A 72,089-nucleotide genomic window follows, 5' to 3' on the forward strand; every position below is an offset into this window, starting at 1 on the left:
AGTAAATAGGTGGATTTTTCTGAACATAACCATATACCTTCCAAATTAGAAAACAAACATTAATTGTAATTTTTTCACTCTTTGCTATAACTCAGGCTTCAGTTTATATTTCATTTTAAACAATGTAATTTCTATCAGCATGTCAAATATGTATATACACACACTATGAATATATATAATATATATCTATGACTGTAAAAAAAACACTTTGCAAAAAGCAGTTGCCTTTCTTTGAATATAAGTCAGAATCACTTCAATTTTATAAACAATGGTCCATGGCAATGTTTCTAACTCTTTCAAGTATGATATTTATACTTATGATGTTAATATATTTCTTATTATACACACTTCTTCCCTATGACAGTAGTTTTGCTTCTCAAATCCATGGATTGAGACCACACATAATGACATAAAGCTGTTATGAATTCAATGGTTTTTGAACTGACTTTCTCATTCTTTGTATGCATTTATATATTTTCAGAAATCAGATTTAATTTAGGTATTCATTTGATAAATATTTACTAACTGTATGAGTTTTCTATTTCTATGTAAATTACTTCAAAGTTTATAGCTTAAAATATCAAACATTTATTGTAGCACATAGTCTCTGAGGTCAAGAATCAAGAACTGGTATAACTGGGTAGTTCTCCTTCAGGATTCTCACCAGGATGTAGTCAAGCCATTGACCAGAGATTTAATCCTCACCTGAAATTTGTCTGAGTCTGCAGGAAATTTGTCTGTGTCACCAAGCTCATGCTCATGTCTGTTAATAGGTCTCAGTTCCTCATAGGCTATTAGCCAGAGGCCTCAGTTTCACTATAGCTGCGATTTTCAACTGGTGTGCTTCAAGAGACATGCTGCTGAGCCACAAGAATTTTAAGACATGCAATACCTGACTATGTAGTCATGGGCACTGATCTATTTTCCTTTAGAATGTCAAATAAAATTTTAAAAAAAATGACAACAGCCAACAGAGCAATAGCTGTCCTGTGTAAATGAATCAAAATTACACCTTTTTTTTTTTTTTTTTTTTTAGTCAGATCAGCAAAAAATATTTTGGTGTGCTGAAGAATTTTGTTTTTAATCCTCACCCAAGGATGTGTTTGTTTGTTTGTTTTTTTAATTGGTTTTTAGAGAGAAAGAAAGGGAGAGAGAGAGAGACATTGATGTGAGAGAAGCATCAATCAATGCCAACTGGGGATCAAACTGCAACCTCAGTATGTGCCCTGATGGGAAATCTAACCCTCAACAATGCTCCAACCAATTGAGTCACCCGGCCAGGGTGGTATGCTGCAGAATTTTAGTAATTAGTTTATGTGTGCAATGAGATGAAAAAGTTTGGAATATCATCATAGCATCTCCATAGGGATATTCATAACATGGCAGCTGGCTTCTCTCAGATCAAGTGATGAGACAGGGAGAGAGACCAGAGTGTAGGGAGAGAGAGACACCAGAGTGGGTGAAGAACAGGAAAGGAGAGGAGAGAGAACATGTAAGGTCTTTTATGACCTAATCTTGGAGGTCACATACTATGACTTTTGTCATATTCTCTTGGTAATACAGATCAGACCTGGTCCAATGTAGAAAAGGATTGCACACAGATTTAAAACCAGAAGACTGAGATTATGGCAGCAGCAGGGGGTGGGCATTGGGGGGTTTCTACCACAGTAACTAATTACATACCAATTGAAATATATACTAAATCACACATACTTCTAAAACGAAAAAGATAGAGTCTTTCATAACCTTTCTACACAGTTTGCAACGCCAATATAACTATTGTAAATTGTGTTTTAAAATTTATCTTTATGTTTTTACATATATGCCCATATATTTTTGTCATGCACATTTGTATATATAATTCATAAAAATATTCTGGAGCTATACAGTCTGCTCTGAAGCATGTTCTTCCAAATAAACTATGGTGAACATCTTCCCAAATAGATCTACTTTATGTAATCATCATTGATTAGTATTCCACATTATAGATATAATAAAGTTATGTTTTAACCAATTTTTAATGGTTATATGTAGGTTGCTTCTAATTTTTCTCCATTGCAGTTTACTTTAATAAATTTGTATCACATTAATCACAGCCTCATCTACATACATTTGAAATATAAAATCAGTAAATTTAAGTAATTTCTTTTCCAAAAGAAAGAAAGACTAGAATTTCTTAAAGGGATTTTTTCATTTAAGTTTTAGAGACATTAACCATATATTTATACTTCAAACTCTGATACACCCCTAAGCATATTTGTTCAAAATCTATCATCTTTATATGCACAAGGCCCCCTGATCTCAAGGGACCATTACAATCTTTGCAAATAATGATGGTAATGGTGAAGGTGATGGTGATGATGATGGTGGTGGTGGTGGTGTTAGTAGTGATGGTGGTGATTGTCTGGTGAAGGTGCTGGTGTGGTGGTGATTGTGATGGTGTTAGAAATAGAATTGTAGAGTGCATTAAGGCAGACAGACAAATGAACAAATTCAATACAATGTAATAATTACTCTGTTAAGAAAGCACTTAGAAGGCCTAATCTAATTGGGGGCTTAGGGAAGTCTTCCACCTAAAAAATTTCATATTAGCAAAGATGTAAAGGCTGTAGATTAGCCAGGAGTCTTCCATAGTTAATTGAAAAGCTGATTTCTATTTCCAATTCTCTTAATTTTTATTTCACACACACAAACACACACATACTCATTTTTTTAATCCACTAATATTTCACAGAGATAAACACTTTCTATGCCAGGAAAAGAGATGTGATGATGACTACCATCTTTAAATTTAGTAATTTATTCACTTACCAATATTTACTAAAAGCTTGCCATGTGCCTGACACTGTTCTGGGCACAATGACTATGGTAATGAATAAGAAAGAAAAAGTTTGTGCCCTTGTAGACTTATATTCTAGTGGACTGAGATAGACTACTAGTAAGATGTAGCCCTAGCTGATTTGGCTCAATGGATAGAGTGTCAGCCTGTGGATTGAAGGGTCCTGGGTTTGATTTGGTCAAGGACACAAGGCTGGGTTGTGGGCTGGGTCCCGAGTGGGGGGCGTACAGGAGGCAGCCGATTGGTGATTCTCATCATTGTTGTTTCTATCTCTCCCTCTTCCTTCCTCTCTGAAAGCAATAAAAAAAATATTTTTAAATAGCAAGGTGTATAATTTTTTAGATTAAGAGGGGGCAAGTGATGGAATAGGTTTTACTTTAGATAGGTAGCTAGTGCAGTTCTTATTCATTGTTTTTGTATGAGTCATAACTATTTTGATTAATATACTTACTCAAAGATGCCATAATAAAAATAATTTGCAAAAAGAGGTGTGTGTTGTTGTTTTTTTTTTTAGTACTCCACTAGTTCAACCCTTAGAAAAAAGAGGGCTAGAATTAGGCTTCAACAACCTAGACAGAGGGCCTCCAAATCAAAAGAGTTTTCCACACCCCTCTTGACTAATTGGCTACATTATCCTAATTGTGCATTGGCCTCTGACATTTGATAGAGGCCACCAAGATCCCCGATGAAATATTGTTTCCCTGATCTACTTTTATAAATAACAACAAAACTATGAGAAAGATATTGAAAGGACAACTTAGGTCTGTACCTCCCCACCAATCAGCAGGAGGCCACCAAAGATAGGTCATATGGTACAAAAATGGTCTCTTAACGGGATCCAACCCTGCATGGTGAAGACAGTCCCAGGATCAGGAAGTTTCTTGAAGTGTATCAATTCTAAGAAGGTTGATTAGAAATGTGTTTGTTGTTTTTTGTTTTTTTAATATGACTTCTTATATAAAACTTGAGAAATTCCTCAGCAATGTAAGGAAAGGCAGGTTTGTGGGCATGACTTTGAATATAAGCTCTAATGAAAATGAGCCACTTCAATAATGGCCTTACAATACTTAAAGTTTCACTTTACTTTGCTCTCAATTATCTATGTAAGTATTTCAGATGTATTAAAAATAGAAATCAGGCTTTATATAATGTCTTTAGGAAAACAAGCTGGAATTATCTTAGTCAACAACATTATCATGACATTGTGCAGCAACTATTTAGATGCTGCTTTTCAAAAACAGCATCTGGAGTCTGAATTTCTCTTTTTCTTTGGCTTGCAAAAATCATTATTTTGCTGCTAAATATAGGCCTAAGTATATTACGCATTTAGAGTTTGACTCTTTACCTTATAAGGTAAAAGTAGGTATGAAAGTGTCATGAAATAGATAGTGCTACAAATTCCACTGGCACCAATAACAAGACCCAGCTGTGTATGTTAAAATCCTCAAAGCCAAAGTTTAGCCAAAGCACTGGATGTGTTTCGCCAAGTCTCATTTTTTCTGAGAACAACTCAGAATTTCAAAAAGTCCCATAATAGATAAATCAATAAGTGTTGGATTTAAAATTTGCTTTTTTGTATGTCCTTTTAAAAAGTTAACAAGTTACAAACTATCAAAATGTCTGACATGATTTTGGTCTCAGGTCTGTGATGATGTGGATGGATTATGTCCACCATTGTGGAAGTTTCTCCCTGAAACCTTTTCTTCATCGTAACACTATTGTCTACCTGAGAACAAACATCCAAAGAATGAAGAAATCATTTATGCTGATTTGTGGTACCATGCTATAGAAGCTTAATAGTATTACATATAAGGTTAAGGAGAAGTATTCTAAAATAAAATTTAGAACTAATAACCATCATAGTCCAGTTACCTATATTAGTATGTCCCTCTCCAAAAGTAACCTACTGGGAGCATGCTTCATATATGAATGAATACCAGTGACTGCACTCACTTAGCTATCAGTCAATTCATAAATGCATCAAGTCTATTAAAAGGAAGCCCTTACTAAAAAGACTCCATCATGCAGTCTAACAAGTGTATCCACCTTAATATTTACCTTCAAGAACCAGAAAATGTATTAAAAAAATGATCTCAGATATTTCCTAGACAGTCATTTTATTTCAGGCATTTTACTGATGTTTTACAAATAGAATGTTAATTTATAGAATGTTACTTTTTCAAGAAGGCAGTATTATTATTTTCCCTTTTACTCAGAAGATGTATGGAGGTAAAATGATTCACATGAAGCTTCTCAGCTTGGTAAGCAGCCAGGACTCAGAGTTGCCAAGGTCCGAACTTTTCTCTTTTCCAGGCCACCTCCCTTGCAAAGGGACAAAACTAGAAACTATATCTAGTTTTTTAAAAAAGGGTTTTTTGCCCTAGCCAGTTTGGCTCAGAGGATAGAGGGTCAGCCTGTGAACTGAAGGGTCCTGGGTTCAATTCTGGTAAAGGGCACATGCCCAGGTCAAGGGCTTGATCCCCAGTAGGAGGCGTGCAGGAGGCAACCAATCAATGATTCTCTCTCATCATTGATGTTTCTATCTCTCTCTCCTTCTCCCTTCCTCTCTGAAATCAATAAAGGTATTTTTTAAAAAAGGTTGTTTTCTGGAAAGTACTGGACAATTTGCCTACCATGTCCAAATCAGTCTTTGTACAAACATCTAACCTACATAAGCACTTAAAGAATTAATCTCATTGCTCTAAAATGGATAAATCTTAGTCCAGATTATTAACAGCAAATATTAATCACAGAAGGGGAAGTCTATTATTGCACTTTTAGAAAACAAAGACTACATAAAGAGGACAGAAGCTACATTATAAGACCAAGCTGAAGCCAATATAATATTTTTAAGTATCAAAAAATATTCACACATATGTATGGGTGAAACAGTACCTCCTACCATGACCACACCTTTTATGTTTCTCTTTCCCACTTCCCCTTACATCATATCTGAGAGATAGAGTTTTCTGTATTTTGGTCCACTCAGTCTTATGCTATGAGGATATCTAATAGGCAAAACACTTCATAGTATTGGGCCTATGTTATGTTTGCTCATGTCACACAAACAAGATCTTTACGTGATTATTTTCACTGTCAGTCACTTCCAGTAATAGTGACAAGCAGCATAGTGACAGGAAATGAGTCACACTAACTTTTTGACCATTATCAATGTCTGAACCTAAAATCTAAAGCTAATACATGTTGAAACACAACTGAGTTTTTCAACTGAAAATGCTTACCACTAAATCAATTGTTACTGTTTTGGGGACTACTTTGTCTTTTGCTAATGGCTTAGGCTCTAAGTAAATTTGATACTTACAGAAATTAATTTAAAAGTTAGGGGTTAGAAGATGGTTTTTGTTAATTAAGCATTAGAAATATTTTAAGAATCACTTAGAAAATTCTTCTTAAATAATTAGGTGAAAATGTTACTAAGACAATGATATTTTGCCTTTGCTTCTTATCCCTAGAGTAAGTTCAGCTTTTCCCTAGAGTAAAGGTAAGGATGGCATTGTTCTCGGGGTTGACCTTCTTTTGATGTCCAAAAATTTGTTATGTCTAGAATTCCAAAGGAAAAAGACCATTTTTGGTATGTGTTTTTTCAGGCAAATCCATTATATTTCAGATTAAATAACCTAAACTTGTTTTTTTGGAGCTAATTTTAAGCCAAACACATTATTGATGCCTTCAGTGGTAAATATTTTTAGGAAAAGACATTCTTCTTGAAAACAAAGTTTCTTACAATATCATGTGCTCTAGTTAATTTCACACCCCTCCCAAAACAACCACTGTCATGAAAAAAAATCCGTAAAATATTTTATAACAATACCAAAACCACCCTGTGGTAAACAAAAGGTATGAAATTTTTCTTCAGAATATTTCTTGGTGCTAAACGAGGACCACCAAAAATCAGGTCATTCGGTTCTTGAATAAGACCCTTAGTAACATTACAACTTTGAAAATGTGATGGTATAATATAGTAATAAATAATATTAAATCAGCACATAAATGTATATAAATAAAAGTGATACCTTATTTATCCCCCAATATTTATAAGATAGAAGATTAATTGCTTGTCACTTGCTTGAAAATAAAGGATTAAGTATACTCATGTAACAATATTTTTTATACAAATACTTAACTCCCTCAAAAGTTATGAAGTATTCATTGTGAATTTCTAGATGGATGGGTGGATAAAGGTGCTAGAAGAAGAAAAAAATATGTCAGTCTAAAGATGTTATAGCTCTTACGCAGGATAAATTTTATCCAAAGTACCCCAGTGATGATAATCATTCATCTACTTTTTCAACTACCTTGGAATTGGAAAAATATCATGAAAAAATGTCTATATAGTTTCTCATTTGTCAGATTCACCTAAATGTCAGGGCTAGTTTCTTACAAAATTATCCAAAAGGGAGAATTTGTATCAAATTTATATTGAGCATCCTCACTTTGTTGGCCCTTGACCTAGTTCCTTGACACAGACTTCCCCAATCCTCACACCCTTTTTGTGCAATTTCAGGCCTGCCCAGATCCTATGCCAATCCAGAAAAAGGAAAGATACGTGCAAGAGTTCACCTTCCAACTTACCTCAACTTTGGAATCTCTGAACTTGATCAAGCTTCTAGATCAAGGACCTTAGGGCTTAACGCTCCCACAGTGATCCTTAAATCTCAGACTTCTACCACTAAGAATGGAGAACTAGATAATTAAAAACAACCTTTCTATTGAATATGATAGATAATGGATGATTGATAGATGATGATGATAGATAGATAATCTTATACATCTATATTTTCATTAGCTTGAAGGAATCAAAAGTTAATAAGGTAATGAATTATTGGGCAACTTCCCAGAGAAGAGAGGGTGTTATTTTGAAGCCACTTTTGCTACCCCCCTGAGTACTTACCAATCTAGTTCTGGGTTGTGAGCTGTGCTATGTAGGAGCTACATGTCAAGAAACTGACCAGTGAGAACCTGTCACCTGCCTACAGCCATGTGAATGGCTTGGAAGTGGGCCAGGTGGGGCTTGCCACCCGAGTAAGCTGGAATTCCATCCTCCTAGTCAAGCCTTGAAATAACTACAGTTCCAGGTGACACCTCACTGTGGCCTTGTGGGAGACCCTGAGCCAGTGTGGCCCAACACCAGATCCTCCTCTCTATATCCTTCCTGCCTTGTATTAGGTGTCCAGGATCTTGAGTGTTCCTCTTTAACACCATTCTCACATCACCAAACCACTGTCTATCTCCAGGGTGGAATCAATTCTTTCTGGCCCTGTTCCACCCTTGGGATTCTCTTTATCTCCCCAGTAGGAAAAAACTGTTCTCAGGAAATGACCATGAGCAAATTAGTTCCTGAATGTGGAATTCCAGACATCAGGAAGCCAAGGGGAAGGTATGTGTTTGGTGGGGGTGAGAAGGAGAAGTGCTTAAGTTTCACAGAAGTTTTGACGTATTATAAAGCCAATTACACACTACACTGCCCAAGTGTAAATACCTTCCCATTGCAACAACCAAAATATTTTATTTTCTCACGTAAACTCTGGATGAGAGGATCATCAAGGGTTGATTTTGCAGTTTACATTGGAAACTAGGTTATTTGTTTATTCTTTTGTTTAGCATTAATCCTCCTCATTACCAAAGTAAGAAATGAGAAGGGGGGGGGGGGGGATATCTTACACACACACACACACACACACACACACACACACACACACACAACAGCTATTTCAATCCTGATGCATTTAGAAATAGCTATATAATAACCTTATGATTTAATTATTCATATTTTTCTATTCAATGATGTTATAAACTATTTTCTGAGAGCTGTTTTACTTTAAAATTTAAATAGTGTAATTATAAAATAGTACAATTGCCATGAAAAACAGTATGGCAGTTCCTCAAAAACTTAAAAATAGATCTACCATATGATCCAGCAATTCCACTTCTGGGTATATATTCTAAAAGAATTAAAAGCAGAGTCTTAAAGATATATTTGTGTACCCACGTTGAGACTGCTAGAACAAAAATACCATAGACTGGACCTGACCAGTGTGACTCAGTTGGTTAAGCATCATCCTGTACACTGAAATGTCTCCAGTTTGATTCCTGGTCAGGGCACATACCCAGGATTTGGGTTTGATACCTAGTCAGGGTGCATGCAAGAGGCAACTGATAAATGTTTCTCTCTCACATTGATGTTTCTCTCTCTCCCTCCCCCAGCTCCTTCCTCTCTCTAAAAAAAAAAAAAATCAACAAAAACGTATTTTAAAAAACATAGACTGGGTAACTTATAAACAATAGAAATGTATTTTGTCTAGTTCTGGAGGCTGGAAAGTCAAATATCAAATCTGACGGATTTGGTGTCTGGTGAGAACCCACTTTCTGCTATGTCCCCATACAGCAGAAGTGGCGAGGGAGATCTCTGTATAAGGGCACAATCCCCATTCACAAGGGATCCACTTTCCACAGGTTCACCTCCAAATATTATCACAATAGGGATTAGGTTTCAACATATGAATTTGAAGGCACACAAATATTTAGTCTATAGCACATGTTCATTGCAAAACTCTTCACAATAGCCAAGATGTGGAAATAACCCAAATGTACATAGCCAGCTACATGAATTTACAAAATGTAGTATATACATACAATGGAATATGATGGGATATTGTTCAAGGGAGGAAATCCTGTCCCATGCTACAACATGGATGAACCTTGAAGATATTATGCTAAATGAAATAGCCAGTCACAAAAAGACAAATATGGTATGACTTCACTTATATGATGTATCCCAAGTAATCAAATTCATAGAAACAAAGTAGAATGGTGGTTACTAGAGCTTGAGGGGAGGATAGAAAGGGGAGTTGCTTTTCATAGTTGTTGTTAATCCTCCCTCGAGAATATTTTCCATTGATATTTAGAGAGAGTGGAAAGGAGGGGAAGAGACAGACAGAGAGAAACATGAATGTGAGAGGGACACATCAATTAGTTGCCTCCTGCACACTCCCACAACCGAGGTATGTGCCCTTGACCAGAATTGAACCTGGAACCCTTCAGTCCTCGGGCTAACGTTCTATCCGCCAAACCGGGTAGGGTGGGAGTTGCTTTTTAATGGGTAGAGAATTTCAGTTTTGTAAGATGAAATATATGGAAATCTATTACACAACAATATAGATATGCTTAAAATCCTGAATTGTACACTTACAACTGATTAGGATAGTAAATTTTATGTTGTATGTTGTTACCACAATAAAAAGTAAACAATGTAGGTATCCAAAGGAGTAACCACTCTCTAGATTCCCTATTGCTATATCCCTCCTGCCTCCCTGCTTGGTACTTTGTACCCACTTTCTCTACAGTGGCCCCTCAAATGCCAGCCTCACATTGCCCTGCTGCCCTTGTAGGAAGTGTGTCTCCTACAAATTTCCTGTGAGGTTATGGGAGTAATTTCATTTGGATAATCCATTGCTGATAAAACCATTTCAGAATCCCTGTGTCCACAGGTAGCAACCACTGTTCTTCCTAGTAAGACTGAAAGAGAAGAGTCAATTTTCTGCCCATCATCTCTAAGGGACATGATCAGAAACAACTTTATGAAATAGGGAACAGCTTTGAAAGTCCCCGATGATCCCTCACTGTGACAAAGTTATGCCAAAACTCTGAGCTATTTGTTTTAAATTCAGCTAGAGAGCAAATTATTCACCTAGTGTATAGTAAACTTTCACAAAAATCCTTATTTTTACAAAAAATCCTTGTTTCCATTTATATTTTGGTTCAAGTAGTTTTATGCTCCTACAACTAGTTCACAAAGGATAGAAAACTTTTTAAAGATGTTGGCAGATTTTGACTGAAAAGATTTTTATTAAAATCCAGATCTTAACTATTAGCAGAAATGAAATAAAAATATCTCACTGACTAAATACTGTTTTTTTATTTTAAAAAAAATCTTACTGTGAAAATTCTTCTTTTCCTTGTCTCCTAGAATACCTTATTTTGTACTGCCAAGAACTTTTCCTTTCTTTAAAGAAATAGCAACTCTCCTTTATTCAACAATAGATTGTTAAATCCCCAAGCTTATCTTTCTCCTCTATAACTTCCTTTGACTATTTCACCTCCCTTTAGACACACCATTGGGATATTAAGAGAATGTAAATAAGGAAAGGTGAAAATTAAAGAAAATAGTTAGAAGAGATGATCCATAAACTCATTAATTATATCCTATATGAAATAACAACTTCCCAGAGAAGTGCCTTACACATGATAGAATTGTTCTAATGTAAAGTAATGGCATGATTGTCTATGATTGAATAGCCTAAGAATAACTTACATAAATTCCAAGTGTACACTGACAAAGCAAGAAAACATGGGTTGGATTGCCTGCTTAGACTGGAATTTCTAATACATTTTTAAAGTTGTGCCAAAGAGTTCTTGGGAACAGTTTTAAAGAGTTTGTAGACCAGGTTACACTCTTTCTTTTCTGATGCTGGTGTAAAAAGAAAAAAAAATACATCAAAGTAAAGATTATAAAAAATATTTAAGCCATAAGCAGGAGAGCAAATCCTTTAATTAAAGTAGACATAGCCAACTACTAGAAGGACTGGTGGTCTTCCTGTTTCTGATATATTCTGTAAGAAGAAAATAACTAATTATACCTTATTTCTAATTACTGTAAATCTACCAAAGTTTCACAACTTTAGGAACATGAATTTAAACTAGGCACTATCAAGCAACCATTGTTAAAGTTTCAAATCTTAGATTCTCTGATATATAACCACACCACTAATTTATGAACCACGACAAGCTGATAATATGTATAAAGTTGCCAAAGCAGAAATGATGCCTTAATTAAAAATTTAATAGAAATAATGTCCAAATCCAAAATTTTCAAATTTTGCTACTTTAGAAGAATAAATGATTATTCGTAAAAGCCTCATTAAGTATGGGTCACAGGGCTGCACACATTTATTCAAATTCTTCAAACCATGCACTTATTTCCTGTCCATTTAACTACATATAAATCATACCTTAATTTACTAATATAAAAGGAAAAAGGAGCATCTTTAACCATAAGGCTCAAAGATCTATGGTCACTTAATATAAGAGAAAAATCCAAGAAATAGAAATGCTCAGGCTGTTTGCTATTGATTTGTGCAGTCATTTTAAATCTTTATGCTCTTACTTCAACCACTATTTGATCATTGGATCTGTTCCTAGGGGAATGTGTGGAGAAGCAATTGAAGCAACTCTTTCTGTGTTTTTCACACACCTTGTCCCTCAACATTCATGATTTAGAGGATGCAAGGTAGATTTCGAAGGGTACATTCATATCAAGGGGATTACATGAAAGTATTAGCTTTTTTCTGTGGCTAAAAGGGTTTTTCTTTGTTCTCTTACCAGGGGAAAAAGTTTGCTTTGGGCAGGCTCCCCATGGCAAAGCTCTTTGAGGAATGAATTCTGAAGTGCATTCAACCATGTCTCCAGGACCTTCTAGTTAAACCATTTAAAAGGGATAGTGGGACATTGTCCTTCACCACCCTTTCTGTCTTTGATGGGTGATCTTAGCCAATCTGGGAGTTTTATACACTTCCTAGAGCACTTCAAAAGTGTGATCCTAAAAGCAACTTTGTAAAAGATTGCACATTTATGAAGTCAAAAAGAAAACCTTCATATATACTAAATGAGAAATTAGTTCAAACTCAAAAGTTTTCAGTAAAGGATTATTAAATTTCGATACAACTTTTTGCTTCTATCCTATATAATAATCCTATATAATAAAAGGGTAATATGCAAATCAACCGAATGGTGGAACGACCGGTCGCTATGATGCTCACTGACCACCAGGGGGCAGATGCTCAAAGCAGGAGCTGCCCCCCAGTGGTCAGTGTGCTCCACAGGGGGGTGCCACTCAGCCAGAAGCTGTGCTCACAGCTGGCGAGTACAGTGAAGGTGGCAGGAGCCTCTTCCACCTCCACAGCAGCGCTAAGGATGGCTGACCACAGGGAGCAGGCCTAAGCCGTTAGTACAACATCCCCTGAGGGCTCCTGGACTGCTAAAGGGTGCAGGCAGGGCTGAGGGGACACCCCGCGCCCCGCCCCCCTCCCCCCACAGTGCATGAATGCCGTGCACCGGACCTCTAGTTTACAAATAAAATCTACACAATACTTTAACTACTGGTGAATTTACAATTAAAGTTTACCAACAAGGGATTTTAAGTCATAAGGTGAAAAACTTGCACTTGTAATAGTATTGCCCAAGGCATGAGTAGAAAAAGTAAAAAGTAAGAAAAATGTCTGGCCTAAGATCTATTCTCACTTTTCTGTGCTTCAAGATCAGTTAGTTTGACTGTCAGACTGATGTATTAGAGCAAGAAGTAACTTTAGAGATCATAATTCTTGTTCTCCATTTTACAGATTGGGAAACTGAGACTCAATTTCTTGTGCTTTGATTAAGGTCATTCATGAGGATCAAATAATAAAACTTTCACATAGTTATAGTTACCTTTATATTTGCACTCAATTTCAGGTGGAACTTCAATTAAATATTAATGATGTCTAAACATTGCTTCCTAAAAAAAAGAAGAAAAAAATGTGTTTAGACTTTATGTAAATTAAATTAATCAAAGCACTGTTTGTGGAACTAAATAATATTGGATCAAATCCTGGCTCCAAATCATAGTACCACAACTAACTAGCCGTGCTACCTTGAGTGACTTTCTGAGACTCCATTTTACTACCTATAAAATCATGAAAAACAATTCCTAACTCAAAGACTGCTGGAAAGGAATAAATGAAATCCTGTAAATGAGGTGACGAATACAGGTAGTAGAGCCTATAATAGGTAGCCGATATTGTATTTTAAATTTTAAATGAAGAATGTGTGTGTTTTCCTTAAAATTATTTGGTTTTGCTCTTGTGCCTTACAGACAGAGTTACTAAAATATAAATAAATAAAGTGCAATTATTAAATCTTTAAAATTTTTTCTTGAGCTCAACTGATGGCTGGTATTGTGATCATATCAAAACAACATACAATTCTATCCTTATCCTGAAAAAAAAAATTAATTCACATGAAATCGTTAGTGACCCATAAAAGTCTCTATTTGACCAAGTGCTCAGTTGTGTTTAATAGTCTTACAGTGCTATGAGAAAAGGGAAGAGCTAGATCTCAGTTAGAATAGACATCTAAGACCTGGTGGAGGAAAGATGAATACAGGTGGTGGTGAAGATGGAAGAGTGAATGGAGAGGGAGAGAAAGTGGCCCATCTGTAGGATCTCTATATATGATGGGAAGAAGGCTTGCGTAAGAAGGACAGGTTTAAAACTGAATAAAATATTCCAAATGAATTTGTGAAGCATCCATATAATTCTTCATTCACATAAGCACTGTATATTGTTATTTGGCTCAGCTTTGAAGCAATTGAATGTTGACCCTGTTTTTACCCAGACAGGAAGGGTAAGTACTGAGCTCAAAATAGCCAGATTTGGAATTAGCACCCACAATCCTAGACCATATTTCTCATTGCTTATGCCTTACTTTTTAATCATGTTCTTTAGACCATATTTCACATTTAAAGTTTAAATAGAAATTGATTTTCTACTTCTTTCCCAGAAAGCATTGTATAGAAGTCAAAAATTCAAGATTCTGGTCCCACTTATGCCATGAATTAGCTGTGAAGCCAAGAACCAGCCACCTGGTCTCTAGGTGAGTTGCTACATGAAATGCTTCCTTCCGGGTCTGAAGTTTCACAGATGGAGCTAGTGGACTGGAGCATAGCAGGGTAATATCCAATGTGCGTCACAACAGCCTAAATTTCTGACTCCTGTTTATACAATCTTTGGGCAAAACTGTCAGTCTCTATTATTTCTTGCTGGGGCTGACCAGCAGCCCTTGAACGTCGGATGAACAGATTACTCCGACACATTTTTACTGTGGGGGAGAGTGCTGAGGGGCTTGCCTGGCTCAAGGGTCCAAGCAGCCTCGATTGCCTGCCGCCTTAGGCCTTTATTGGGATTTTTATCTTTAGATGCAATCAGTAGGGTGAGTAATCTTGGGAGGACACATGTGTTTACCTTGTCCTCTAGGCCAGGGCACCCAGGGAGTAAGCATAAGGATTCCAGTAAACACCCGGGGGTCTGCACAGGCACAGACTTGTTTGGAAAGGTCAAGAAATAATTAGGGGTGCCGCCTTCAACACTCCCCTAAGTCTCCCCTGAGTCGGAATTCAGATAAAGAGGGCAGACGGCCTTCCACACACTTCCCTTTTACCAGAATGTGCTCCCTACAACTTTCCAACCAAGTCTCGTGGGCTCGCCCCAACAATTTCTGTCCCATATAAAACTGAGTTCAGGGAGGGATAGGAAGAATTTATTTTATGGCTCTGCCTGGTAAATACCCTGAATGTGAATGGCAGTTTTCTGATTTTCATGCTCCCTGTAAGTATCAGGTCCCTGAGATGGCCAGACAATAACATTTCGGGAGACAGCATGAAGAGATGGTGGTCGCTGCCAGAGACAGTAAGAACCAAACAAAAACGGAGCAAAGAGCAGCGCCGCCAAGCCAACCAGGTCTTAGCTACCACTCGGGGTGTTTACTGGAAAGAAAAGTCACGGTAGGCATTGCAAGTCCAGGCTGACACGTTTAGTCTAGAGCCCGGCTCTAGTGCGGAGCCCAAGCGCGTCACGGAGTGCGTAGAAACGTGCCCTTGGTTTGGCCTCCAGGTTTGGAAAACAGAAGGATGCCAAATAAACTGCCTCTCGGGACGCGTCGGGGCAGAGACTTGACTTCCCTCTGCAGCGGGCAGCTCCCGCTGATGCTGTCCAGGCATTGCCCAAGGGGAAAGGTTGCGGCGCGGTCGAAAGGCGCGGGGGGAGCCTGGCGGTGATTGATGATGAGGGGATGAATGAATAAAAGTACTTGTCGAGGGACAGCAAAGACCCCGAGTCAACTGGGAAGGCAACACGGTCTGGCATTCCCTCAGCCGGCGTTTCCGCCTGCAGCTGAAGGGAGGCGCGCTCTGCGCCTGGGGCCGGGGGACCGAGCAGCGAACCCAGCGCGTCCGGGGAAAGGAGGTCCCGGCTGGTCTCGCTGAGCCTGGTGCGTCCCATCGCAAGGTAAACATTCTGGCTTGGTGTTGGAATTAAAATCAGTGAGCAAACCTTATCCTAGGCTCCAGCTTGAATTGCTAGTTTGAGAATATATATATCGTTTTAAAAACACACGTATAGACGCACGAATTGAGGTTGGAGTAAAAGAGGGAGCGTGTTTGAAACTGCTCGGAGGGGACCGAAGCTTGCGAGTTAATGCTGAACGTCTTCCCCAGCCCGACGGAGTGGAGAAGTCTCCCAGATTTTCCGAGCCAGCCCGCGCACTCGGGCGGGCGCCCGGGAACCTGAGCGCAGGCAGCCCAAGAGGATGGCGGCTTTCCCCCACCAGGAGGAGTCTTGGCTTTCACAGACAGGAGACCGGGGTCCCCTGCGGAGCAAAAAGGCAAAGACGGGCACATCCCCTTGGTCTCTAGGTGCCTTCATCCCCCAGTCGCCACGTGTCCTTCGCCAGACGTGTAGGCTTCCTCCCGGCCCACCAAGGAACTCAGCGATTAGCCTGGGACACCCTTCCTTCCCTCCCTGCCACACCCCTTCCAGAATGCCCCGCCCCACGGCGAGTCATTTACCCTGGGGGTGGGGAGTGGGTGACGCAGGGGAGTAAAACCACCGGGGAAAGCTGGTTCTGGGAGGACAGTGGACGGATGCAGGCGGGTCACGCCGGCCAGTTTTCCGCCGCCGCGCAAACTTGAGTTACTTTGGCGCGCGGACGGGAACGGGCGCCTGGGCGATCCGAGCTAGCGGTTTGCAGGGGCGTGGTTGAGGTAGCTGACCCGGGTCCTGTCTTCCTTACTGATCTCCAGACTCCGAGAGCTGCGGAGCGGCCACCCGACGCCCACAGGAGCCGGCAGCAGCATGCAGCCGCTGCCCAGCCTGTGCGGACACGCCCTGGTGGCCCTGATCCTTGCCAGCGGCGTGGCGGGAGTCCAGGGACAAGAGAAGGGATTCCCACCGACCGGGGCCACTTCGCCGCTTCTGGGGGCCCGAGAGATAATGACACCCCCTACTAAGACCTCCAGGACAACGGGGTCCAACGCCAGCTTGCCGTGGTCGTCCACACCTCCGCAGATGCCTAAAGCAGGGAAGCCGGCTGGAGCCCCGCCTCACGCCCGCCCCCCGCCCCCGTGCAAAGGACCCATTGAAATCAAAGAGACTTTCAAGTACATCAACACGGTGGTGTCCTGCCTAGTGTTCGTGCTGGGCATCATCGGAAACTCCACACTGCTGAGAATTATTTACAAGAACAAGTGCATGCGCAATGGCCCTAATATCTTGATAGCCAGCCTGGCTCTGGGAGACCTGCTGCACATCATCATTGACATCCCCATCAATGTCTACAAGGTAAAAGGCGCCAGCTACTATCCTGAGGGGAGGGTGACTGGCTAGAGAGGGGGAAATGGGAAAGTCTTTGGCAGGAGCTTGCTCAGGAAGATTCATCCCCCTCCTGAAACTCAGAATAATCACGGTGACCAAATTTCCTTCTGGTCTCCGGTACCCCCTGCTAAGCGTAGAGCAATTGTAGTCCCAGACCGGCAGCATCAACATTGCTTGGGAATCTGTTAGAAACGACATTTTATGACCCCACCTCAGACCTGCTCTGGGTGGCACCCAATATGTTTTATTTTGCTGCAAAGGCCCTCCATGTAATTATGATGAACTGTGAAGATTGAGAACCACTGGTCCTGAAGAATCTTGCCCCTAAGTCCAGCTCACTGGGCCCATTCTCCCTGCTCAAAATGTGGTCCCAAAGCAGGATTGATATCACCTAAGTGCGTGTTAGAACTTCAGGTCCATCCCAAACTTACCAAACCAAACCTGCATCTTAAGATTCTTAAGTGACTCATGAACGCTACTAACCTTGGGAAGCATTTTCTTGGGGGACCCTGGTTTTAGGAAACAAATGGCCTAGAAGAAAGAAACCTAGACTGGTGAGTAGGAGAATACAGTTCCCCTGCTGTGAATGACTATACTGTTCCATATATATATATATATATATATATATATATATATATATATAGAGAGAGAGAGAGAGAGAGAGAGAGAGAGAGAGAAAGAGAGAGAGGAATAGAAGGGGAGGGGGGTAGAGAGATAGAAACATCAATGAGAAACATCATCAATTGGCTGCCTCCTGCATACCCCCCTACTGGAGATGGAGCCTGCAACCCGGGCATGGACCCTGACCAGAAATCAAACCAGTGACCTCTTGGTTCATGGGTCAACACTCAACCCCTGAGCCACACCAGCCCAGCTACTTTTCCTACTTTTTATTGGATGCCTGCAGTGGGCCAAGCACTGGGATAAGTGTGTCACTTTCCTTTACTCCTTCTGACAGCCTACAAGTGAATATTTCTTCATTTTACAGATGATTAATAGTATGTTCAAGTGCTCACAATGAGTTAGAGGTGGAGGCAGGAATCAGGCTAACCTATCAGGTTCCAAAGTGATAGCTGCACCCTACAGATTAGTTCATGGATCAGACCAGGGGCACTCAACTTAAAGTCTGTAAAGAATGGTTTTCCTAACATTATTAAATGATCACTATGGGCATCAGAGAAATCAGGCATGGAGAGTAAGGTGAGGACATAAACTCCCACATGACCTAATTCCGGGCGGCTTTGGAACTCCAGACACATCCCAATATTTCTAGGCCTCAGTTTCCTCAATTCTACAATAAGGTTGTTGGTGCCCACTTATTGGGGGGTTTGGGTGTTAAGGAAAATAGCCTCAGTGAAAGAGCTGGAAATTTTAAAAGGACAGTGCCAACATGTAAAACTGATTTCCCATCATGATCAGCAATAGAAAGCCGCACATAAAAACAGAACTGAAGTGTAAGGAATGGGAATGTGTTTTGCAGATTTGCCTAAAGCTAGTCCTGGATTCAGTACAGGAGGAAAAAAAAAAAAAGATGTAGTGTTGGGAAAGATTTGTAAGGGATGCTTTGATCTTGTGGCAGGAGAAATTATCATAAGGCATGCCTTTAAATTGCCTTTCATGAGTCTCTGAAAGTCCTAATTCAAACAGCCATATTATAAGGGCATTCTAGAGACTTCTGAGGTATAGAGATAGGATTCAGATTTCCCTCCAGGCCCTAGAAGGACATACTTAAGTAGGAACAATAGAAGAAATTCTAAAATTCTGCATGACAACAAGTGCTTATGGACTCTGAGAGTGTTCTGGGAGAAGCACTGGCTGAAATGGGCCCCTTAAATTCAGTCACAGCTCCATTTGGGCCAGAAGTGACCCATTTATTTCTTAAGGAGTCCCATTGACCAAACCTTACCATTCCAACTTGGCAGAGGAATTTGAATTCAACTCATCAAAATGACTTGAGAAACTGTACAGTACAAGGTTTTGTGAGAAATTTTAAAATATGTGAAATAGAATCCCTCTCAAAGAGGAGATTACATCTAGTCTTGCTAGGCTTGCACAGAATTTTGTAAAAAGCCAGCTTAGAGAGGTTCCAGTAAACCCCACATGTTAGACACCTTCCTGTCAGCCAGCAGCTGCGGGACTTATGGAAGCCTGGGCTGAGAACGTTTTCCTTCCGTGTGCTGCTTTCAGACAAGATGTAAGTCAGCTCTGCCAGGACCAGCCTACTTTCTCCATCTGGTCAAATTATTACCTTCAATAAGCCAGAGAATATTCAACCCCCAGGGGGGCACACAGATTTTACTTTCATTTCAAATTCCTTTATGATTTCCCTAGGGAATACCATTTAGTCTGCTAAAGCTGTCACTTTACTTCTAAAATAAACTAATGAGTCATTACAAATCTGGTCTTCTATAATGGTCATAAACAAATCCATCACAAAGAATTAGGTCCCATCACTATGTTTGCCATCATTGAATTCTACATGGTAGTCTTTGGTTGATTTTTATAGTATGCATAAATAGGTGTCATATAACAATAACGACTACCATTTATTATGCATTAGGTACTTGGTTTATTTCATTAAATCACTACAACAAAACATGTGCTCACCCCCCATTTTATGGAGAAATCACCTGTTGGAGAGGTGAAGTCACATGCCCAGTCACACCACTAGAAAATGATAAAGGCAGGCTTGAACCCAGGCCAGCTTGCCCTGGACCCTGTGGTCCTCCTCATTCCCCTGCATTGAGTGATCTCCGATGCCTACACCTTTCTCCAACCTGGAGTGTTGTATGGCTGCATTGGAGAGCACTGGTGGAATTGTGACACACTCCCACACAGTAGGATACTCAACAAGCATTTTCTGTTTTAATTTGAGTCATGCAAGAATTTCTATCTAGAAATCCCCTTCTAATGGTGGAGTGTTTAATACTGATAATAGCTATTTACCAAAGGCTTTATTTACCAAAACACCTAATCCAGGAGTAGTTAAAAGCCATTTAATGCGCTAAATGATTGTGGTACCATATAAGTAAGTTTTTAAAAATGCATTGAGAATTTCAGAGTAGCCAGGTATTCTACTTCACAGAAAGTAATTTAAGTGAATTATGAATGCCATTTAAATGTATCCTTAAGTGGAGACTTGAATCTCTAAATTAGTGATTTCTAATTTTCTGTTTTCTTGTGAGATGTTACAATTGTCTTTGAGATGAGAATCCAGTTAATTATTTATATTACATGTAAATAATATGTTATATATAATTTACATATACATTATAATTGATATATAATACACATACATGTGCACACACAATTTCTGGGGGCTCATAGAATCCCCAAACGCATTTGTTGGCACACCAAATGGAATGAATCTATTCCATTAATCTGGAGTTCAGTAAAGGAGACAAATCACAAAATGTCATAGATCTTGCTGAAGCCCTAGTCCTTGAGCCCGCTGTAGATGGGACAGGACATCACAGGGAGGTGCTGCTGTGAGGAGCTGGCAAACCTTAGGAAATAGGTCTGCTCTGCCTTGACTCCCTCGAGGACCTGGACTCTGGAAACTTGTAGGTACAGTCAGTCCTCTCACCAGGTCTCCTGTGTCAGGGAGGAAATCCTGTGTTAAAGGCAGAGAGGTACTGTAGGACATCAGTAAACTGAAGCTGTCGAAGTGCTTCCAGTATTCATGTAAACATGCTGAAAATAAAAGCCTTTTTTACCTTCTCAGCAACACACAGCAGGGCTGTTACACACTACATTGCATAAGACCATGCAGATGAAAAGTGCAAAATGCAGTCATCCAAATATTTAATATTTAATTTATATATATATGTATATATATAAATATAAAATTTATATATATGTGTGTGTGTATATATATATGTGTGTATATAAATATATATGTATATATATACTATATAAAAAATACATAAATAGATAATAGTGCCTGGCACATAGTAAGCAAACAAATTGGTGTGTGTGTGTGTGTGTGTGTGTGTGTGTATGAATAAGAATGGAGATTTGTTTAGAATTTTCTTTCAGCTTTTGTCATTATAGACATGCATATAAATAACATCTTTGTACATATGGCTTTATACACATGTAGGACTCTATCTGAAAGGTAAATTTCTATAATTAGAATTACTGCATCAAACGGTTGTATATTTGTAATTCTGACAGGTATTACCATGTTGGCTCCAAAGTTGTTATACTCTTAGTTGGAATCACTATTTTATATAACATCTCCATAGAGATATACAAGTATTGATGTCTATCTCTAATATTTATATAGAGTGTCCAAAAAAATGTATACACACTTTACAGCTGATAGCTCAATTGATGTTTCTTTCTTTTCAGATTTAACCCATTGAAATTAATAATCATTCAGAGTGTGTATACATTTGTTGGGACACCCGGTATATATATATCAATATTTACATGGCCTATATATGTATCTGACCCAAAAGCCAGGGTGTAAGTCTTTGATGTGAGAATGCATCTCTCTTTATTCACAAGCTACTTATTTGTGTCCTTCCTATATAGACTAAAATGAATGGGATAATCTATATGTTTGTTGCCTGTGAGAGTCTATCTGACTACTAGGTTAGCACTAACGTCAAAGCTGTGTGGGAAGCAAAAGAGATGAGTGCACTTGTGGATGCTGTGAAGGTTTTTATATTGGTTGGTTGGTTGGTTGGTTAGTTGGTTGGTTTGTCTTAATTTGGTTTAACAGTGATATTCAATAAGCCTTGGTAGCAGTTTAAAGTTAAAATTTCCTTAACTTTTTTTTTTCAACTTCTTAAGAGGTTAAAATTTCTTGAACAAATGATGTTGTTGTTTTTTAATTTTTTATGTATTTTATTTAACAACTAGAGGCTCAGCGCACGAAATCGTGTGCAGGTAGGGTCCCTAGGCCTAGCCTACGATCAGGGCCATCTTCTGCCCACTTGCCAGTCCCCAGTCCTACCCCAGTGCTGCCACCAACCCGGTTCCCCTTGCCAGTCCCAGTCCCACCCTGCCACTGCCACCCACCTGGTTCCCCTTGCCAGTTCCCAGTCCCGCCCTGCCGCCACCCACCCGGGTTCCCTGTTTGCCATCTGGTGATCAGTGCCTGTGGGCCAGGGGGAAGGGTGGGACCAAGAGGTGGTCAATGCACCTCATAGCATCTGGTCAAGCAGTCATTCTGGATGTTATGCCATAATGGTCACTGGGCTGACACCCTGTGCTCTATTCACATGAATAACTGAGTTAATGTAGTTAATTCTCAAATACAGCTTCCTTTGCCTGCAAGCAAGTTGCTTTTGAAAACAAATCTGCTTGTAAACTGATAAGGCAAATATTGATATGGACATTAGTTTGATAAGGATCTGAGTTAATCAGTTGTTCATTGGAGGGAGGTGGAGAGTTTTTTTAAAAGTAGACTGGTGACCTGTCGGAGTATGTTTAGATGGCTTTGCTGTTAACTTTGTAGGCTACTATTAGAAGCAAGAGGCTGCCTTCATAGCTCTGAGAGGCAAAACTGCTGATGTTTAACGTTTAACTAGTTTAGGAAGGGATACACCTAACATTAAAATGCTGGCATGTCAAAATGTGGAATTGCTTCACTGAACCCACAAATGAGTTTTGAATCAAGTGACCTTGTCAGGTAATCAGATATTTTCCTCTTGGGACATGATCCAAACTATCTTTCTGAGCAAAGTCACCTTTCTCACTATTTGATCCAAGATTACTTGTAGTAGTTAACAAGTTTGCATGTATTAACTAGTTTCATATGTTAGAAGTAAAAGTTAATGGAACTACATCAAATTTAATTTTTGAAGTTATAATTTTCTGATCAGTAAGCAGAAGTAATGGTATCATTGGTTAGGGGAGCTGCATTTCTTCCAGGATAATAACAGTTTCTATTTCCAGTTAAGTAAGTGAGATCTTTTACTAATATTTTAATATTCTGAAATGCTTTAGCAGAAGAATTTTGAACCCAAAATAGAACCTAGATACTTCTGAGACTCATTTATTTAAAGCAAAAAAAAAAAAAAAATTAAGGAGAACCAATTAATCACATTTAAAGCATTAGCTTTTAAAAGGTATTAATAAAGAGGAAGAGTATTACTTTGAATGATCTCAATTCAATTGCCATATAAAACTAACATTCCTACCCACCTAGCATAGTGCCTGCACTGGTCAATACAAGTCAAGGGCTGGTTGACAAAAGATATTATACATTAGACATAATGACAGTGGGGTTTCTCTAACATATTTTTATAACAGTTCAGATGAAAAAGAAGGGGGAAGCTTGCTCCCCTTTCTGTATGAGGATATTGGTCATAAGTGAATAACAGGTCAATAACAGAATTCAAATAATTCAGAAACTCAAGACTTCATCTTCCCAATTTACTGCTTCACACATGGATTCCCGTGACAGAATGGTTGGCAAACACTTGGTCTTGGGCAATGAGAGGTTCTTTAGGTTAACTCCATGGTGCTTCTTGTGTTTGCCTTTAATCTATAGCTTGGTCACTTCATAAATCCAAGCCTTTTAAAATGTTGAGGAAATGTTTCTTTCAACGTGGTAAGGCTTCATATCAAAGGCTTTACAAATTTTTTTGTAAATGTCATTCGAGATTGAAGATATTTCCATTGCTCTGTACAAGAAGAAGACATAGCCAAGACTCTGTTGTTTCAGGGCCAAGACACCATGTTCTTCATTTCACAAAGAAAACCATATAAGGTTATCTCCGTGTGGCTAATATGCTATAGTTGACTGTTTTTAAAGAAACATGCCAAATGCAAATAAGTGATTAAGTGCTTTAAAGGGTGTTGACAGATAAAGCCTGAGCTGAAATAAGATTCGAGATATAATTTATGATGTGAAACATTCTCTTTCAGTCCTTGACAAAGTTAAAAAGAGGTTGGTTATGTTTGGAAGATAGCTGAGTATGGTGTATGGGTATACAGTTGCCAACAACTCCTCTAATTTTAGACTTCTTTTCTTTCAGTACTTTTATTTTAGAGATTTTTTTCTTTTTCTTTCCCTATAGATCCACTGGTGAAAATGTAAACAAATAAGAAAATGGTCAAAATGTGGTGATAGACAATAGAAAGAGGATCATTCTTGAGTCAGAAATTTATTAGCAAAGTTGACTTTACTCAAGCGAATTCTCTGTCCCTGAAACTCACAGCCGTAGTCCTGTCTTCTGCCCGGTGTCTCTTCTCTACTTCTCTCTTCTGTAGCCCCATCCTAGTTTCCAGAAGGGAGGAAAACCTGCTCTGGATGTTTACATTGCACAGTGTCTTCTTTCTTCTCACTCAGTGCTTTCAAATTATTTTAAAGGGATTTTGGATGCTATAGCAATCAAATGTTTTATCTTAGTAACTTAACAGTGTCCCATAAAGAAATCTCTGAATAGAATAAAGTTTAAGTAAGATGTACAATTCCTTAATAAGGTGTGTTGAATTCATTAAGTTTGAGTCTCTTTCTGAGCTATGAGGCAATCAGATTATAATTATTCAGTTTCTTCAACTGTCACAGTGATCTTCTCAGAAGAACCGGCACAAATAAGTGACTCTAATAATAAGCTAGGTTTGTAAACAGCATTTCTTAATGCTCTTTTGAAATACTTATTGTATCAATGAAAGTTTTTAAGCACAAACTATAGATCTATATTTTAATTCAGGTGATAGGAGAGTAGAAATCCATCTATTTATTTACCTGTTACAGACATGAGAATAAATATTATTGTAACACTGGCGGGGAAGTATATTTAAAGTGAATTTGAATTTCTCCTATGACAACTCTATTTTTTATCTTTTTTCTATCTCTTTGCTACTTTTAGAGATTTTCTTTTAAGAACCTTAGTTCATATACATGGAGTTATCACTTTATTTCAGCAACCGTAAGATTCTTTTCAGAGTTGTGGAAAGCCCTGTTTTGTGGGTGTACATGCAAGAGATTCCCAGGGAGAGAGCCTCTGTTTTGCACAACTCCAGGGGGCACTGTTCACATTCTGGTCTATTAAATGGCACTCCTGGGGAATAAGCTGACATTATCTCCGACCCACATATTTCTAACCCATATGGCCTAATCTGTAAGAGATTAAATGCATTTTAATGGATGCAGGACGGAACTTGTAATTGATATTTGTCCTCTAGGGTCCTGGTAAAATGTATGTCAAGAAACTATTTTCTATGCACTTGACCAGCAGCTTCCCTTAATTCTCTCTGTAGGTATGAATACAAAAAGAAAAGGAGCTCTGACAAGGAAATCCTTAAAAGAGAGTGCCCTACATTATTAAAATGCTAGTTCAAATGCAGAAAAACTCTTATCTGCTTCAGGAAGCAGAGGTTTAAAAACAGAAGAATACACCCTTTTCCAACGTTGTGGAACACAACTACTCCATTATTTCTCTCTTTTGACTCTTACTGTAAAAATATAATACAGTCATTTGAAACAACTGTTCACAGTTCATCACGAGATGGAATGAATAGCAATCTGGCAAAGTAATCCTGGTTTGTCTTCGTTAATACACCGCTCACCCACCCTCTTAAATGATCGTCTCTTGTAGGGTCCCTATGCTTTCTGCATCCATCTCCACCAAATTTGCAAATAAAGCCTCCCATAGAATCCCATTAAATAGTGAGAAACACTGGGTTCTGTTTTGTATCAGTCATTTCCTTGACAGGTTTGAGTAGGAGAGAGAGGGTACAAGAGGAATTTTTACTTTTGACCTTTTCCAGCCTGCTTGGAAGGCAGAACTCCAACAATAGAACAGCCAACCTTCACACCTCAAAGCCCTGGCTGTCTGTGTCAAGAAAACCTGATCATCTCAGAGGGGGGAAGACATGGATTAGACAAGACAAAATGCAAAGTTTTCTCAATTCTCTAAAGAACTTGTTTCAAATATGAGAACTGAAAAGCTCATGACACAGTTTCATAAGATTTGCTTTCAAATAAAATTCATTCATTCATCCGTTCACTCACTCATTCACCCACTATTCAACAAGCATTTAAATGAGTAACCACTGTATGCCAGACACTGTGCTAGGCATTAAAAATGTAGTAGAATATTCTGAAACAAGCAGTTATAACTCAGTGTTTGCTCTTAATTAAAAAAAAAGAAAAGAAAATGGTATATATGGTTAATGAGGCAAATGAACATTTGTTAGTGTAAGATGGTTAACTTTGGAATTTCCAAATTTTATGGGGCTTGATTCCTTTGGGCATTAAGAGTGGTGTGTATTACAGGGTTTTCTCCATTTGATTTCTAAAGAATGTAATTTTTAATTAAAAATAGAATTGAAAAAATGTAAATCCCTACTTGGAAAGATTTTGTAGGACTCACTTAATACCCTTAAAGAAAGGTTATTTATTTCCTGGTCATGTTATTTATTCCTTTAGAAATAAAAAGAAACAATTTTGTTACCTAAAAATAATTTATTTGGATTTTGCTGTCTTTTTTTCCTTTCTTAAGCAGCTATTCCAACCTAAAGTTATGAAATTATAGCCATCCTTGAATAGAAACCTTATAATCATTTCGGCCATGTCTTTTCTCAATCTAGTGATTATTTATTTATTTGTGTTTATTCATACAAAAGAAATGTGCTAGGGAAGCAGCATTAGCCTAGGGAAAGGAGTTAGCACAAGCATAGGCTATCACTTGTCACATGAACATCTTATTGCTTATAGGACCCAAAGTAACAAAAGCTCTCCCTTGGATGATCCATCACAATGGGAAAACCAGCGTCAGTTACGGGAGTATATTCTAACTGGTTCACATATGCTAAAGGATAGGTAATAGATATTCAACCCTAATTTTAAACAAGACCTAAAAATTCAATTCATGTGACAAGGACCTAGAAAAAATATCAAACTCTAATATTTTTTCTTGATCGGAGAGACTTGTTTGATTACATGCTTGATTTGTTTTCAGAATTCAGACCTTGCCCTTAAGATAGCTAATTTAATGGCGTAAAGCCAAAGGGGAAAAAGAAGAAATATAAAGAGTGAAAATGCCATTGTTGGATTTAAAGTTACAGTTGATCCCTCTTGCAATAAAGAAAATCAATCTCTTCCACAAAGAGAAAAGCTATATTGTTGGACTTCAAATTGTTAAGTGTTGGATGTCATTATTTTTGTCACTAAATAGTGAAGTAACTAATTTCCAGAAATTATAAAAATCCATAAGAACATTTTTAAACCAAATTTTAAAGAGGGCATCTTGATTGAGAGTGATTTTTTTTTTTAAAACTTCACAGGTTTTCCTTCACCCAGGGCTTTATTTATCATGAAACAAGAAGTTGTTGTCTTTGCATTTTAAATAAGCTCCAAGCACTAAATTGCTTAAAGACTTTCTTGATGGAGGCCACTAAGAAAGATATGAGAATCAGGAATGGTTTCTGCTATAAACTATCTGACTTTTCTCAGTGGATCCACAAAGCTTTTTGATCAGAGAGAGGCTGAGACTGTCAAAGTCATCCTCCTCCTCACTACAAAATAATAGAAGTGACAGTGGGTGCTCACCTTTTGTGGCCCCTAAGGACCAGCAGCATTCAGGTCTGAGAGGCAGAAATCCTGAAAGCTGATAAAGGCTACTACTGTTCCTTATTTTGTAGTTCCTTTCTTTTTGCAATCGCAGATTAGAAAATTGTAATCTCTCGGTTATGATTAGCTTTCTATCTCTGTGTTGAACTTGAAGAGAATTGTTATAATTTTCAGTTTGTGTTTCCCTATCCTCTGTGATAACTTGGGTCAGAGGTTGAGCCGCAGGCCTCCCAGTGGTATGAAGAGCAATAATCCAGTTTCGAGGCTGAGCCAAAAACAATAGTAACTGCAAAGCAGGGCCTGGACTCAGTGCAGAGCTCATTTTCACTGGCCAGACTTCTTTCCCTTCCGTGGCCTGGGTGCTCATTCATCTTGATCCATCTGATGGCTGTACTTCTGTGATACTAATATTTGCATATTTGGAAATAGTTTGAGACAATAAAATACTTGAAACTATCAAAAATTTTGGACATTATGTGAATAAAATAGTTTCTTAGAAGAAAGTTTTACTCTGTATCTAGATATTTTACCATTGTTTGACACATAGCCCTGCGTTTAAAAATACTAATAGTGATGTTAATTCTAAACATTCTTTTTTTCTAAGATCAGCTTCTTCAAAACACTAGGACTCTAGAATCAGACCATGTGGGTTCAAATGTGGATTTATTACTTAAGTGAGTGACCAAGGACAACTGTATTAGCTGTCGAATGATGAATAGCAAATTACCCAAAAACTTAATGGCTTGAACAATAAGCATTTATAACTTACACCAAGTCTGTGGTTCAGGAATTCAGGAGCCACTGACTCAAGTTTCTCATGGGGTGCAGTCAAGATATTGGCAGGGGTTGAAGTCATCTGAAGGGTTGCCTAGGGCTGGAGGATCTTTTCTTTTTAAAAAGATTTTTTTATTGACTTCAGAGAGAAAGGAAGAGGGAGAGATAGAAACATCAATGACAAGAGCGAATCATTGTTTGGCTGCCTCCTGCATGCCCCTCACTGGGGACAGAGGCCACAACCCAGGCATGTGCCCTAACTGGAATCGAATCTTGACCTCCTGGTTCACAGGTCCATGCTCAACCACTGAGCCACACCGGCCGGGCTGAAGGATCTTTTTCATTTGCACACCAGGCAAACTAGTGCTAGCTGTTTTCAGGAGGTCTCAGTTCCTTATCATGTTGGCCTCTCTGTAGAAGTGAGTGTTCCCTGGCATGGCAGCTGGCCTCCCCCAGAAAGAGGGATCCAAGAGAGAGCAAGGAGGAAGCCTAATGCCTTTTATGAACTCAGATGTCACACATCATCACTTTTACCACATTCTGTTCATTAAAAGCAAATCATTAAATTCAACCCACATTCAAGGGGAGGGAAATGGTACTTCATATTTTTGAAGGAGTTTTGCTTTCTTCTTCTTTTTTTCCTGATACATCTAAGGACAATCAGTATGATTAGACAGAATAGTGTCTGGATAATTTATACCAAGCTGGGTCTGGCAGAGCCCTTGTAACCGGCTGGAACCTATTTTTTCTTGTTTCCGAGGGCAATTGGCAGTTCTTTCAAAGCATCTTGAGGTCATTGCTGGTTCAGACCTGTGATACTTAGAGTCCTCCCCATTTCAGGAAAGGGCTCCACTTTTCACAAGATAAACCTCTTTGAGTTTGCTGACTCCTCACATCTGACATCCAACCCATCAGCAAGTCCTGGTGGCTCTACCTTCAAAATGGATCCAGTCTCTTACTCATTTTCCTCAGCCCCAGGGCACCACACAGTCCAGCTCACCCCAACCTCTCATCAAAGCTTCCTTTCTTGACCCCTTTTAATACTACATTGAGCACCCAGAGTGATCTTTTTAAAAACATAAATAAAATCATTCTATTTTCCTTTTTAAAAACCTTGCAATGAATTTCCTCAAAACAAACAAACAAACAAAACAAAACAAAAATCAGACAATTTGCTCTACAACTTCATCTTCTGGATCACTCTTCAACATTTTCTGCCCTTTTTAGCTCACCCAAATTATTTTGACCTCGGGGTCTTTGCACTAGCTCTTTCCTCTGCCTCTGGCCTGCATGGCTTACTCTCTTATTTTAGTCAGGTCCTATTCAAATGTTGCCTCTTCAGATAGACCTTGCTGAGAGGCCTACCAGAAAGTGTGGGGAAGCACTGGACTTGGTTGGAAAGTCTGTAAGGAGGAATCTCCGAAAGGTCAGTGGCCTCTGAGGGGACCTTGCCATTGAATTTTCCAAACAAGTATGAGCCCCCGGGTCTTTTACTGGGATCTCTGTGTTTAGACTTCAAAACATCCTTACTTAAAGAACACTTTTTTCAAGGATACTTACCTTGCTGATAGTATCTAGAGGTTAATTTTACTTCAAGTTGTTGCTATAATAAAAGCCTTAAGAAGGCAGGTAAACAGGGCTATTTGGTTCCTATAGCCAAGCAGTCCCTTAGCCCTCTCTTTCACAGAAACATGTTTCAGAGTAATCATTCATCCATTGCTCAGGGTCTGCGGGTCAGCCCCAGCAAGAAAGCATCCCAAATCCTACCATACTTCCTTAATATGATGACACCCCCTGTGTTATCATCTTTAATATTTATGTGTTTTTTGTCCGCCTCCCTTACTAGACTGTAAGCTCCATAAAAACAGGAAGTTTGCCTTATTCACTGATATGATATGCACCCCGACCTCAGAATGGTGCCTGGCACACAGTTATGAGTCAATTGATTAATCCAGAAATCACAAGATAGAGGCTAGTTGGACCCACAGATATATTTTGTTAATACAATATTATCTGACAGTGTTTTTTAAAAATATTGTTTAGTTGACAACTTTTATAAATTATGGGATTTCATATAAAAACTAGAGGCCTGATGCACAAATTTGTGCACCAGTGGGGTCCCTCAGCCTGGCCTGTGAGATCAGGTTGAAACCACCTCTCCGACATCCCCCAAGGGGTCCCGGATTGCGAGAGGGCACAGGCCAGGCTGAGGGACCCCACTGGTGCACGATTGGGGCCAGGGAGGGACACGAGAGGTTGGCCAGCCAGGGAGGGACCACAGGAGGGCTCCACAGCATGTCCAGCCTGTCTTGTTCAGTGCTGATTAGCTGGACCCCAGCAGCAAGCTAACCTACCAGTCAGAGCGTCTGTCCTCTGGTGGTCAGTGCACATCATAGCGAGCGGTTGAGTGGCCTTAGCATATCATTAGCGTATTATGCTTTGATTGGTTGAATGGATGACTAGACACTTAGCATATTAGGCTTTTATTATATAGGATTCCCAGTTTGGGCTAAAAATTAAGAGGTTTTTTTGTGTGTTTTTTTGTATTTAGAGTCCTTTGGCAAAAATTATGTCATGTTTACTAGCAGCTGCTCCTTTTAGACAGGATTTACCCCAGACCCCACCACTCCCTATTATATTCCTGACACCAATGACCTTCTTACCTCTGGTTCCCTTCACTCCTCTGTATTACCTGCCTGGCCCTGCAGGCTTTTAGGACCCTAGAATAAGCATATTTGTGGTAAGTTTTCCAATATTTGTCCTACAAATCAGTGCAATTTTTCATGTAAAACTTATAAATGAAATTGGTCCCATGTTGGATTCCCAACTCATATTCATACTGAGACACACATTTGGTGCCATTCTAGTTATAGAAAAATCACCCAGCTTAACAAACTTTATAAAGAACTTCACTAATAAAAGAAAGGAAAGACTCCATTGTGTTTCAAAACAGTTTTTACATTTAGAAGGTTATTTTTAAAAACATTAAAAAAGAAAACATAGATTTCAAATACTTTTCTTTATTTTCAAAACCTCATGAACATTCAATCCAGATGTTTACCTAAAGTGATTCATTTGCCAGTGTGGGGCACACCCAGTTGTCCTGAGAAAGAAAATAACTGAGTTTAACAATAGATGGTTACACAGTCTGAAGTCAGATCGAGAAAATACATATATGTACATAAGAGCAATAACTATGTCTTTTTCCTCATTGTATAACCAGTGCCTATGTATATATTAGGGACTTGAATATATAGTAAGCATCTGTTATGTGTCAGGAACTGGATTTAGCAGTTGCAGAACCCATATTCTGTCAAATTTCTAGAAGTGCCAGACAGCAAAAACTAAACAAAACAAACAAGTAAATATGATCGCATAAGCAGTAGAAGTTGATAAGCACTATAGATAAAAAAGAAAGTGGAGTAGGGTAAGGTGGAAGGGGACGCCTGACTGATTACTGTTGTTAATAGTGTGGTCAGGGTAGGTCATGTTGAAAAGATGAGATTAGAGCAAAACCAAAGGGGGCAAGGGAGTTTTCCCTGTGGATCTGTGGGGAAAGAGACTTTCAGGATAAGGAAAGATCTAGAGTAAAGCCCAAAGGCAGCAGCATGCCTACTCAGGCTGAGTTACTATGCAGTCAAATAATTGACTAAGGTAAAGAATACATTCTTTGTTCTTTACCTTAGTCAATTATTAGGTAAATTGACCAATAGGAGAACTGTGTTCTTCCTAACTAAGGAACATTTATCACCTATTTTTAATTAAATTATTTTGATTTGATCATGACCTAAGCATTGGGAACTCCATAACAATGTAAGAGACATTCTTAGAACTTTAGCTTCACAATTGTAAGGTGAGCTGGCCCCAGTTGGCCCCTCGGCGGAAATCCTGACCCTAAGCTACTATAGATGCATAACAAACTCTTGTGAACTGGCTGCATTTTCTTTTATTTTTTTTCAATACGTCTTTATTGATTTGAGAGAGAGAGGAAGGGAGAAGGAAAGAGAGATAGAAACATCAATGAGAAAGAAACATTGATTGGCTGCTTCCTGCATGCCCTCTGCTGGGGATGCAACCTGGGCATGTGTCCTGACCAGGAAACCAACTGGTGACCTCCTGGTGCATGGGACAACGCCCAACCAACTGAGCCACACTGGCCGGGCTAGCTGCATATTCATTATTCCCAGCACACTCTCCTGTTTCATATATCAAACTGGTGCTTTTCAAAGGAGTAGTCCACGAGGAAAAGAATAAGAACTGAAATTTGTTAGCTTACTCTGCATGTTAAGTACTCTCTGCTACCTAATGCAGTTCAGAGGGTGCCTCATGAAAATCTCCCTAATAGAGCTTCATGTCTCCTCAATGCAGCTACTCGCAAGGGACTGGCCCTTCGGAGTTGAGATGTGCAAGCTGGTGCCTTTCATACAGAAGGCCTCTGTGGGGATCACTGTGCTGAGTCTGTGTGCTCTGAGCATTGACAGGTAAGAGCTTATATTTAAGTCAGGTATATCCTGAACACTCTATAGTAACTGCTATGTTACTTAGAAAATAGCTATGGAATTCACTAAAACCAGGCTCTGCCAGATGGACAAACACTTCTATTTCGCTCTTCAGGTATCGAGCCGTTGCATCTTGGAGTCGAATTAAAGGAATTGGGGTTCCAAAATGGACAGCAGTAGAAATTGTTTTAATTTGGGTGGTCTCTGTAGTTCTGGCTATCCCTGAAGCTGTGGGTTTTGATATGATTACCACTGACTACAAAGGAAGTCCTCTGCGAGTCTGCATGCTTCATCCCGTTCAGAAAACAGCCTTCATGCAGGTAAACTTTACTTCCCCCCGCCCTTTCTGTTCTCACCTTATAAATATTTAGCTATTTTCCCCCTGATTTCTTCTCCTTGGAAGTTATTGATTTGTGACTGTCCTTGGCATAAATTAGGAGTGTTGGTCCCAGGACTTCAGGATTAACAATGACTAATGACCCAAGCTGCAAGAAGCTGGGTGCCTATTTCTCCAAGAATCCCCTGGCATTCAGAGATACAGATAAACCAGGTTCACATGAGAAAATCAATCTGAATTTATAGCTTTTCTACTCAAATCCCCACAAGGACCAGCAACTACTACATTTTTTTGCGTAAGACAGCACAGCAGTCCTCAGAGCGAGTAGATAGTGCAGTGATTGATCAAGTAGAAGTTGCCCTGGTATAGATGGATTCTGAATGGCAAGCCTATCCCCTCTAAAGGGAAAGATATCGTTGCAAAGAAGCTTTCATCTTGGCCATTTATTCAAGAATGTTTAATCAGGTGATAGGAAAGGGATGGTAATGCCGGTCACCAGAAGATAGATCCTAAGTGTAAAAAGCTCTTCCCAACAGAATGAGTGAAGAAGAGTTCATGCAAAGGGGGCTCATCTAAGGATCACCAATAATTATTTTCCATTTCATAACTAAGAAGACTATATAAAACTTTATGAATTCTATATATTATGATAATCAAAAGATTAAAGGAGAATATTAATGTAAAATTGGGAATGAAATTGCTGTCTTCTTGTTTCTTATTAGTTAAAAGGGGGAAAAGTACTGCATGGATTGTATAAGTTCTGCTCCCACACAGACATATCTGGAGTAACAATTTTTAAAAAGAACATAAAAAAAAGAGAGAGAGAAAGGGTCGCTTTGATTTTTTTTTAACTGATTGGTTAGATTTATACATTACAGAGCTAAATGATTAACATAGACCTTTTTTTTTTTTTGTATCTGTTTTTCCCATGAAATAAATGTGTTAAAAAGTGAAAATTTCCCTTAAGGGGAAAACACTATGATATTTTTACATACTCAGATGTAGTATTTCATACAAAGAATAGCTTAAGGAAAACTAGTTTGTGTGAAGACAGAAGTATCTGAATTATCAAATATTTTAAATTCTGATTAGAGTTTAAAACATATGTATAGCCTATTGCTTTCAAGAACTGAAATTCCTTTTAGGAAAAGTTTGTTTTATTTAATATCAGTTTTTAATTATTTGTTCAGATGTGACCTGAAAGAGTCTATCTAGTGTTTATAAAATAGATCTACAGTACTTTAGTAAATAATTATTCCATGATGATTTTTTTTTTTAATTTAACATTTGCTATATAGAAGTTTCTTACAGAGAATATTAATCATAAAATTCTCTCTTCCCACAGACTCAGATAGAGAGCAGGCAGACAGCTCTTGTGGGAGGGTTATTGGGGAGTGGAGAGATTGAGAAAAAAAGAAAGAACTGATGGACATGAACAACAGTGTGGTAATGGGGAGTAAGGGCGACTAGTGGAGGTAGAAGAGGGTATGGGGGGATAAATGGTGATGGGAAAAATAAAATAAAATAAAATAGGAAATTCTCTCTTTCCCATAGTTTTACCAGACAGCTAAAGATTGGTGGCTATTTAGTTTCTATTTCTGCTTGCCATTGGCCATCACTGCACTTTTTTATACCCTGATGACCTGTGAAATGTTGAGAAAGAAGAGTGGCATGCAAATTGCTTTGAACGATCACTTAAAGCAGGTAAGAAAGTAGAACTATTTCTAATTCATGATTATAATTATGATTATGGTTATGAATAACAAAAGTATTATGATGATAAATTAAAATTATTATATGCTAGAGTATATCTCCTTTTTCTTGCTCAGGTATTTTTTGTATTACCTATCTAGATATAGTCTGTATAATCTAAAGAATCTAGATAGAGCTATTATTTTTAAATATCAATCTCTAGTCATTTTAGTTTTAATTCATATTAATTATTCAATTTAAAGCTCAGTGTCCTGAATTTTTGCAAACACCACTGACCTTTGTATACAATATTAAATATTTGGTTTGGGAAAGGAGAACACTGTGATTATAATGAGCCATCATCTCAGGGTCTGACTATGTTTTTATTTCAGAGACGGGAAGTGGCCAAAACAGTATTTTGCCTGGTCCTTGTCTTTGCCCTGTGTTGGCTTCCCCTTCACCTCAGCAGGATTTTGAAGCTCACTCTCTATGATCCGAATGATCCCAATAGATGTGAACTTTTAAGGTAAGAAAGAGATAGTTTTCTAAATATATGCCACACAGAAGTTTTCATTGATCCTTTTCATAGGCAGAAAGAGAAAGTAGCATTTTTCTGATCCTTAGGGAGCAATTAAGATTCCCATTTTTTTACCTTCACTTCTATTTTAAAGGAAAGAGTAAAGGGGACTTAGGAGAACATGGGAACAGAGAGCCAGAATTATCCACATAAGTGTGTGGCATGCTTGGAAATATCCAACCTGATTCTCCTTTGCACATTATAAAACTTCCCTTTTCAGCCAGCTCCAGCGCTTCTAAATACAATTTTGTTTTAAAGGGGAGAATTGGGCACAGTATGAGGGAGGGTGTGTGGGATGACAGAGACAGAGAGTAAGAATAAGAGAGACAGAGGGACAGAGAAGTCACTATCAGCAAAGACCACTAATAAAGTCAAAACCATTGTATATATGGGTAATTTTTTTCTTCATAAAAACACAAAAGTCTGTAAAGAATATGTGCTCAGAGCAGCATGTTTTTCACAGACAGGTTTTGGGTTATTTTTGCAGCTTTTTGTTGGTATTGGACTACATCGGCATCAACACGGCCTCCCTGAATTCCTGCATTAACCCAATAGCTCTGTATTTGGTGAGCAAAAGATTCAAAAACTGCTTTAAGGTAAGAGAGTATTCCAAAATAAAAAGGTCTTTTTAATCGGGCTTCAAATATATCTCTTCTAATCTATTAATATTTCTATTCAGAGAGCTCTAGTAAATTTACAGTTTTCCCTTGTCATTAGACCATGGATGATTTTTAAAAATATGACTCTTGCTCACATATCACTATAGTTGATTTCTGCCTAGTCAACCACTCCTTACTGCTTCAACCAATCAGTTGTACTTACAATTGCTTATAAAATTAATAAAAATTACATGCATTGATGTCTAAAAGACATCATGTTATGAATAAGAGCTAAACATGAATTAAATGCACTGATCTCATTTGGAGTAGATTTTGGACTGACTGTGCAGTAAAATTTGGAGTATAACTACATTGATCTCTATTTCACATGGACATGGGAAGAGCAAATCAAACAAAGAAACTGAATTCAGGTTCCATCTCTTCTTTTCCAACCTCTTAGCAGAGATATGCTGCTTGATGTGGAATATGTTTAGTTATTTTTCATCTGGCCACTTGCATTGTTACATTCATATGCCCATCCATTCACTCCTTCAACAATCTAGCATAGAAGAAAGTATTTCCTCCCCTTCAGTGGGAATGATCCATTTGTCCCTGGTAGTTCATTATTGGAAAGTCAAGAACTTAGCTTTCTTGTAAACTGTAAGGCAGTCTAGAAAAGTCTTTGCCCACTCATAAACTCATAGATTTTAGAGCTAGGAGATAATGTACATTAAGACCAACTCCCTCAATTTATAGAACAGAAAAAAATGGGCCTTCCATTTCCTTATACATATAGATTCTCAGAAAACAAACAGAAGAAACTAAGTTTTGAATATTTAAAAATCCAGGAAAAAATGGATAAATAAAACTGAGACACTTATACACTTTATAGTGTATCATGTAACAGTATTGAATTGGCACATGAGAACAGCATGTGGCTGAAAACACTGGCAATGTAATATTAAGTTCATTGATATGGAAAGATGTCTATGACACTGTCAAGTGAGAGAAAGCCAACTGTGAATAGTACATATAGTATAATTTTATTGAAATTAATTATGCACATAATTCCACACACATGCTCATATACAGTCATGTATACACTGAGCGGCCAGATTATTATGATCTCTGAATGCATAATAATCTGGCCATTCAGTGTGTGTGTGTGTGTGTGTGTGTGTGTGTGTGTGTGTGTGTATACTGGCAATGTAAAATATATATATATATATATTAATGAATATATATATATATATATATATATATATATATATATATATATATGAATTCATGCACCGGGCCTCTAAAATATATATATTTTAGAGGCCCGGTGCATGAATTCATGCATGGGTGGTGTCCGGCCAGCCTGGCCAGGGGGAGGGGACATGGGCCATTGGCCAGCCTGCCTGCTGGTCAAACTCCTGGTTGAGGGGACAATTTGCATATTAGCCTTTTATTATATAGAATATACACTGAGTGGCCAGATTATTATGCATTCAGAGATCATAATAATCTGGCCACTCAGTGTATATGTGTATGGTGATATTTCTGCTTGCATAGGAAAAAGTCTTGTTTTACATATTTATAAAAAATTAAGAGTATTTCTCAAGTAGCCAAGAGTAAATATCAAGAATTAAGAGTGGCTTTCTCTTTTTATGTTAATTAAAAGGTAGGAATTTTAATTTTATACATTTTTCCTTCTTTGTATCTTCTAGCTTAAAAATAATTATCATATGCTATTTATGTAATTGTATGTTTTTTAAAAATATATATTTTTATTGACTTCAGAGAGGAAGGGAGAGAGAGAGAGAAACATCAATGATGAGAGAGAATCATTAATTGGCTGCCTCCTGCATACTTCTCACTCGGGATTGAGCCCACAACCTGGGCATGTTCTCTGACCGGGAATGGAACCATGACCTCCTGGTTCACAGGTGATGCTCAACCACGAACCATGCCTACTGGGCTAATTGCATGTTTTTAAGTGAAAAAATAAGAGAGGATGGAATGAAAGTAGCCCAAGAATTCCCAATCATGCAAAGAAAGTCAGAACCCTAGGGAGTAGGAGGAGTCGTGACAGTATAACTGATGTAAATATATAATGAGTGACTTTGTTTTGTGCAGTCATGCTTATGCTGCTGGTGCCAGTCATTTGAAGAAAAACAGTCTCTGGAGGAAAAGCAGTCGTGCTTAAAGTCCAAAGCCAATGACCAAGGATATGACAACTTCCGTTCCAGTAATAAATACAGCTCATCTTGAAGGAAGGAATCATCACTTAATTCCACGTTCCTCATTTTGGACAGAAGTGATTAAGACGTGAGGCATTTGCCAAATCAAAACAAACTGTGTTTGCACACAAAAATGTAAAAACTTAAGAGTGATTATTTTCTTAACACTCACAGTTACACATGACATTTTAGAAGCTGTTTACAGTCTAAAAAGAAAAGCAGTGAGAATGAAGAAAGCTTCTTTGTGAAAGCTCTTAATTTTTTACAGTCAGCACTTCAATGTAGCTCTTAATAACTTACAGTATATCCATACATTACTTACATTTAAATTGAGCTCACTCAGAATTTCTATTAGAGATTTATTTTTAAATTAATATGAATCTGATATAAAAAATGTGTCACTGTAAAACAGAATTTTTAAATGAAGTTTAAATCAATTAATTAAAAATTTTAATAATTCTATTTTAAAAACTCTTATTAATAATGTCACACCACTGGTTGAATTATTATTGGATACAAAATGTATAAGCAGTTTAGCTGGTGTATTTTTTTTTTGACGTTGGGAACATTTAAATGATCAGAAGAAAGTATCAAAGAGATACAAATTTTTGAAAGTCATTTAACTTTTTACATTCACGTGATATCAAATGTCACAAACAGAAAGAGAGAAAGTTGAGAATGCTATACCCAAAGGCTACTTTAAAATCTCTCATTTAAGAACTCTGCAAAGAAAATGCTACCTACAATTTTTTCAGGATTCTCAAAACATTCTTTTAATATTACTATTGTAGTTTAAATACTACTTGTTTAGTTTTCTCATCCGTAAATACTTTGCTACAATACACAATGTGTAGATGATTAAACTAAGGGCAGGTCCCAGGTCCCTATCCCTACAATGGAGGGATGCTAGTAACCCCAGGATGGACAGAATGTGACTTGCCTGGAGCAGTGTTCACATGGCAAAGGAGAAGGCAGCATCCTCACTCCTGCTGTAGATAAAATGGTCTCTGGCATATGCATAATAGGGGAGTTAGAATAATATTTTTTTAAGATCACACAAATTAGGCAATTCAACAGCTTATTACTAATTGTTATGTTATTTTTGTAACTAACTAATAGAAAAAAGTTCTTGACGTGGTGCTTTTCTGTCACAGGCAAAACTGTCTTTTTGAGACAATAAGAACGTCTTACTTTGTGCATTCTTGCTTAATTCTTTCATCTCTGTAGCAATGCCTTATGTTAACTTGGGATGAGATGTGTATGAAAGCACAAGAGAAAATGAGAGAGGAAATGAGGTGGGGGTGGGAAGTAACCACTGGGGACAGAGTCCCATTCTTAGCCTAACTTTCGTCACTGCCCGGTCAAATAGATGCAAAAGGTCCTGATTCAGTTCCAGCGAAACACAGTGCAATGTTCTCAGAGTGACTTCAGGAACAAATTGGGCCCCAGAGCTTTAACTCATTCTTAAAATATAACAGAGTTTCCACTTTATTTTCTTTTGGTAATCCAGGGCCACATGTTGGAAATAAACTAGTCATGTTGCTTTCTGCCAGCATCTAATTGATGATATAGCAAACCAAATCCCAACGATGTGGCCCCAAAGAAAGGACAATAATTAATTCACATGCCACCTGAATTCTATTTACAAATCCCTCACGGTCTTTTTTTTTTAATTAATTTCTTCCCAATCATTGTTTCCATTGCCTGTTATCACAAAAGACATTTCAAACTTTGGATTTTAAGCAAAATAAAAAAAATAGACTAATATTTTCACAGTTTGTTAATATATTTTTATTTTTATTTAAGTTTTAGCTCATTTTTATTATCATAAACTGAGTTTTGGTTTTTTCTCCTCATTTACATCCTTAATAGTCTTTCTTCATGTCAGAATCGTGGTCTGTAAGCATTTTGCCAGATTTTAAAATTGCACACAGAGTATATAAAGACACCATTTTTCATGAAATTGTGTTCTCCAGCTTTTCTAAAAATGTTTGGTTCAAAATGTGAACATGATTTCTTGGCATAATTAAGATCAAGATAGGAAAAGTTACCACTGTTTAACCTTAAGACATATTTCCTAGTATTAATTGTACAATATAGCAACAGACAAAAATAGTGTTAACATGGGCATTAAAATATAAAATATTTATAAGCAATTTTAGCCTATTTTCTCCTTTATACATTGCTAATAGGGGTGCATGTTCAAACACCTTTTAGTATTGACAGCTTATATATGACCAAAGGATTATAGTTTGTAGCAAAGCATGTATATGCTGTGACTAACTTTAGAAAATTGTAATGATCATGTAAAATAATTATATATTTGTTTTTCTGTAGTCACTTAAAGTGGCAACTACTATAATCATGGATTCCTTATTATGAAAACAAAATTAATAAAAAGTTTAATTGTTTTTAAAAAGACCAGCTTGTTTTTCATTGTACAGGCAATAATTTATTAAATGCTAATTGAATAAGTGTTTAAAGGAAATACAAATATTATAAGTAGACAATATTTATGTCAAACATACAATTATCAAAGAAATATGAAAGGTTTTAAATTAAAATGTCAAATTTCAGGTCTCTAGGCTGTGTTGTTGCTATATTTCATTGTTTCGAGTAACCAGATATACATACAGACATTTAGTTCTCCAAGGTTGATTACCTGCCTGATAGTTTTCAATGGCTTTTTATGTCTGGCTTTTTCTGGTGGCCTGCTTCTGAAGCATGTCACTGGCTAATCAGTATTGTACCACACATCAAAGGTGAAAGGTTGAAATGAGATTTGGGGATTATTCGTTTTATTTCACAAGCTTCTTTTGAGTCTTCACTCTGTTCAAAGTGGGATGAAATTAATAAAATGCAAGGTTCCTACTTGAGAAGAGACAAATGATACCAAAAGCTAACACAAGCAAAATGAAGTGCGAACTACATAACTGAATACTGACTACTCTTGAAGATCACTTCTATGTCTCGCCGCACATATCCCTTTCTTCACCTGCCAAACATAATCAAGAATTAGTATTAACTTTTTTTCCCAGGTAATTGTGTTAAACTCAAAGGTTTCTGTGATTTATCCCTGACCTTTGCTAGATTTCAGCTGCCTAATCTCAGCCAGCACTTGGAGATAATGTATTCTGAATTCCAGAGGCTCTTTGAGAAGTACAGGAAAGGAAAGTGTAGGTAGTGTTCTCTTTTAAGTAATCACCAAAAAGTTGTTGTTGACTAACAATAATAATGATGCCATACAATTTATTACAGTAAATTAGGCAGAATAACTGTAATGTAGATTCTTGGAAGAAAACTAAGAAATGTGGCAGCCATAATATGGAAATGTCTAGAAATCCAAATAATGCGGAGACTAAGCTTGTGAAGAGCAATGATGCTGGACTTCTTGCTCTCTGTCATTGGTCAGCCTCAGAAATGGCAATATTAAATAACAGATCAAATAAGTACACCCAGATTGGAAAATCTTGCTGGACACTTCCAAGTTTCATGGCTTACTTGAGCACAGGGAATAATGCCATCACACTAGGAAGAGAGTATTTTGAATAGAGAAAGCTTGCTAAGTAAAAGACATACGATATCCTTGATTGTTTTGGCAATGTGGTTGACCTCAAGTCAGTTAATATCTCACAGCCTCAGTTTAATTATCTATAAAATATAAATAGTAATATTCACAGCTTCATTCTTATATCAAATCAACAAATGTTGAGTTGAATTACTATATATTTAGTGTACTCTCTAAAATATACAAAAATGCAGAAATAATAGTCTCTGCCCTCCAGAAACTCACAATCTAATAGGAGAGATAAATACATACATACATACATACATAAGAGCAGTTAATATGTTATAGACACTGGTACGTGGTAAGAATTGGGGAGTTTAGGAAAACTCATCAGAAGAATTGGTACTTGAGTGGAGCCTTAAAAGAAGTTTACTAAGTAGACAAAAAGTTAGTGGCATTGCTAGCAAAATGACTATCTTGTGGGAAACTAAAGGGGTGCAACAGCATGGCCAGTTCAGGAAAAAGGTTAAATCACATAATGCTCAGGGAGGGCCTTATGTTCCATGCATGGGATGCCCTTTTCCATGGCCCATGTTTTTCAAATGTCTGAGAACTACATGCTACAGACTCATCTGGGATGTCTGTTTAGAATGCAGATTCATGGACCTGCATTATATCATCAGAACCTCCGAGGTGGGGAACAGAAGTATTTGATTTAACCAAGACTTCAAGGGGCTCTTATGTACCTAGAATTGGGGAAGTCCTTGTAGTGTAGCTATTTGCACAGCACTGAGTATATTAAGCAAAGAATAATATAATAAATGTTTTTTTCATAAGACTGCTTTGGAAGCAGCAGGGCCAGGGATTAGAGGGCTACAACACAAAGAGCAGTGAGACTGGATAAACAGCTACTGCAGCTGACAGATAAAAGAGATGAGGGTCTGAGAGAGGAAAGTGTGTGGGATGGTGGAAACAGGTCAGGTCACGGGGAAAGACACAGTCATCTTAACACATTGACCAGATAAAGGTAAAGCTCAATTAAGAGTCTTCTGGCTGAAATGACCAGTAACCTAGAACAGAGATCAGTCAACTATGGCCCAAGGGCCAAAACCTGCCTTATAGCCTGATTTTGTAAGTAAAGTTTTATTGGAATACGGTCACACCCGTTTGTTTATGACAGCACAATTGAGTGATTGTAACAAAAACTGAATAGCCCACAAGGCCTAAAATATTAACTATCTGGCCTTTATAGAGAAAACATTGCCAACCCCTGACTTATAAACAATATTAAGGGAAAAGGGGCAGCAATTAAATTGGAGGAGAAAAAAAGACTTCTGGGGTGTGATGAATTCTACTTTGGATATGAGTGTAAGGTGCCATGGAGCATCCACAGAAAAATTTAGATTCATCCAGGCTAAAGACAAAAATTTGTTTATCGTGGCTTAGAAATGCTAATTAAAGAGGATGAATAGAGATACTCAAGGAGAAGCAGAAAAAAGTAGGAAAAAAAAAAGGAGAGATGGAGAATAAAATACAGAGGTCACAAATATAGGAGAAGTGGACAGAGAAGAGAAATTAGGAAGAGATTGTAAGGAACAAAGAAGTCAAGGATAAGGTAATGCAAAAACAAAGGAGGAGGCTAAGAATCAAAGTGAAAAGAGAAAACTGCCAATTCAAAAAACATCAGAACTTTCATCTAGAGCAATGTGTGTGTGTGTGTGTGTGTGTGTGTGTGTGTGTGAGAGAGAGAGAGAGAGATATGATGACAATATATCTCTATTTTCTTATTTCCTATTCATTCATGAACATATATTTTGTATATCATATATCATATACCTTTATTAATAGAAAAGGATTAAGCTTTTGGTTAAAAGTAAGTATATTAAACATATGAGCTTTTTTCCTCATCCTCTTTCCAAAATTCCACTAAAAGACAGAAAAAAAGTAAAATGGTATAGACTGACAAAGATAGAGATGAAGAAGTAGGCGCCAGTGGACTAGAAATGTTAATAAAATTGTGTGAGATGAAAACCAGATAGATGAGGGACTTTTTCAGATTTTTATTTTGTCTAATAAATGTCTTCCAGGAAGGCAGCATGACATGTTTCACAGCCCAGAAGTGACTCAGGAATTGGAGGTGGCCTTGAAGGCAAGGGACTGAAGTGAGGCCAAAATTGAAAAAACTGATGAAAAGTCTAAGAGATCAGATTCTAGCATCCTGTACAACTGGTGATTGTCCTCTGATCAGCCAAATGACATGTGGCTTATTATCTGGAGAGATTGTCCAGGGACTTTGTCACAAGAAGGACAACTGAAGGTTCAAATGAGGCCCTTTTCTGGAATCAAAAGGATTAAGCAAAGACCTACCTCATAAAGAGCAAGAGCTTCAGCCCTTATCCCACGCTAGGCACCCAGAAAAGTGACTAGCAGCTTATTGGTACCAGGCAAGAAAAAAGCAGTTCAAGAAAAAAAAAATACATACACATACCAATATTGGAAGTGAAATAGGTTCCCACATACATAGAATTAGCCTCTTAGTGCCACACTTTTAAATTTGAATGAGCAGGCAAAGGCCAGTGGACATTTTAGGAAAGCCTGTAAAGTGAAAGAAAGAACCTGAAACAAACCAAAAATAGTGGGGAGATTGAGGAAGCAGAAAAATCACAGGAAGCACAATAAAAAAAAATCAATCTATAATAATAAAAAGTGTAATATGCTAATTAGACCAAACGACCTTTCAGACGAAGCCAGCACTGTGAGGGAAGCCCGGGTCACAGGTGCTGGAGGGAAGCTGGTGCCAGCAGCCAGGGGAAGGAAGGCCTAGTCTTGCACAAATTTCGTGCATCAGGCCTCTAGTGTAATTATAATTCATTCTCCCAGAGCGAAGAGAAATAAGAAACAAAAACAGAATGCTATATAAACAAAAGGAACCTTCAAACATTGAGAAAGTGCCCTTAGAAGTTGAAAATATGTTAGGAGAAATAAAATACAATAAGAGAATTTCAAAGGTAAAGTTGAGGGAAAGTAGAATGTAAAGCTACCCAACCAACATGTGCTTAAGCAAAACTAAGGAAGGAAATTAAGGAATCCAGGAAATAGGTGAATCCCAAACAGGAAAGAATCAAAATGATGCCCAAGATGACAAGAAGGAGAAAAAAATATTGTTTAACCTGTCCACAATGCAATCAATCTGGTTAGGAGCAGAAGACAAAGGAAGGATAACAGAACAGAGATCATCTGTTATATTTGACCATATTTATAGGAGTTTGTAGCTCCATGAAAGTATCTAAGTATACACTGAGTGGCCAGATTATTATGATCTCTGAACGCAAAATAATCTGGCCACTCAGTATATATATATATATATATATATATATATATATATATATATATATATATATATATATATATTAGAGGCCCAGTGCATGGGTGGGGTCCAGCCAGTCTGGCCAGAGGGAGGGGACATGGGCAGTTGGCCGGCCTGCCTGCTGGTCGAACTCCTGGTCAAGGGGACAATTTGCATATTAGTCTTTTATTATATGGGATATACACTGAGTGGCCAGATTATTGTGAGTTCAAAGATCATAATAATCTGGCCACTCAAATGAATGATAGTTACATAGGAAGTAAGCAAACAAAAAGTAATTTAGGCAATTATTAATCTCCTCCCTCCCAATTTTTTTTCTTGTAGAGAAATAAAATATGTGATCATAGCTACATTACTTGGATATAAGTCAATTTATCTTGTGAAAATAAACATGGATGATTATTTGAACCAAAATTGTGATGTAAGTAAATTGGAGAAAAAGGGGAAGGAAAGTATACATGATGGTTATGATGAAAGAAAGCTAAGTCTTAATTTTCTATGGTAAAAACCTAACCCCCACTTTAGAAAACAATTGGAAACTACCTAGGAAAGTTGAAGATATGCTTTTCCTATGACCAAAATTTCTACTTATAGAGAAACTGCATATGTGACCAGGATACAGATACCAAAATATTCATAGAAGTATTGTTTGTTTCTGCCAAAAATGGAAAAAAACTCAAATTCTGTCAGTGATCATTTAAATAGCTAAAATTTTGTGGCATATTTGTATAGTGGAATGCTATACAACAGGTTTGTCCATCTCATCACTATTAAAATTTCTGGCCGATTTTTTTTTATTTTCTTGCTGTTCTTGGAACATACTTTTAACAATCCTGCCCAGGGCACCCCTGCCCAGTTCTCCCTGAACGAATGCATTTTTTCCCCACTTCCTTGAGGCATCTACTCTCAAGTCAACCTTTCCAGACTACCCTACATGATATAGCAACCACCCCTTCCCTGGTATTTTCTATCCCCCATCTTAGTTTGGGCTTCTATAACAGTACACCATATACTGGATGGCTTATCATCAACAGAAATTTATTTTTAGAGACTGGAAAGTCCTAAATGAAGGCCAGCAGACTTGATGTCTGGTGAGAGATGATTTCTTGTTCAGAGACAAACATCTTCAACCCGTGTCCGCACGTGGCACAAGAGGCAAGTGAGCTCTCTGGGGTTTCTTTGATATGGTCATTAGTCCCATGCATGAGGGCTCTACCCTCATGACCTAATCACCTTCAAAGGCCCCACCTTCAAAAACCATCACATTGGGGATTAAGTTTCAACATACGGATTTAAAGGGACACAGATTTTGACAAAGATCCTAACAATGTGATATTTATTGTTTTAAATATTAAAAAAATCCTGCCCAGATGGTGTGGCTCAGTGGTTGAGTGTTGACCTATGAACCAAGAGATCACTGATTCGACTCTCAATCAAGCCACATGCCCCGGTTGTGGGCTCCATCCCCAGGAGGGGGCATGCAAGAGGCAGCCGATAAAAGATTCTCTTTCATCATTAATGTGTCTATCTCTCCCTCTCCCTTCCTCTCTGAAATCAATAAAAATATACTTTTAAAAACCCTACTTTCCCAGGATTTGTATTATATCCTAGGAGATCTTTGTTAGAATGAGCAAACACTGCTATTGTGGCAGCTAGCTTACCCCCTTTCTCATACATCTGGAAAAACAGCATTTTCATGCTTATAAAAATAAAAACTGAGTTATTGACCTAAAAACTGACAAACATCGTTGACTTTCTGACGGGTGCATCTCCTATTTAGAGGGACTTTGGGTAATTTAAAATATGCCTCATCTTGCTTCCTTCCTTCTTCCAAAGAACTTTTAAATGTTATGGTTACAGGGAATGGTTGAGCAAGTAACATTTAGTAGTTCCAGATTTCTTTGGTAAACTCTTACATGTGAAAAATCAGCAGTGTGACGTGCTTTAATGAAGAGGAATGTGTTGTTTATTCTCTTTTTAAGTTTGCCTAGGAGATAGCATCACTGTCCTCATTCAGAAGGCTGGCTCTTCACAGTGTTCCTGATGCAGATGAAACAGACACAGCATACAGGCAGTCAGATGTCTATCCGAACTCTGTCTCTTCTTTCCCCCATCCTTCCTTCCAATCTCCACCAGTGGATTTGGAGCTGTTCTTTACTACTTGCAGACCAGCCTTCTGAACAGTCACTTTGATTCCAGGAGCAATGAGTGGAGACTGGATATAAAACCTCTCAAACAGCAAAGAAGACAAAGTAGAAGTTAAAGAAAATGTTAAAATTCATTCATAAGGAGATTTACACTTACAGAGATTTATTTTCTGCACCAGACTAAATTCATCTGCATTGCCATAAATAGGAATAGTTTACATTGTTGTGAACCCCTGGAGACCCAGTTAAGTCATCAAAGTATCTGAGAGAAAATTACTTTGGAGATGACTTGAGACATAAACAAAGCCCCTGAATCCTAAAATAGCTCCTTTACTAGTCTGCAAGGTATTGAAATTTTTGTGCTGGTGTTATACTTTGCAGTATTAGTATTGTCTCCAGAATTTCCTTGGAATAAGGCACCATGTCAGATAGAGAGACTATAATAATTAACATAGATGGTTTCTTGGATTTTCTTGTGACAGGGAGCAGGTCTTGAAAGAACATGGCCCAGCCCAGCCCGGTTATCCTAAAAACTGACTTGAGCACAGTAAACATTAAAAGACTTTATTTCTATATACCGTCATTGTCCTCTTTACCCACGGTTTTGCTTTCTTGATGTGAATCATCCAGTGTCCCCATTTTGTAGACTCTTCTGACTGTTAGTTACTTAATAGCCACCTAGGTTATGAGATCATTTGTTAAGGTGTTTCTGTTCAAGTCACCCTTATTTTATTTAATACTGGCCCCAACGCATAAGAGAAGTGGTGCTGGTGACTTGAATATGCCAACAAGAAGCCAGAATGAACTTCCTTTATATGAAAAGGTGAGTTCAGTACAATAAGATATTTGAGAGAAAGAGAGGCCACATTCACGTAACTTTTATTATAGCACTAGAAGCCCAGTGCATGAATTTGTGCATGGGTGGGGTCCCTTGGCCTGGCCGGCGATCGGGATCGGGCCAATTGGGCCGGCTAGCCCAGTCTCGATTGGGGCCGATTGGGGCTGGCCAGCCGGGGAAAGAAGGAAGAGACTGCGGGAGGTTGGCCGGCGGCAGGGGGTTGGCTGTGGGAGCACACTGACCACCAGGGGGCAGCTCCTGCATTGAGTGTCAGTGCGCATCATAGCGACCAGTCCCTTAGGATTTTATATATAGAGAGATATTGTTATAATTGTTCTAATTTATTATTAGTTGTTATTGTTAATCTCTTATTGTGCCTAACTGACAAATTAAACTTTATCATAGGAGTGTATGTATAGGAAAAAATATAGTCTATATAGGGTTCAGGATATCTGTAATTTCAAGCACCCACTTGGGATCTAAACACATATCCCCTATGGGGATACATTTGCACAGACACGAGAGATTTACTATGACTTGGCCAGCTATCATCAAAAATTTGGTTTAACCCAGCCACACCTTGGGATGGACTGTGAGGAAGTCATGGATAGTCTACTTACATCAACTTTATTTCCATGTGAGACTTGAGGCAGTCCACAACAATGAATGTAAGTTAAAAAGTTGATAATTTAGAAGTGAGACTATATCAAAAATATTTTAAAATTAATGTATATCTATATCTCTTCTATGAAAGGGTATAATTGATTATGCACTGGCTAATATGTCAATATATTATTTTATCAGTCTTAGAAAACAAAAATCATAAGATTTTATTAGGGAAGAAAAAGTTTTCATGGGTTCTAAATTATAGGAAATTTTTTTATTTGGAACGTATTTAAGAGACACTGACTAACGGAGGAGACAAATCCTAAACAGTTTACCAGAGCAAGTGCAGAATGAGGGCTCATATGATGATTTCATCTTTGGATCCTTGAGATTATGTTTCTCCAATATTCATAAAAGAGCAATTCCCACAAAGAACCACCAACGTTTTGAATGAAATAAAACAAAGAGGATAACTATCCATATAGATCTCCCCACCCCCAAACAAGGTAATTGTGGAAACTCACATGATTTTTTTAAATTATAGTTTGAAAAAGAAAGACATTTCATAGTATTTTGACTACAAATTTTACATCAACCAGCTTTTACAAGATAATGATTTTTTGTCCATCCTCTACCCAGTCATTAATGGAAATGTGTCAATTTCTCATATGCAATAATCAGTGTCATTGGTTTAAAAATTCATATTCCATAGCTTAGCATAATTAAGCTGTGAGAGCAGTCTTTACTCAAGGAAATAAAGTTGTAACCTTTACAATTTTAAAAAGAAGAATGATGTCAGAGGAGACATTTGGCAGGCGGTGCGTGTCCACTAGTCAAGGAGCAATGTTGCTGAAAATGAAATGAGGTAAAACAGAAGTTTCTTTGCAACATCCCCTTCACTGTACAATGACTATTTCATTTCTATCAAGTTTCAGTGTATTCTGATTGAAAATAATAGAGTTACATTTTTTATATTAGGAGGCTCATGCTTTAAGCTTTAGGCTATAGAAGTTCATATTTTTCTAGCCACCTTAAGTATACTTAAGCCAAAATCATATACCTGTCTCATTCATTACAATCCTCTGTTATAACAGGATATTATTTGGATTCTTTTGAACCAAAATAGAAAAACTCTATGAAAACGAGAATTTGTCTCTGTAGTATTTTGTGGACTTTAATTTCCTTTCCATTCAATTTTAGAAAAATTGTAAAACTTTAATCCAGTTATGTAACTTATTTTTTTATTTAACCTCTTCATTACTAGGTTCTTTATTTCAAATATAAGTGGGAAAAGGAAGGCAACTTGATTACTTATATATGTTCATAAAGTAGATACTACTATAATTCATACATTGAATGCCTTAGGCAACTACACATAAACTGGTTAGAATTGCAGGGCTCAAAAAAGTCACACGAGTCCTATGGGCATGCTCCTGCTATGTCAGTGTTTTTAAAAGACTATATTATGGCCCGACCAGCATGGTTCAATGGTTGAGCCTCGACCTATGAACTAGGAAGTGGGATCACTGGGTCAAATGGGAGTTTCATTTTTAGTTTTTTGAGGAAACTCCATACTGTTCTCCACGGTGGCTGCACTCTCACCAGCAGTGCACTAGGGTTCCTTTTTCTCTGCATTCTCACCAGCACTTGTCCTTTGTTGATTTGTTGATGATAGCCATTCTGACAGGTGTGAGATGGTACCGCATTGTCATTTTGATTTGCATCTCTCAGATGATTAGTGACTTTGAGCATGTTTTCATATGTCTCTTGGCCTTCCTTAGATCCTCTTTTGAAAAGTATCTATTTAGGTCTGTTGCCCATTTTTTGATTGGATTGTTTATCTTCCTTTTGTTAAGTTATATGAGTTCACTATAAATTTTGGAGATTAAACCCTTATCAGTGATAATGTTGGCAAATATGTTCTCCCATGCAGTGGACTTTCTTGTTGTTTTGTTGATGGTTTCTTTTGCTGTGAAAAAGCTTTTTATTTTGATGTAGTCCCATTTGTTTATTTTCTCTTTAGTTTCCATTGCCCGATGAGCTGTATCGGTGAAGATATTGCTTCGGCATATATCTCAGTCTTTGCTGCCTGTGGATTCCTCTAAGATTTTTATGGTTTCCCATCATATGTTTGTGTATGGTGTAAGTTGGTGGTCTAGTTTCATTTTTTTTTGCATGTATCTGTCCAATTTTCCCAACACCATTTATTGAAGAGATTGTCTTGACTCCATTGTATGTTCTTGCCTCCTTTGTCAAATATTAATTGAGCATAGTGGTTTGGGTTGATTTCTGGGTTCTCTATTCAATTCCATTGGTCTATATGTCTGTTCCAGGCAGTTTTGAGAACAGTGGCTTTGTAATACAGCTTGATATCTGGTATTGAAATTCCTCCTACTTTGTTCTTCTTTCTCAGGATTGCTGCAGCTTTTGGGGTCTTTTTTTATTCCAGGTGAATTTTTGGAGAGTTCCTTCTAGGTCTGTGAAATATGCCATTGGTATTTTAATGAGGATTGCATTAAATCTATAGATTGCTTTGGGTAGTTTGGACATTTTAATGATGTTGATTCTACCAATCCATGAACACGGTATGTTCTTCCATCTGTTTATGTCTTCCTCTATCTCTTTTTTCAGTGTCCTATGGTTTTCTGACTACAGGTCTTTTACCCCCTTAGTTAAGTTTATTCTTAGGTATCTTAATTTTTTTGGTGCAATGGTAAATGGGATTTTTTTTTAAATCTCTCTTTCAGTAAGTTCACTATTGGTGTATAAAAATTCCATAGACTTCTTGGCATTAATTTTGTATCATGCTACATTGCCAAATTCATTTATCAAGTCTAATAATTTTTGATGGAGTCTTTAGGGTTTTCTATGTACAGTATCATGTCATCTGCGAATAATGACAGTTTTACTTCTTCTTTTCCAATTTGGATACCTTTTATTTCTTCTTCTTGTCTAATTGCTATGGCTAGCACTTCCAGTACTATGTTGAACAAGAGTGGTGAAAGTGGGCATCCCTGTCTAATTCCTGTTCTTAGGAGAAATGATTTTAGTTTTTGCCCATTGAGTATGATGTTGGCTGTAGGTTTGTCCTATAAGGCTTTTATTATGTTGAGGTATGATCCCTCTATTCCCACTTTGCTGAGGGTTTTTATCAAATGCTTTTTCTGCATCAATTGATATGACTATGTGATTTTTATCTCTCAATTTGTTTATGTGATATATCACATTTATTGATTTGCAAATATTGTACCATCCTTGCATCCCTGGGATAAATCCTACTTGGTCATGGTGTATGATCTTCCTGATATAATGCTGGATCCAATTTGCTAGAATTTTGTTGAGGATTTTGGCATCCATGTTCATGAGGGATATTGGCCTGTAATTCTCTTTCATTGTGTTGTCTTTATCTGATTTTGGTATTAGGGTGATTCTGGCTTCCTACAATGAGCTTGGAAGTGTTCCTTCCTCTTGAAATTTTTTAATAGTCTGAGGAGGATATGTTTTAGTTCTTTGAATGTTTGGTAAAACCCCCCTGTGAAATCATCTGGCCCTGGGCTTTTGTTTGCTGGAAGCTTTTTGATGACTGCTTCAATTTCTTCCATAGTTATCAGCCTATTGAGATTTTTGGATCTTCCTGATTGAGTTTTGGAAGGTTGTATTTTTCTAGGAATACATATATTCTGAGACAACTAATTCTAACATCACTTAGCTCCTCCAAGTTCTTCCCTAAGCCCTCTTGCTGAGGACACCAACACTCAACACTCTGGGTGCCTACTTACTGTTGGCTCTCTTCCATTTGGTTCAAGGGTCCATTCTGAATTCTCAGGCAGCTAGTCCCATTGGGATGCACCACAAATACCATTAGTCCCTCTCCTCGATGATTAAAAAAAAATAACACATCACTTTCCACAAATCCAAATCTAATTTTAACTCTCCCCCATTTCTCTCCCTTGCACACACATGCGCGCGCACACACACACACACACACACACACACACACACTCTTCCTTCAAGCGACTCATACTGAGGTAATGGAGAGTTGTAGAGAACCCTGGAAAGACCATATCTCAGTATTAACCCCACCTGATGCTCCCTTTAGCAGCCTGGTCAGCAGGTCAACAGCTGTTGCCCTGACAGTAGGACCAGGGCTTGGTGGTTTCTCCCTTCTCCCAGCAATTCTTTAAAAAAACATCTTCAGCAGCTGTTTCCCTGCAGCAGCTCTTGCCAGCATACAGGGGCCTGGCTTGTTCATTTGTCTTTTGACTTGACTCATCAACTATCATGTCAACAATGTCAACACCATTATTACTGGGAATTCAAAGTGCCAATATATTCTAGTGGGGATTACAGTGGTGCACATCTCTTCAAGAGAAAGAAAATATTTAAGATACAATTGATCCTAGAATTTTGCTACACTATTATACTTCCCAAATTTTCCAGAAGAATTCCACTGATGGCAGAGGAGAGAGGATGTGTGACCTTTGAGATTTTGAGGCTTAATGTGAAGTTGCATAGCTTTATGAAACTTTGCAGGCACAAATTTTTTTGATGTCTTATGTTTTAAGTCTAAAAATTGGTGGGTTTTAAAAAATTTATTTCATGATACATTTATATTTGTTTTAATGAGAAATGTCTCTCTTCCCATACTAATTCCAATCTTTTAGTAAAATTGCCACTCCAAAAATAGATGTTCTATCTCATTTGCTACCTGGGAAACCTTTGCAGTATAGTCCAGGGATGATGATGATGGTGGTGACAGTGATGATAAAGATAATGAAATCTATGATGACCACAAAAACAGCTAGTTTTTATTGAGTGATTACTAAGTGCTAGAAATTGTTCACTGCCCTTGGCAAACATTTCTTACAACCATATCAGTTACCAAGAATCCGCATGTTGTGGATGATTAAAGGAGACAAAGAAATTAAATAACTTGCCACTTATAAACTTTCAGCTGGCAGGTTGAGGATTCACAATATGAAACCCCAGAGTGGTGGAAATTATTGTTTCTTTTTCTTATTCTTCCCTAAGAAAAGGGACTAACAATTTCCTGCCAAGAATCTCAGTGGAGCTAGGTACCCAGAAATTCAGAAAGGACTTAAACCAATTAAGAAAGATGAGCCAACAATAAGGAGCCAACCAGTGTTACCAGAAGGGCTACTTAGAGACAGAACCAATTCCAAAATAAACTTGTCTGTTATATTCTTTTTCAACTCTCAAATATTTTGAATTCTTACTAAGTGCTGATTAGATATTTATTTCATGAATGATTTCTCTTTCTGATAGCTGTAGAGCAGGTATTCTCCATTGGTTACAAGAGCCATATGCTCTAAGGCACATGTTCTCTGGTAAGACTTAGTGTCACACTTCTGGGTGGCCACTCAGGTCCCTTTTACTTATATCCTGAGGCATGACTCAGGTTCATTCAGGTCTTTACCTCTCCTGTGCCTCACAGGTAGACTTTTCCCTTAACGTTACTCACTCTTCTTTTTCAGCCTCCCAGACAATGGATGAACTTCAAATAATTCAGGAACTTGGCTAAAGCTAACTACATCTTTCTATTACCTCTTCAAGGAACACTGAAGTACCTGTGCAAATCAGGTCTCAGGAATATTCCTGGCCACTCTATGATTTCCCAAGCTGGATATGCAAACTAATTCTAATGAGAATGCTGGGTTATATCTAAATTATAATAATAAGAAAAGACCTTCCTCTCTCAGGTTTCCTTGTTTCTTTACCTGGCCAAAACTTTCTTTACAGACCTATTTTAAAAATATGTTCTCTACATTCATACTATCTAATAAAAAAGTAATATGCAAATTGACTGTCACTCCAACACATAAGATGGCCAGCCCCATGTGGACACAAGATGGCCACCACAAGATGGCTGTCAGGGGAGGGCAGTTGTGGGCAATCAGGCCAGCAGGGGAGGGCAGTTGGGAGGGGCCAGGCCTGCAAGGGAGGGCAGTTGTGGGCAATCAGGCCTGCAGGGGAGGGCAGTTGGGAGGGACCAGGCCTGCAGGGGAGGGCAGTTAGGGGCAACCAGGCCTACAGGGAGGGCAGTTAGGGGCAATCAGGCCTACAGGGGAGGGCAGTTAGGAGTGACCAGGCCTGAAGGGGAGGACAGTTGGGGGGGACCAGGCCTGAAGGGAAAGGAAGTTGGGGGGAACCGGGCCTGCAGGGGAGGGAATTAGGGGTGTCTAGGCTGGCAGAGGAGGGCAGTTAGGGGCGACCAGTCTGGCAAGGGAGGGCAGTTAGGGGCAATTGGGCCAGCAGGGGAGCAGTTAGGTGTCAATCAGGCCGGCAGGGGAGTGGTTAGGGGGTGATCAGGCTGGCAGGCAGAAGCAGTTAGGGACAGTCAGGCAGGCAGGTGAGCAGTTGGGATCAGGCCTAAGCACGTAGTCAGACATCCCTTGAGGGGTCCCAGATTGGAGAGGGTGCAGGCTGGGCACGAATTTCATGCATGGGGCCTCTAGTAGGCTTTTAGAAAAAAACTAGAGGCCTGGTGCATGAAAGTTGTGCACTGGGGGGGTCCCTCAGCCAAGCCTGCCCCCTTTCATAGTCTGGGAGCCCTCAGGGGATGTTCTAAGCCACAGTCTGGCCTCCCTCTGTGGGAGGTGACCAGCTGATCAGGGGAAGGCGCCACCCCCATCACCTCACTGCTGCTGCCACTGCTAGCCACCGCAGTCGCCAAGGTGTTTTCATCAACACTGACTCCAGTTTCTTCACCACAAAAAAATGAAAACTTTCTTTAGGCATTTTCAAGATGTCTCTTTCATAGGATATGACATTTCTTTCTTTTTTTTATCCTCACTTGAGGATATTTTCCCATTGATTTTTAGAGAGCATGGAAGAGAGAGGAAAGATAGAGAGAAACATCAATCTGAGAGGGAGACTTCAATTGGTTACCTCCTGCAGGCCAGTACACTGCAACCTAAGTACATGCCCTTGATCAGAATTGAACCCGGACCCTGCAGTCCGTAGGCCAAGGCTCTATCCACTGAGCCAAACCGGCTAGGGCAGGATATGACATTTCTTAGCCCCTCCAGCAGTGGACCTTCATTTTCTCTTCCAGGAGTGAGATGGAAAAACCCTATATCACCTTCTTGGATTCTTATTACCCAAGTTACCAAGAACACTGTGAGTGGCGCATGGGGAGCTTAGCCAATGAGCAGTCAGAAAAGGTGTTTCCTCTGCAGCTCGTACGCAGAGGCAGGACTGCTGGTGCGCTGCAGCTGGAGCAGCCTCAGGCCCCCTGTCAGTGTCTGCTCCAGGGCTGCTCGGGCAGGCCCCCCAGTCTCTGTCTCCGTCTCCACTCTGGGCTTTACCTGCACGCAGCCTCCTTCTGACTGGTCATGACCGTAATGGCATCCCAGCCTAATTTGCATATTATATATATAAATATATATATATATATATTCAAATAGGTGCTACCAAGAACCTGAAATAAACGTATTACCTCATTGGGACATTAAGTTGAGTTCAAAGTTCCTGGCAACTAATATGAAGGGGAAACATGTTACATAGTTTCTATTTTCTAACATAAGTATACAAAACTCTTAATTAGAGATGACATATTTCCTAAATGGAATTTAAAATAGAATGTTCCTGGATTGCATCTTGTATAATAAAGTCTTGAATAGTGACTTATGACTTCAACCAAATCCTTACATAAAACATGGGTATGTTGCTATTTCATTCATTTGTTGACTATTTTATCAATTGTTCACTCAAATTTTCTAATTTTTATAGCTAAAATAAAACAATATTGTTAATTTTTATTATGAATTTTATATCTAGCTATAAAAAATGAGGCCTGAAAAATTGAGCGTTTATTATAACTTTATGGGCTTTGCTCTTAGTACTCAAAACCAAACTTTTACTACCAAAAAAAACCTTGTATTGCCTGGCCAATGTTGCTCAATGGTTGAGTGTCAATCCATGAACCCAGGAGGTCACAGTTTGATTCAAGGCACATGCCTGGGTTGTTTGCTCGATCCCCCATAAGAGGCATGTAAGAGGCAGCCAATAGATGATTCTCTCTCATCATTGATGTTCCTATCTTTCTCTCCCTCTCCCTTTCTTTCTCTGAAATTAATAATAATAATAAAAACCTGTGTCTATCAAAAAGCCTAGTTATTGCAAATCAAAAGCCTTGGCATTCATAATTTTCTTTCTTTTTTAGTTTAAAAGAAAGAAAACTTGCTCACTATTTTAAAACTGAAGTGATGAATCCCAACTATTACTTTTTTTTTTGTCATCTCTGCCACAATGTGTATAATGCATCCCAAGGCAATGGATACATCTGTCAGAAGACTTTTATATACAAGAAGGTATAAGACCTTATCCTAAGTGCAAGATTGGATTTAAATGATATATTCCACTTGAAAATCTGCAACAAATATTACTTTATAATACATAAAATCTAAGTCAAAATATTTAGGACATTACCACAAATGTAGAAGACATAAAAACAATTACAGAGGTATAAACACCAAGCTAACAATTTTTAAAAACCTGAAACAAAGTATATGTACTTGTTAATTCCCATGATGAATATAATGTAGACAAATCAGGTATGCTAACATAAAAGGGATAATTTATACATTCAGGTAGATGTCAGCTATATGAATATGCTACATTGCCCTCAAAACAGAAAATCATTTAATTCCTCCCTGAAAAACATAATTTCCAGGCTAGCCTTGGTTTTTATTGTTGTTGTTGTTTTTTCTTTTCTTTTTAAATGGTTTACATTTAAATTAACTGTATTGATGTTAGTTGACTTGGCTTTGGTTCCTTATATTACCCAGCAGCTCTGACTCACAATGGTCACTGCTATCATTTACAAAAACTTTTCAGATTTTTTTAATTGCCATTATATCTAAGGCAGTTTGTGCAAAACTATTAAGGTAAAACAGGAAGATGGGGTTTATAGTTGGTGAAAAGCAACAGCTGTTGGATATCTGGCAAAGGGAATTAAGGACAAAACACAAACTTTTCTGTTGATATGCCTGCAAGCAAAAGAGATAAATGACTCAATGAAATGCCTCACTTCATTTTTAAGTAAACTATGTAGCTATAGCTCCTCTACTACTGTGTTAAATATTTAATTTTACCTTTAATTATAGCTAAAGACTAGACATTAAAACTTAAATTCTTTCAGCCTGCTGCAAGAGAAAACATTAAATGCTTTCTTCCAAAAATAACTTTGTAATTGCATTAGTAAGACATAGATCTGGCAGCAGATCCCTTGAAAATAAATACTGCATGGATCAAATCATCTAATTATTTTAGACAAGCCATAAATGAGTTTTAATGGACCAAAACTCTAAAATTGTTGGAGGCACTGCATAGTTTTTTGGAGGAATTAAGTTATATTGCTGCTAATAGTATTTTTATGTACTCAGATAAGACTTGGAACTATACACAATATATGGTTGAAGAACTCTCAATTTTAAATTGAAAAGAAAAATAAAGCGGTTATGATTAAGCATCTTCTAAATATTTTCATTTTTCTATTTTTGTATTCGTTTATTTTATTCTTCCTTCAACCTTGAAAGCCTCCAAGCAAGAGAAGGAAGACCATGAGAATTGTGTTCAGACTATAGATCTTTTTTTTGTTGTTCAGAGACTGAAAGAGGAGGAAATAGGAAGCAAAACAGAAAGGGAAGCAAAGTATTGGATCCGTTGGGGATTCTTGGTTGTAAGCAACAGAAACTGACTCTTGGTAATTAAGCAAAAAAGTGAAATTAAGGGAAGCATATGAGTAGTTCACAAAATGGTGAGTAAAGCTTAGATCCAAGACTTCGAAATAACAGGAATGAGGGCAGAAAATAATGGCCACATTCTTTAATGTGGGATAAATCAGTTCCAATGATTTTCTGTCCTTCCATCACTGTCCCTGGATACAAATATCAGAGCTAGAGTCTAACCAACCAAGTTAATGCCTATCCCTGGGCTAAAGGAGATCCAGGTGGATGGTCTCCCACCAAGACTGCCCCTATTGGGAGAAAGTAGAAAGGGAAATAGAAGACAATGCAAAAAAAGTGAGAGTGAGAAGCAAGTAAATAACAATAAGCCTAAGCAAAAACAATTAGTGAATCATTTGAACATGTATACATCCATTAAATTATAGCACTTTTTTTTAGGCTTCCACAAGTTTTTTGGCGGGATGAGGACAGAAGGGTGTGAATGAGGAAGGTCAAAGGATAGGCAGAGATTGAATGTTTCTCAGAAAATAGATCAATAAACCATTTTCTAGAATTTCTAAATAGTAATATGAATAAAAGATATATGTTCTAATTGAATACTCTGTCTTAAAATTGATTTATATATAACTACCAGAGTAATTTTTAAAATCAATATGAATTATGAAATATGTTTTAAAGAAAAGCACTGTTTTGTTTATTTAAACACAATAATTTAATTAAATGCCAACAAATTTGGAGTTTCTAGAACTCTATTGTTTCTGGAATGCTATAATTTTTTTAACAGTTTTAATGAGGTTAAGTCACATACCATAAAATTACCTCCTTTTAATTATACAATTCAACAGCTTTTAGTGTATTCATAGAATTGTTACCACTGTACAACTTTGGAGCATTTTCAGTATCCCAAAGAAACCTCACATTCATTAGAAACAACTCCCCATTCCTCTCTCCTTCCAGCCACCAGCAACTACTTCCTGTCCCTATAGATTTGTCTATTCTGGTTATTTTATGTAAATGCATTCATAAACGTGTGGCATTTTGTGACTACCTTCTTTTACTTAGCATGTTTTTAAGGCCCATCTATGTTGTACTACACTTATCAGTACTTCATTCCTTTTTATAGCTAAATATCATCCCTTTGTATGAATATACCAAATTTTGTTTATCCATTCATGAGTTGATGAAAATTTAGCTTTTTTTCTATTTTTTGTTGTTGTTATGAACTTTATTTTTTCTTTATTGATTAAGGTATTACATATATATCCTTATACCCCCATTGTCCCCCACCCCCCACTAATGCCCTCAACCCCCTGTGTCTGTGTCCATTGGTTAGGCTTATATGCATCATACAAGTCCTTTGGTTTATCTCTCCCCTTCCCCCCACCCTTCCATACCTTCCCTCTGAGGTTTGACGGTCTGATCAATGCTTCTCTGTCTCTGGATCTGTTTTTGTTCATCAGTTTATGTTGTTCATTATCTTCCACAAATGAGTGAGATCATGTGATATTTATCTTTCTCTGACTGGCTTAATTCGCTTAGCATAATGCTCTCCAGCTCCATCCATGCTGTTGTGAATGGTAAGAATTCCTTCTTTATTACTGCAGCACAGTATTCCACAGTTGTGGAATAGATGTACCACAGTTTTTTAATCCACTCATCTGCTGATGGGCACTTAGGCTATTTCCAAATCTTAGCTATGGTAAATTGTGCTCCTATGAACATAGGGGTGCATATATCCTTTCTGATTGGTGTTCCTGATTTCTTGGGATATATTCCTGGAAGTGGGATCACTGAGTTAAATGGGAGTTCCATTTTTAGTTTTTTGAGGAAACTCCATACTGTTCTCCACTGTGGCTGCACCAGTCTGCATTCCCACCAGCAGTGCACGAAGGTTCCTTTTTCTCTGCATCCTCGCCAGCACTTGTCATTTCTTGATTTGTTAATGATAGCCATTCTGACAGGTGTGAGATGGTACTGCATTGTCATTTTGATCTGCATCTCTCAGATGATTAGTGACTTTGAGCATGTTTTCATATGTCTCTTGGCCTTCCTTAGATCCTCTTTTGAAAAGTATCTATTTAGGTCCGTTGCCCATTTTTTGATTGGATTGTTTATCTTCCTTTTATTAAGTTGTATGAGTACCCTGTAAATGTTGGAGATTAAACATTTATCAGAGATAACATTGGCAAATATGTTCTCCCATGCAGTGGGATTTATTGTTGTTTTGTTGATGGTTTCTTTTGCTGTATGGAAGCTTTTTATTTTGATGTAGTCCCATTTGTTTAGTTTCTCCTTAGTTTCCATTGCCCTAGGACAGTGGTCCGCAAACTCATTAGTCAACAGAGCCAAATATCAACAGTACAACGATTGAAATTTCTTTTGAGAGCCAAATTTTTTAAACTTAAACTTCTTCTAATGCCACTTCTTCAAAATAGACTCGCCCAGGCCATGGTATTTTGTGGAAGAGCCACACTCAAGGGGCCAAAGAGCCGCATGTGTTTCGCAAGCCGCAGTTTGCCGATCATGGCCCTAGGAGGTGTATCAGTGAAGATATTGCCTTGGCATATGTCTGAGATTTTGCTGCCTGTGGATTCCTCTAATATTTTTATGGTTTCCTGTGTTAGATTAAAGTCCTTTATCCATTTTGAGTTTATTTTTGTGTATAAGTTGGTGGTTTGGTTTAATTTTTTTGCATGTATCTGTTTAATTTTCCCAACACCATTTATTGAAGAGACTGTCTTGATGCCATTGTATGTTCTTGCCTCCTTTGTCAAATATTAATTGAGCATAGTGGTTTGGGTCGATTTCTGGGTTCTCTATTCTATTCCATTGTCTATATGTCTCTTCTTGTGCCAATAACAAGCAGTTTTGAGAACAGTGGCCTTGTAATACAGCTTGATATGTGGTATTGAGATCCCTCCTACTTTGTTCTTCTTTCTCAGGATTTCTGCAGCTATTTGGGGTCTTTTTTATTCCAGATGAATTTTTGGAGAATTTGTTCTAGGTCTGTGAAATATGCCATTGGTATTTTAATGGGGAGTGCATTGAATCTATAGATTGCTTTGGGTAGTATGGACATTTTAATGATGTTGATTCTACCAATCCATGAACATGGTATGTTCTTCCATCTGTTTATGTCTTCCTCTATCTCTTTTTTCAGTGTCCTGTAGTTTTCTGAGTACAGGTCTTTTATCTCCTTAGTTAAATTTATTCTTAGGATCTTAATTTTTTTGGTGCGATGGTGAATGGGTGTGTGGGGGTTTTTTTTAATCTCTCTTTCTGTAAATTCACTATTGGTGTATAAAAATACCAGATATTTCTTGGCATTAATTTTGTATCCTGCTACATTGCCATATTCATTTATCAAGTCTAATAATTTTTTGATGGAGTCTTTAGGGTTTTCTATGTATAGTATCATGTCATCTGCGAATCATGATAGTTTTATGTCTTCTTTTCCAATTTAGATACCTTTTATTTCTTCTTCTTGTCTAATTGCTATGGCTAGCATTTCCAGTTCTATGTTGAGCAGGAGTGGTGAAAGTGGGCATCCCTGTCTAATTCCTGTTCTTAGGGGAAATGGTTTTAGTTTTTGCCCATTGAGTATGATGTTGGCTATAGGTTTGTCATATAAGGTTTTTATTATGTTAAGGTATGATCCCTCTATTCCCATTTTGCTGAGGGTTTTTATCAAGAAAGGGTGTTGGATTTTGTCAAATGCTTTTTCTGAATCAATTGATATTACTATGTGATTTTTATCTCTCAATTTGTTTATGTGATGTATCATGTTTATTGATTTGCGAATATTGTACCATCCTTGCATTCCCGGAATAAATCGTACTTGGTCATGGTGTATGATCTTTCTGATGTAATGCTGGATCAAATTTGCTAGAATTTTGTTGAAGATTTTGGCATCCATGTTCATGAGAGATATTAGCCTGTAATTCTCTTTCATTGTGTTGTCTTTATCTGGTTTTGGTATTAGGGTAATGCTGGCTTCCTAGAGTGAGCTTGGAAGTGTTCCTTTCTCTTGAATTTTTTGGAGTAGTCTGAGGAGGATAGGTTTAATTCTTCTTTGAATGTTTGGTAAAAGTCCCCTTTGAAGTTGTCTGGCCCCGGGCTATTGTTTGCTGGAAGCTTTTTGATGACTGCTTCAATTTCCTCCAGAGCCGTGGTCGGCAAACGGCGGCTCGAGAGCCACATGTGGCTCTTTGGCCCCTTGAGTGTGGCTCTTCCACAAAATACCATGGCCTGGGTGAGTCTATTTTGAAGAAGTGGCGTTAGAAGAAGTTTCAGTTTAAAAAATTTGGCTCTCAAAAGAAATTTTAATCGTTGTACTGTTGATATTTGGCTCTGTTGACTAATGAGTTTGCCAACCACTGCTCCAGAGTAATCATCCTATTGAGATTTTTAGATTCTTCCTGATTGAGTTTTGGAAGGTTGTATTTTTCTAGGAATATGTCCATTTCCTCTAGGTTGTCTAGTTTGTTGGAATAGAGTTGTTCGTAGTATTTTTTTAACAATCCTTTGTATTTCTGTGGGGTCTGTTGTGCGTCACTTTCTGTCTCTCTCTTCTAGCCTTTAAGATTCTCTCTTTGTCCTGAACATTTGCCATCGTAATTATGATGTGTCTTGGTGTGGGTCTTTCGGGGTTCATCTTTTTTGGGACTCTCTGTGCTTGTGTGACTCTTTTCTTCCCCACATCGGGGAAGTTTTCTGACATTATTTCTTCAAATAGATGCTTGATATGATTTCTCCACTTTCATTTCTGATTTTGTTTATTTGGGTCCTCTCTCTTTGCTTCTTGGTGAGCCTGGCTAGAGGTTCATCAATATTGTTTATCCTTTCAAGGAACCAGCTCTTGGTTTCCTTGATCTTTTGTATTATTATTATTATTATTATTATTATTGTCTCTATGTCATTTATTTCTGCTCTGATCTTTATTATCTCCTTCCTTCTGCTCACTCTGGGCTTTTCTTGTTGCTCTCTTTCTAATTCTTTAAGTTATAGAGTTAGATTATTTATTACCATTTTTTCTTGTTTTCTGATGTAGGCCTGTAGAGCTATAAACTTCCCTCTCAGGACTACTTTCACTATGTCCCATAGATTTTGGATTGTTGTGTTTTCATTGTCATTCGTTTCCAGGATCTTTTTAATGTCTTCTTTGATCTCTTTGATAACCCAATCATTATTTAATAGCATGCTATTCAGCTTCCAAGTGTTTGAATTTTTTTGACTGTTTTTATTGTAGTTTATTTTTAATATTATGCCATTGTGATCTGAGAAGATGCTTGATATGATTTCAATCTTCTTGAATTTGGAGAGACTTTGCCTGTGACCCAATATGTGGTCTATCTTTGAAATTGTTTTATGTGCATTTGAGAAGAACGTATATTCCACGGCTTTGGGGTGAAATGTTCTGAAGATGTCAATTAAGTTCATCTGATCTAGTGAGTCATTTAGGATTGCTGTTTTTTTGTCTGATTTTTTTGTCTAGAGAATTTAACCAGTAATGTCAGTGGGGTATTAAAGTCCCCTACTATGGTTTTATTATTATTGATTTCTCCCTTGATATCTTCCAGGAGTTTTTTGGTTTTTTTTTTTTTTTTTAATGTATTTGGGTGCTCCTGCATTTGGTTATATCCTCTTGTATTGATCCCCTTAGTATTATGAAGTGGCCTTCCTTATCTCTTATTATGGCCTTCACTTTGAGGTCTATTTTGTCAGATATAAGTATTGCTGCCCCAGCTTTTTTTTCGTTTCCACTTGCCTGAAAGATATTTTTCCATCCCTTCACTTTCAGTCTGTGTGAGTCCCTTGTTCTGAATTGGGTCTCTTGTAGACAGCATATATATGGGTCTTGTGTTTTTATCTATTCAGCCACTCGATGTCTTTTGATTGGAGCATTTAGTCTGTTTATGTTTAAAGTTATTATTGATAGGTATTTGTTTGTAGCCATTTTTATTTTTTGTGCCTGTGTTTCTTCTTCCCTTTTTATTTCTTCTTTTTACACCAGTCCCTTTAGCATTTCTTGCATTGCTGGCTTGGTAGTGATAAAATCTTTAGCCTTTTTTTTTTTGTCTGTGAAGCTCCTTATTTCCCCTTCAACTTTGAATGATAGCCTTGCTGGATAGAATATTCTTGGATTCAGGCCCTTTTTTTGCATCACTTTGTAAATTTCCTTCCATTCCTTTCTGGCCTGATGTGTTTCTGCTGAGAAATCATTTGATAATCTAATGGGAGATCCCTTGTACGTCACTTTCTGTCTCTCTCTTCTAGCCTTTAAGATTCTCTCTGTCCTGAACATTTGCCATCGTAATTATGATGTGTCTTGGTGTGGGTCTTTCGGGGTTCATCTTTTTTGGGACTCTCTGTGCTTGTGTGACTCTTTTCTTCCCCACATCGGGGAAGTTTTCTGACATTATTTCTTCAAATAGGTTTTCTAACTTCCTGTCATTCTGGCACCCCTATTATTCATATGTTGCTTCATTTCATGTTGTCCCAAAGCTCCCTTAGGCTCTCCAATTGCCTTTTAATTTTTTTCTCCAATTGCAGTTCAGTTTGGGTGTGTTTTGCTTCCCTGTCTTCGAATTTGCTAAATCGGTTCTCCGCTTCTCCTAGTCTACTGTTGAAACTTTCCATGGTGTATTTTATTACAGCTATATCACTTTTTTTTCTTTTTTCTTTTTTTAAAAATATATTTCATTGATTTTTTTTACAGAGAGGAAGGGAGAGGGATAGAGAGCTAGAAACATTGATGAGAGAGAAACATCGATCAGCCGCCTCCTGCACACCTCCCACTGGGGATGTGCCCACAACCAAGGCACGTGCCCCTGACCAGAATCAAACCCGGGACCCTTCAGTCTGCAGGCCAACGCTATATCCACTGAGCCAAACCGGTCTCGGCCAGCTATATCACTCTTTATTTCTTCTTGATTCTTACATAAAGTGTTGATTTTTTCATCCATCCAGTTTATGAACTGTATGACCCTTATTCTGAATTCTTTTTCTGACATATTGTATGCCTCCATTTCACTTAGCTGATTTTCTGGTGATTCCTCCTTTTCTTTCCTTTGAGGAAAGGATCTAGGTGTTGAGTAGTGCAGGTGCTGCTCCTTGGGCGACAGTAGCTCCTCAGGGGGTGGCTGGTCCTTGGGCTGTTGTAGCAGCAGATGCTCCTCAGTTGGCAGTGGCTCCTCTGGTGGGTGCTGCTCACAGCAGTGGTGGCTCCTCTGGCTGGCGGGGGCAGGATGCTCACTCAACTGCTGCTCCTCGGCCAGGAGCGGGCTGCTCACAAGGCTGCTGCTCCTCGGGTGGGGGTGGGCTGCATGCGGCTGCTGCTCCTCGGACAGGGGCAGGCTGCACATGGCTGCCGCTCCTCAGACGTGGGTGGGCTGCTTGCATGGCTGCTGCTCCTTGGAGGAGGGTGGGCTGCATGGGGCTGCCACTCCTCAGATGTGGGCAGGCTGCTTGCAGGGCTACTGCTCCTCAGATGGGGGCAGGCTGCTCACATGGCTGCTCTTCGTGTGGTTGTGGTGCCCTGGGCTAAAGCATTGGGCTGGCCAGAGGGGAGCATGCTTCGGAACTCACATCAGCCCATGCCCGGGGTGGCTAGAGTCTCAGTGACTGTGGGTCAGCAGCCAAGGCAGCAGGTCCCCAGTGGGGGTGGCTGTAGAGTCCCGGGTATTGTCTGAGGGCACCCTGAGTGGAGGTGTGGCTGGGCTCCCAGTCACAGCAGCTCTCCCCTTCAAAAAGGCTCAGCCTCTGCAGAAGAGCCAGCCATTCTAGTACTGTTAGCAATGGTAACAGAGGCTGCCTGGTTAGGCGAGCCCGGTCAGCCTGCCCCCGAAGGTCCTGCAGGATCTAACTGTACCTCACTCACACACACACATACACACCCCACACGTCCACACACTCCTCTTTCACTCCCTCACTCACTCATGTTCTCTCCCTCACTGCCACCTTTTTTCTGCCTCTGTCGTTGGGTCTGTAGTGTTATTGACCCATTCATGGATGGAGTCTCCTCTCCGGGTGTCTGGTTATGTGGCTCGCTCTCTACCACATTGGCCAAACAGGACAAAATGCAACTCAATAAGACACAACACAAAGGGAACAAAACATGAATGTACTCATGACACCGATAACCCCAATACAAGTGACCACCAGAGAAAAGAGAATTAGGGGAGAAAAAAAGAGAACATAAATGATATTGAAAAGAGAAAAAATGGTATGAGAAAGAAGAAAAAGGAAATATATATATATATGGGGAGAAAACACCAGAGAACAAACAGATAAACCAAAACATACAAACACCAAATACCCAGTAAAGAAGGTTGGGGGCAGAATCAGTAGAGGCTGAGCTTATATACAGAAAGTAAGGTTAAGAAATTGGATGAATATGGGGAGGACCTCAGTTCAGTATAGAGGAAGTAGAAAGAGGATGAGTGGATAAGAAGAAAGAGAAAGAGAAGAAAAAAAATAATTTAAAAAAATTTTAATTAATTAAAAATAGGATAATATAAAAAATGGACTGATGAAAATAATGCAAAAAGAAATAGAAAATAAAGAAACAAATGAAAAAAGGAAAATAAAGAAAAAGAGATAACAAAATAATAATAAAATAAAGTAAAATAAAAATGAAAAAGTGAAGTGTCATTTCTTTCTGTCGAGTTTTAATTACCCATGGGGCCTGGTTTAAGATCCCACTCTTCTGTACTGTCTGCCACTTCTCAGTTTCCTCTTGCTGGGACTGAATGGCCTCTCTTTAGGCCAGTCCCTAAGGACTCTCAGGGACTACCAGTTATTCAGATGGTGGTGTGTTTTTTTTTTGTATCCTTTGTACCACTCAGGGTGTAGTCTTGGTGTGGCTGTATTGATTGCCTGGAGACTGTAGGGAGGGGCATTCTCTTCAGGAGAAAATGGCTGCCTAGGTCCAGCATGTCAGTTATAACTCAGCACCAGACTCACAGCCACCTCTCCCCAACCCTCTCTTCTCCCCAGCCTCTCCCCAGACTCCACAAGTCTGCACCTCCACCTGCACCTCAGCCACAGGTGTTTGAAAGGTCCTATGAACTGGGTTTAGCGAATAAAAGCAAAGACCAAAAAGAGGGGAAAGAGCTTCGCCTCTGTGAACCCCTCACCTCCCAGCACCAAGCGGTATGGGCAGCCTTCCAGGCTGCCCCCTCTTGGCTCAGTCTCTCATGGCTGTGGACTTAGATCTAGAATCCCCTGCCACCAGCAGTCCAGCAGACCTCCTTTCTACAGTCAGACGCTATGCCTGTCCCAAGGGACATGACCTCAGTGCCATGTGGCTTCCTTCTGACCCTCTGGGCTCGGAGGTCTTGCAGTTCTCTCCAGTCCAAATCCCTGATTTTATTGTTCTCCAGGAGTCCTCTGCCCTTCCCAGCTGTGAATTGTCTCACCAGCTGTGTCTACTTCGCCAATTCAGGGTGGATGTTATTCGATTTAGTTGCTCATTCTATATGCTCCAGGACAAGGCTCTGGACATGTCCGCCTATTCTGCTGCCATTTTGTCTCTTCTAGCCCTATAATGTTATTAGTAGATCATTTTATAACATACAAATTAATTATACTGAACATACCTAAAATAGTTTATTCTCTTAAAAAGCTATCAGCATTTTCATTGCATTATTTATTCATTCATTATTTTAACTCATTTTTATTTTAAAGATAGGAAGGGAGAGAGTTCATTTTTAAACTCTTTTCTATTTTAAAGAGAAGGAGGAGGAGGAGAAAGGGGGGGGGGGGAGGGAGATTGGTTGCCCTGACAAGGGAATAAACTCGAGCCTGGGGAGTGTGCCCTGACCAGGAATGGAACACCCACCTTTTGGTATAAGAGATGAAGCTCCAACCAACTAAGCAACACAGGCCAGGGCTATTCATTAATTTTTAAGAATCTGGCAGAGCTAAACTCCAACTCAACCTGGATGAAATTATAATTAATAGGGTACAAATTTAAAAGGTTTTATGTTATCTTAATGTAATAACAATATACTAAAATTTATTTTTAAACCTGTCTCTTTTAACATAGGTTTTAAATATTTTAGAAGCAATTCCAAATATGTGTTTCTTTTCAAAAATTTAGCTTCAAATATTTGAATATTTAAAAAAATAATTTCATGAACACAGGATAGAATAATAAGACATAAAATGAAAAAGAAAATAATTTTGAAGGATCTCATGTAACTAATGTCATTTAAATAGTAGCTACTTCATCAAAGGATGTCTGGTTATTATAAATGAATAGGCATCTCTGCTTCTATTTCTTAGTTATGTGACATTATGTCACTTAATCTCTTTGAGCCTCAGTTTACTTACCAATAAAATGGGAAAATAACATTGCTTACCTCATAGGTTTGCTGTGATGATTAGATAAGTAAATGTTAAGTGCATGTTTTGATGCCTCGCACATAGTAAGTATTGGATAGTAATTAAAATTACTAGTGTGTCACTATATAGATGAAGCTCTATAGTCTGAACAAAAAGAATAGAAAAATGACATTACTCCAGATGTGAAAGATTTTCCAAACTGTGGTACTGAATTTCTTATAAATAGGCAATTAATATTTGTCATATAAAATAAATTCTAAGCACACCAAAGCATCAGTGTAAACCTCCCAGCCTGTTCTACTAGTCCTGAAAGTAGCAGATGATGTTAAGATAAACAATAGTGGCAGTGATGGGCTTTTCTCTGGATAGCATAACTATTTCATCATCCAAATGTGGTTATAGAAATTGCTTCCTCATGGGAACTGAAAACCCCCAGACCTCCTTCCTATTCATTCTATCCATGCTCAGCAATTGTGCTGTCCTTCGCTGACAATGAAGTCTGTCTCCATTCTCATCACTAATTGCTATCTCTTTGAAAACTCCCAGCTTCAAAGGCAGTGCAGAGAGTAGCCCCATCACCAAATGTTCTACTCAAAAGCAATAACCACACGTGAGTGCTCTGCCTTGGTGAGCAGCTAGCTAGCTACTTGGGTGTCAGCTATTTGTTGAGCCCTGCATTGAAGGCCCCTTCTGTCCATGAGGCACCCTGGGCTCAGTGCCTAGGGCCAATGAACTTGCCAAGACCTACAAAAATGTTTGAGGCCGGAAAAAAAAATCATGAACTCCAAGATACAAAAAGAAAAACCAAAATTGAAGTAATAAAACTTTAAAGGCCTATTTCCCTCCCATTATTGTTTCTATTTAATTAAATTAATTGCTTGAGTACATTGATATGCATAAAAATTTCATTATAGATGCAAAAACTTGCAGGTTGGTTTTTCATACTTCACCTAACTTTCTGACAATTCACAGTGATTGCCAAAAAAATATCAGCCAACCATAAATTAAATTTTATTATAACTAAGTAACTTTAAACTTAAAACAAAATTTAAACAAACATAATTATTTCTATGTGGAACATGAATGCATTGAAATGCATATGCAATGATATGGCAAGGTGGCTCCAAGATAAAGTGCTTATGAACCACTAATGTCTGTTCCTTCTGGCTTGTAGGCTTTGGGAATACAAGAATGAGGCATCTCCTGCCCCCAAACTGCTACCAAGTCTAACAAAAGAGACTAACAAAGAAACATGAAAGGATTCACAGCAGAGGTAAGTACAGGTCCTGTGTCTATGCATATGAACCAGGTGCACAAGAGTGCGCGCACGCACACACACACACTCACACACACACACACACACACTGGTGAGTGATGGGGAGGGAAGGCATGATCCTCAGGTGACACCTTCACTGATCTATCAATCCCAATTTTGAAAAACTAGAATTTCAGTCTAGTTTGAGAATATTAAATTGATATTAATATAAATGTGAGTCAAGTATGATTAAGATACATGATAGAACAGGAGTTCTCCATGTTTGATTCTCACCCCAAAACACATGAATGACTCCATTTTATCAGTTAATGTGTACTGATAAAGCAAAACTATTTAAAAGCAAAACTGTTCTGGCTTCTAGGAATACTATTTAAAGCAAAACTGTTCTAGCTTCTAGGAATATCTATTTGGCACTTCCCTGTGATCTTGAGGACATTCCTGCAAATTTTGGAGAATGAAGCTAATTTTTAAAAATATGATATTCACAAAGCCATGGATTAGTAGCTGGCTCTCAAATGGTTTCAAGCATAAATAAGATCAACTGTGAATTGTGCTCAAGCTCTAGTTCCTGCTCTCCATTCAGGAAAACAAGAGAAAGCTAGTGAGTGATATAGTATTAATCATTCAATTGTAAATAATTTCCCAACATCTATACTAAGCTTTTATTAGCAAGACCCAAAGCACTTTTTCCTACTGCTCTCAATTACAAGAATGATAACTTTTAGGTCATAAAGGAAAGTTGACAGATTATTTGATTAAGAGGAAGAGAGTAAACAGCTGTCCAATCCTTAGGGTCAGTGGCCATTTGAGTCTTAAGTATTACTAAGGACTAAATAATAGTCACTGCTCATGGACAACATAGTGGGGGAGGGAGGTCCCATTGGAGAAAAAAGAAAGGAAGAAAAGCCGCACAAGGAGGGAAGAAAAGAAATAGGGGAAATGAAAGAGAGGAGGGAGAGGGAAAAGGAAGGAAGGACACAGAAAAGAAAAGGATGCAGATATTAGGGCATTTCTGGAAACTCTGTGGCTCTGAAGTTTACTACCCCCACCGCCCCCACCTCTTCCCTCTTCTGCTAATTTTGCATTTTGAAAACAACAGCAAGAAGCAATAAATGTTACTTTCCCCCTCCAAGTGTTATAATCATACCTAGCTAGTTATTAATATTAATAATAGGAAAGGAACAAAGGGGAGGCCAGACATTGTAAGCATGGTTATCTGGGCAGCTTCACCAGGAAGCTGCAACTTTACACTCCCCAGGGAACCACCAGTCCATTCCCCGCAGACCACTGGGGGAAGGGTCCAACAAAAAGGAAGATGGGAGCATGCACAGTGAAGTCAGGGTGCCATAGGGAAGGTGCTTGGCTGTCAGATTAGCCTGGAAAACAAAGGCCATTGGCTGTGGGGGGGTGGAGGGGCAGAACTACGATAAGTGCATGAAATCTTGAATAATTAATCGGTTAAACTCCCAGTTATAATCCCCAAACAAAGAGTTCTCACTCTCTTGTTCCTCTTGCTCTGCTCCTGCTTCCTTGCACTCATTTGCACCTTGACCTTGACCTGCCTGCCATGTGACCCTAAAAAGCCACATGGCCCTGGGCATGCAGACACCACATACAGTGGACTGCAACTGGGAATACAAGCTAAGCTAGCCAGATGCTGGACTGGACTGTGCTTTATATGGAGCAAAGACTTGCAGTGGCTTTAATTCTAGCCCTGCTGAAGACAGGAGAAGC

General features: G+C 38.3%; 1 protein-coding gene across 2 annotated transcripts; it reads left to right on the plus strand.

Moving 5' to 3' along the window:
- The first annotated feature begins 15,809 nt into the window (after nucleotides 1-15,809).
- EDNRB (endothelin receptor type B) lies at nucleotides 15,810-40,975 on the plus strand. 2 transcript variants are annotated; one of them, XM_079778947.1, is made up of 8 exons: nucleotides 15,810-15,954; nucleotides 16,749-17,286; nucleotides 32,996-33,108; nucleotides 33,242-33,446; nucleotides 35,018-35,167; nucleotides 35,548-35,681; nucleotides 36,220-36,328; nucleotides 38,453-40,975. In XM_079778947.1, exons 2-8 carry the CDS (start codon nucleotides 16,801-16,803, stop codon nucleotides 38,585-38,587), a joined length of 1,332 nt encoding a protein of 443 aa, XP_079635073.1. In that variant the 5' UTR covers nucleotides 15,810-15,954; nucleotides 16,749-16,800; the 3' UTR covers nucleotides 38,588-40,975. The 2 variants fall into 2 exon arrangements, with proteins under 2 accessions (XP_079635073.1, XP_079635072.1); XM_079778946.1 differs by lacking the exon at nucleotides 15,810-15,954 and adding an exon at nucleotides 16,386-16,403.
- The last annotated feature ends 31,114 nt before the right edge of the window (nucleotides 40,976-72,089 follow it).

The sequence above is a fragment of the Cnephaeus nilssonii genome (assembly GCF_951640355.1).
Source record: "Cnephaeus nilssonii genome assembly, chromosome: 8".
In the NCBI taxonomy this organism is placed as follows: domain Eukaryota; kingdom Metazoa; phylum Chordata; class Mammalia; order Chiroptera; family Vespertilionidae; genus Cnephaeus; species Cnephaeus nilssonii.

Excerpts from the sequence above, each read along its gene's own strand:
- EDNRB (XM_079778947.1), top strand. The coding sequence starts at position 16,801 with ATGCAGCCGCTGCCCAGCCTGTGCGGACACGCCCTGGTGGCCCTGATC. Across the intron at positions 33,109-33,241 it reads TGTGCTCTGAGCATTGACAG|GTATCGAGCCGTTGCATCTT; the intron begins GTAAGAGCTTAT and ends TTCGCTCTTCAG. Across the intron at positions 35,168-35,547 it reads TGAACGATCACTTAAAGCAG|AGACGGGAAGTGGCCAAAAC; the intron begins GTAAGAAAGTAG and ends TTTTTATTTCAG.